The sequence below is a fragment of the Apium graveolens genome, chromosome 9 (genome assembly GCF_009905375.1).
Source record: "Apium graveolens cultivar Ventura chromosome 9, ASM990537v1, whole genome shotgun sequence".
NCBI lineage: Eukaryota > Viridiplantae > Streptophyta > Magnoliopsida > Apiales > Apiaceae > Apium > Apium graveolens.
Window position 1 is genome coordinate 7,023,215 of NC_133655.1, and position 72,089 is coordinate 7,095,303.

At 36.4% G+C, this 72,089-nt stretch overlaps 4 protein-coding genes and 1 non-coding gene across 7 annotated transcripts; 2 read left to right on the forward strand and 3 right to left on the reverse strand.

Annotated features, from left to right (window-relative positions):
- Nucleotides 1–11,812: 11,812 nt before the first annotated feature.
- On the reverse strand, nt 11,813–16,691 carry LOC141684504 (DNA-directed RNA polymerases II, IV and V subunit 3-like). The gene is made up of 3 exons (XM_074489519.1): nt 16,144–16,691; nt 13,984–14,221; nt 11,813–12,338 (listed from the first exon to the last, which is right to left on the reverse strand). The coding sequence occupies exons 1-3, from the start codon at nt 16,590–16,592 to the stop codon at nt 12,066–12,068; spliced, it is 960 nt and encodes a 319-aa protein (XP_074345620.1). The 5' UTR covers nt 16,593–16,691; the 3' UTR covers nt 11,813–12,065.
- Nucleotides 16,692–17,662: 971 nt separating this feature from the next.
- LOC141684196 (cyclase-like protein 2) lies at nt 17,663–23,783 on the reverse strand. 2 transcript variants are annotated; one of them, XM_074489041.1, is made up of 7 exons: nt 23,314–23,783; nt 21,765–21,809; nt 20,585–20,657; nt 19,989–20,086; nt 19,590–19,660; nt 18,034–18,176; nt 17,663–17,944 (listed from the first exon to the last, which is right to left on the reverse strand). In XM_074489041.1, exons 1-6 carry the CDS (start codon nt 23,723–23,725, stop codon nt 18,051–18,053), a joined length of 825 nt encoding a protein of 274 aa, XP_074345142.1. In that variant the 5' UTR covers nt 23,726–23,783; the 3' UTR covers nt 17,663–17,944; nt 18,034–18,050. The 2 variants fall into 2 exon arrangements, with proteins under 2 accessions (XP_074345142.1, XP_074345141.1); XM_074489040.1 differs by having other exon boundaries at nt 17,663–18,176.
- A 527-nt stretch (nt 23,784–24,310) lies between these two features.
- On the reverse strand, nt 24,311–29,682 carry LOC141684764 (cyclase-like protein 2). Of its 2 annotated transcripts, none has more exons than XM_074489881.1 (6): nt 29,148–29,672; nt 28,276–28,320; nt 27,184–27,256; nt 26,687–26,784; nt 26,299–26,369; nt 24,311–24,799 (listed from the first exon to the last, which is right to left on the reverse strand). In XM_074489881.1, exons 1-6 carry the CDS (start codon nt 29,557–29,559, stop codon nt 24,674–24,676), a joined length of 825 nt encoding a protein of 274 aa, XP_074345982.1. In that variant the 5' UTR covers nt 29,560–29,672; the 3' UTR covers nt 24,311–24,673. The 2 variants fall into 2 exon arrangements, with proteins under 2 accessions (XP_074345982.1, XP_074345983.1); XM_074489882.1 differs by lacking the exon at nt 24,311–24,799 and adding an exon at nt 24,806–25,934 and having other exon boundaries at nt 29,148–29,682.
- Nucleotides 29,683–36,049: 6,367 nt separating this feature from the next.
- LOC141686297 (uncharacterized) lies at nt 36,050–37,498 on the forward strand. The gene has a single exon (XM_074491339.1). The coding sequence runs from the start codon at nt 36,231–36,233 to the stop codon at nt 37,371–37,373; it is 1,143 nt and encodes a 380-aa protein (XP_074347440.1). The 5' UTR covers nt 36,050–36,230; the 3' UTR covers nt 37,374–37,498.
- Nucleotides 37,499–55,459: 17,961 nt separating this feature from the next.
- Nucleotides 55,460–55,564, forward strand: LOC141687550 (small nucleolar RNA R71). The gene has a single exon (XR_012561046.1). It is a non-coding gene; the product is annotated as a small nucleolar RNA R71 (small nucleolar RNA).
- Nucleotides 55,565–72,089: the final 16,525 nt, after the last annotated feature.

The following is a 72,089-nucleotide window of genomic DNA, read 5'->3' on the forward strand; positions in this document are numbered from 1 at the left end:
CGTCTCATGGTCTGCGTGTAAATGCCAAGAAACACACAACCAACAGGTGAATGCCTAGAAACCCACATCTAGACGATCAATGATAAGAAATTCACAGCCAACCATTGAATGCAAAGTATGAGAATTTGTTCAGCGGAGGAGGATAATGTTGATGCCTCTTGTCTGTAACTCCAATATTATAGGCATATGCTCTATAGATTTCCCAAGAGTAATTAGTCGGGCTATCCCAAAAGAGGGGTTTACAGATAATAGCTAAACCCTCATTTGGATCCTGTCGTTCATCAAGGTAGCTGAAGCCCAATTCCCAAAGTTCTGGATGTCTCTTCCTCCAGGATGTAGCTGAAAGGGTCAAATAGTTAAAGGCTGATATGAAATATAAAAGTGATAGGGTTACCTCTATACTCGTTGACTATCTTCTTGATCCCGTATTCAATTCCAATTCCAAGGTTCACATTGGAACCTAAACTTACATAATCCTTGTAAGTTCTTATTCTCTGTGCAAGGTCCTTGCACTCCAATTCCAACCATATTTATGCAAGACTTCATAGGATCTACACTAGCTCAGTTTCTCTGAGATTGACATGCACCTGTGGAAAGGAATTCGACCCTATCCAGAGATTCATATTTCTATATGAATCTATCCAATGAGGTTCATATACCTACATGAACCTAAACCAGGAGTTATGTATCCATACAAACTCATCCATTAAATATATATTCTCTTGCATAAGTTAAACCTTACCACCCAAAGGGAATCAAGTAGGTTAAATAATTGGGATCCATCCCAAATTTATGTATAATCCATACATTTCCGATATCCTTTTTAAGTGTAATCCACACCTGTTCGGGTTGTTCCCAATCTAGGTTATCCATATTCCTAGATTCCCCAGGGTCTTGAAATAAGCATATACATCTTTTGGGCCCTTCTGGTTCGAAGGATTGAAGTAAATCAACTTCATCCCGGGTTTTATACATTTTCGGCTTTCCTAAGCCTTATGTAAACCCTAGCCAAGTTAAAATTCCATATAGCCCCAGAATCCCTAGGGATTTCCAAATATATTCCACTATAATCCATATATTATCCATTCTAATTCATATATAAATCATATATGTTCTGATCCATGGTGTAAAAGCCAATCCATGAATGCCAAATCTAATCTGTGGCGTGTAAGTCAATTCCATGAAATCTATATAAGCCAATTTCATCCACAAAAGCATATCAAGAGAAATCCATGAAAGCTAAATCTAATCTGTACATAATTCCTGTACAAGATTCCTTGAATTCTTCAAAAATCAATTTCCATTGGGGGTTCTCACCCCATGCGATCAGTTCTCATTAGGGCTTTTATGAAAATTCCATTACCCCGATCCATTAACTGTTTGAAAATTCCAATTTGCTTAAAAATCAATCACTTTCAAGACACCATCCGGGGTAGCATACAACATATTATCCACTACCCCCCGGTTCCTTATAGCTATTTAAATGCAAGAGGAACCTTATATATTCCATAAACGGGTTCGACTAGCTTTCGCTTCGAACCCCTAAACTTACGTGAGCATGCTCATTGTAAGAAACAAGAGGTATCGTAGGAGAAGCGTCTACTATCTATACACCTTCCCATAAAAACAAGACAAGATTTCCTTGATGATTCCATAAATATTATTGTATCTCTTCTGGGGGGGTCAAATGTTCGAACCTAGGAGGCCTATTACTGAGGGGAAAACTAGATATGTTGAACTCCTTGTCCTCATGTATGCAGGCCTCCATGATTTTACCAATAAAATATACCTTCATTAAAATTTTCCAATAGAAGATTTTGGGCCTCCACCGGGGTTTCAAAAAATTGGATTACCCCCAAGTAGCGAGGATAGACACTACCCCCCGATTCTTCAAGATAGTTTCTCTGTGGTCGAAAGTTAAACCTTGTAAGGCTTCTCATTCTTGTAGAGGAGAAGCATATATAGGTATCCATGAGGCTGGCCATCACAGGATTCGGGTTAGCCTCAACTAGCTCAAAGAACAGGCTAAATAGCTTTTACCAATACCCTGAAATAGACCTTCTACCGGGGTATCTTATATTTCTTCCATCCTCTACCGGGATATTTCAGATTTCTTCCATCCCCTACGGGGGTATTTCAGATTTTTTTCATCCCCTACGGGGGTATTTCAGATTTTTTCCATCCCCTACGGGGGTATTTCACATTTTTTCCATCCCCTACAGGGGTATTTCAGATTTACTTCTATCCCCCACCGGGGTATTTCAAATTTCTTCTATCCCCTACGAGAGTATTCCATTGTTCAGCTCATATTTATGGGCTCTTACAACTCTAGATTATGACCTATGATGTTGAAGTGCAATGTAGCAGAAGAACCCCCCGTGTTAGAGACCTGGCATTTGGACAACAACATCATTTTCATGGCCATAATAATGATCAACATTGTTCCTGATAGAAGCTATAATGAATTGAGCTAGTTTTCTTCCATGGGCTTCTGCTATAAGCCAACCTTAGAGGCTATCATGCACTTTCGGGCCAGGTGGAGATGTTCATATACCCTTTATACGAACCGATTCCTGGGGTTTCTCATGCCTTCAGCCCCTTTTGACATGGGCAACCTCCACAACCATCTCATAAATCCTAGGATGACATTTTTATTATCTTCAGTACATGGGCTCTCATGGTTGTTGGGCTTTACCAGTAAATATAATAGCCTCGATATAGGCCTTATATGCCTTCATTTCCATATCAATCCAGCTTCAGTACTCCCTTGGGTCGGGGGTTTTGATTATATTTAAAACCATAGTTCATCCCCTTAAGGGAAAGTGATTTAGGAGTGTAGGACCCTTATTTCATCTCCCATAATAGGGTCTCTCATATTTAGTTGGAGCATCTCCCTAGAATTCTTTGGAGCCTCTACCCGGGGGTTTTCCTAGTTACACCCCTCCACCACGGAAAACTTCTAGATTCTGAAACTTATCCTCCAGGAGCATGCCATAATGGAACCTCTATTTGGGTTCCTCAAATGGGTAAACCACTTTTCCATAGAAGCCTAGTTTTCGGGCTTATTAATATTAGAGAATTGGCCACCAATCCGGGAGTTCACAGCCTCTTTTGCATTGGATTTTTTTTGCTTGTCATAAATAATATGTTTGCATCTCTTTTGTTGTTCACGCTCACCTAATTACTCCGCTTATAGGCTGAAGTACGGGGTAAATTTGGGGTTTTCCAGTTTTTACCATACCCTTGGCTTGTTGAACCCCTGGTATAGTTGAATGCCAAGTCTAGTTGAACGCCTAGCCCAGGTAAACACATACTCCAATAGAAATCCCGGGCATGTTTAAGAGGACTTTTGTAGGCCTTAACCTCTGCGTTGTTAAACCCTTATTAGGTTGAACCCCTTATTCGGGTGAAGATGGAATTTGATGGGCCTTAAACCCTAAGAGATAGAACCTCAAAATTGAGATTTTCCATTTTTTACTATAAGAGCCTCTTCACTAAATGCACAAATGTAATATTTGGGGGCATGTCAGATTTGGGACTTCCCTTGAATTTTCCCATGCCTTGCTAAACCAAGAAATGTGTTTCCTCAATATCTCATGACTGCCCTTTTATTTAGATGTCTACATTGAATTCAGTAGTGATTGGAGCGTTGTAAGAACTTGAAACTACTTCAAAAATATCCTTTCCATCTGCTCCCATGGGGATATAGATTCTAGGGGAAACTTTTCAATCCATTGATAGGCATTCTCATCGAGGACCCAACAGCTTACGCCTCGCATTGCCTTCCACCAGATGCACCCCCATCAACATGCTAAAGTGATTAAAATATTCTCCTTGATTAGAAACACCATAATATTTTGGGTAACGCTTATTTTGTAGAAGTTGGGCAATGTAGATTCATTTAAACCCTGGAAAAGGGGAATATGGGATTCCTCTATAACCCTGAAAATGGGGAATATGGGATTCCTCTATAACCCTGGAAAATGGGGATACGATAGTCCTTTCTAGCCGTAACATCACCCCTGATTCTATTATATTCCAAGTTTTCTCTAATTTTTTGATTATAAGGTGGTCCGACTTCTATGAAAAAGGCACATACCCCTCGTCGACATTTACCGAAGTCATTTTCCAGCCAATATTCATTTTGGAGTTTCACTGCATCTGTGAGAACCTGTATCGAGGTTTGCCATGTCCATGACATACATATATTCCCCATTGTGATCCATCATGACGATTCCATGGCCTTCTACTTGGACAAAATATCCTAGCCTATTCCCGTCTTCTGAGATAGGGTTCTTATCTTTGTCAATTCCGGGGTTGTAAACATCAATTATGGGGTAAACTAGATCACAATCTTCCCTGATATTTCATTTACCAACATTTAGCTCGGGAACTGCCCTAGACCAGGGCTTTTCATATAGAGGGGAAACCCCTAATCGGCCTTTCACCATTTATCTCATAGGCCTATTTGATTGTAGCCTCTCCATATGGCCTTTACATCTTTTCATTCTAGCCAAATTTCTTCCTCAAGCAGTAGAAACCATCCATATTTTGAAGTTTTTTCTCTCATTCTTCATTTCTCGGGTCAATCATCAGAAAGCACATTTCCTGGAGGACTCTCTCCAGCCCTTCCTTCCTCATGTCTAGGGTTATGAGCAATTTCCGAGTTTCCCCGCCAGCCACCGGTTGAGCCTTATTTCCAATCCTCTTCGAATGGAATCAACACCTGAAGACCATATTTAGGCCATAATATCTAGGACCTTTTTCATCAAAGCTAAAACACTTGTATACCGGAGCCATAAAATATGCGGTTGAGGCTATTTGACATTCACCTATTCCTCGTTAAACCATGCTTTTAACCACCATTTTTTCATATATTTTTTTCGTATTTATTTTACTGGGAGTCGACTCTCCTGCAAATCCACGTGATATCATCCATATTATCTCCATTAATGGCCTCCTTGGACTCGATTTCAAGGCCGCCTTTGTTGCTCTCTGGTGTACGTTCATCGCCAGAGCTTTTCCGCATCTTTCCCCTCAAAAGATCACCAATCCCCTCCTTCTAGCGCCAAAAGTGTTGTGAGAGGAATTTGGTACAACATTCGGGGTGGTTGTTGCTGGAATAACGGAAGAATCACATAGATTTGGGCCGAAAATCGGGCGTATGTTGAAAAGCAAAATACGCCTAATCTGCCGGAAGCGGGAGGCGTTTGTGGCTGCGGTTGGACTGAATTTGCAAGGATTCCGAGCGTGGTGGCGGAGTAATTCCTACTCAGTCGTGGGGGGTGCCCGGAATTGGTTTCGCGAGAGCTCCACCGTGTGTTTCTGTAGAGAAAACGAGTGTCCAACCTTTGCAAATGGCCTACATATCCTATATTTATAGGAATCAAGTCCATATGTAGTTCTATAGCCTCAGGACTCCTCCATGATGGGCTATCCACGTTTTTACTAAGCCCATAATAGCTTCCAAGCCTTATCCAACTAGGTTTAGGCTTAATCCAAATAGTCCTACTTCTAATATACCACCAATCCTTATTTATCTTTGATATTATTGTAATTATCCATGAGATATATGTATATTCCATGCGTATATCATGTATATCCATATTTTCCAAGTTGTAGTAACATGTTAGGAGTCCAACTATCTATTCCTTGCTGGCCAGGAGTTGTGTCCTAGTAGAACACTGCCTCTGCAGGCTTCTCTCCATAATCAGGATAAGCCCGTGTAGGCCTCTCGCCATATTGAAAACAACCCGACCTATTATAATTCTTGACTACCCCTGGGTCTTGGAATATTCTAAAAAGCCTAGGGTATTGGCTAATCTGTACGAGACCGCTCTTATTACCCTATTATGATAACCCTCATAACAGACCCTAACCATTGTCTCAATACCCCTATCATACCAGCCCACTTAGGCCCATAATCCTTACATTGTCATCTAGAAAGCCTAATTCATTATGTCAATCCATCTAATTCTCTATGGGCTATAAATCCGGCTCAACACTGATTTTAGGCACAACACCTATAATCGATTGATGTGGATCAGAAACCATAAAATAGTGAGACGCCATGCAATATTTGGATGATATTGATAGCTTAAACCATAATATAGTTAGACGCTCACAGAATAACAACCCCAGATTGCAGCAGTGTCATCTTGTTTTCATTTCACAACCCTTGGCGAGGCGTGGCCTAAATTATTGTATTCTGTCTACCTCTATTACTCTATATCCCCCTTTACACACTACTCCATTTTTGCACTTGATTACATAATTACTCCCTCCGTATCAAAAAGATTGAACACGGAGATTAAGAAATATGTATAAAATAATGAAAAAAAGAAAGAATAGTGGGTGAATTGATGGAACCTATTGATTTTTAATTTATAAAAAAAGAGATAGTGGGGTAAAAGTAGTGTGAAAAGAAAGAAAAAGTGGGGAAATAAAGGAATTATTGACTATTTTTGGTAAATTTTGAAATATAAAGAAATGAATGGGATATCCAAAAAAGAAACTATAAAGAAATGAAAAAGAGAGAGTACATTATATTTAACCAGTGTTTTTATGTGTGCTTATAGCCAGGAACTAAACATAGTGACTAGTATCGTACTTGCACCGGCCTGGTTAATGGGAATCGTAATTTTTTTGTATGTTAGTTTTTAACGATTACCCCAACTTCTCTATATTAAAATTTTGATTTTTGTAATTTATAGTGTCGCGGCAAAAAATCAACTTAATATTTACTGGAGTATGATATACAGTAACATCTGTTTGCCGTAGACAATATCAATAAGGTAAGTAAAGTATAAAATCTTATACTAATAAAAGCAAAAGAGAATTTTTACCCAAAGAATAAAAAAGTACTGTCCAGTTGGAAACTGAGCAGTACAAGTGAATATATTGTTTTAATCATGACAGCAAAAAGGTAAAAATAAAATAAATTAAATCTTTGTTAGGTTCGCAGTAATAATGCCATTGTACTGGGACTGACATTAGTATGTACCAAATGCGTTTGTAGTTTGTACTAAGACTGACATTACGATTTACGATTCCGTTTGAATATTTTTAAAATTAAATTAATTTATGTAAAAAGAACCGTGCCTTCGTAATACAGTACTTTGCAATCAACAGAAAACGACTCCCTCCGTCCCTAAAAACGTTTCTTTTTTATTTTGAACACGTTTGTCAATGCACACTTTTGATCGTTAATATCTTTAAATTCGTATTAGTATTAAATATAAAAATTTCACTGTATTAAAGTACTGATAAATACGAATCCAACGAAATCACTCATGACTATGTTTCATATTATAGATTAGATGTAAATTAGTACTCAATCGCTTACCGTGAACAGTACCGAAAGTCAATATAGGAACATCATTTTGGGACGGAGGGAATAAATTATTTAACTTTTTTTACCAAGTCAATGATAATCTCCGGAAGAGAAGAAATTTTTGAAACAATAATAACAGACAGTTCCGAGTGCGATTGTTGTAAATATTTGTCAACTATAATTTTCCGTGAATAAATCAAATATTGAAATTTTTGTAGATGCACGAGACAATGTCATCCATCCACGTTTAATTCCAGCGTTTTAAATTTTTTACTTATGCGTGAAAAATTATACTCCTTATATCCCATTAAATTTTTTACACATTTTTTTTATGTTTAACACACATTTTAATACTATTATAAAATACAGTTCTGTAAATTATTTGTAGAATTTTCTTTATCTATATAAAAATTAAAATTATTTAGAAAATCATGGTTTACGAGAGTTTTAATATGCGTGACAATCCCCCGTCCGAATCCAGTGGAACAGAGGGAGTAATAGACAAATAATCAACAACAACAATTGTTTGACATAGACCGGATTTGGATAATTACATGAAGATGGAGTCTAGAGAAGTGCTGGTTAGGGGAGAGCACGGTTCCAATTATAATTTAGTGTTACACAAAATTCCAATTATGTATGACAATACTAGTGATATATCCATAGTGGTTAATCCAGTTAATCATTTTAAAACAAAACACATTGATGTAAGATACCATTTTATTAGAGAATATGCTACAAATGGTACTATTGAGCTCATTTTTGTACCAATAGAAAAACAATTAGCTGATATTTTTACTAAACCTTTGGATGAAGCAACTTTCACTAGACTTGTAGGTGAAATTGGTATGCTTAATTTTCCATCATAAAGCAAAAACTCAGTTAATATTTTGCAGCAGATGAATTTCTGGTAAATCAAAATTTATTTGATTAAATTGGAAATTAACTAAAATATGAATTATAAATATTTCAGAAATTTCCGTATATTTATTTTTCAAAAATTCAAAATTTAGCTTGGAATTTTTTAAATTCTAAACAAACTGCGTAATTATTAATTTACATCTTCAATATGTAAAATTAACTTAAAGCAGAATCAAAGCAGAATCAAAGTGATCAAAAGTATATGGAGAACTGAGTTCTCGATAAGTCTAATTGACTTATCGACAAGTCATTTTAAGACTTCTCATGTAAGTTCTCGATAAGTCAATTTACTGATTTTTCGAATGAGTTAATTGGAATTTTAATCATGATAAAACCGGAACCGCAACCGAAGATTCTGGGTTTTGAAAATCGCAACCGCAACCGCAACCGAGTCATTGGTTTTAATTTCGGTTTCAAAAATCCTGGTTCGGTTGTAATTTTTCGATTTCGGTTTTAAAACCGGCAAAAATAATTGCATTTGACATATTTTGTCATTAATCAGTTTTTAGCATAAATATAGATAAACTGCCTTGCTGAGACAAAATATGTCATGTTGCATTTGACAAAATCTTATTATTCATTTTCCACACAAGAAAGTAGAAAACTGTAACCGCAACGACTCAAGTTTGTGAACATAGTTTAGGTAAAACATAGTAATTCAAAATATCTTTCCTAGTGATTTTAGCTATAAATCGCTGATGTCTAATATCTTCTAACAAAAAAGGTTAACACAGTCAATCGGTAAACAACAACTTAATAACATAGCTTAGGCAAACTGTAATATGTATTAATATTTATTAATATATTATAATAGTCGGTTCGGTTTCGGTTTTTCGGTTCAGTTTAACTCTATAACCGGAACCGGATTATTTGTAACGGTTCGGTTTTTCGGTTTCTCGATTTTAATTCGGCTCGGTTTTAATCGATTCGATTTTAGTCTGTTTTTACCAGTTTTGGTTTGATTTCGGTTTTTATGCTCAGTCCTAGAGCTGGTCATGAGACATATAATCACTCTTCTGGGAGTAGCAGTAAAAAGTAAAATCTAAAGACTAATTTTAGAGCAAAGTTGTAAAATCAAGGTAAACACAAATATATTAGTGTCGTGTTATTGTCACCAAATTAGTACACGAATCTAAATTTGGATCGGGTTCGGATTTAAAGTTTGTTACACGAAAACACGAAAATACAAGAAACGTTTGTACACGACACGGAACATTGACGGGTTTAACGAGTATAAGAAAGAGGAGGGGGTGTAATGTATGATGTTTGAAGAGTGGGGGGTCTGTCCTAAATGTACTAAATCTATGAAACTAGACTGCCACATGGGAAGCATGTCTGCTACTGAAGAAAGATTTGGGATCTTTTGGCAGCCTACACTGTTTGTCCTAATTGTTACTGTATCATTTCTTTCTTATCTCACAAACCTAACCATGTCCTGCAACAAGGACCCTTTTTTCAAATGTATTTTGACAATTTATCCCTAACCTCGTAAATGAAGACCCGATAACACATACATAAATAACCTCAATAAACTTGTACTTCCTAAACCATTTTTACCGTTTTTTTATTGGGATGTTTTATTCAATTTTTGGATATTCTATTCAGATCTTTACATTTCAAAATTTATCAAAACCTGCCACTTTTTCATTTTCCCCCTCTTTTCACACTATTTTTAATCCACTATCTCGCTTTTATATATTAAAAATCAATGAGTACCACAACTTCACCCACTTTTCTTTCTCTTTTTCATTATATTTACTTTAAACATATTTCTTAACCTCCGTGTTCAAACCAAATCCAAAGAATTTACTTTAAACATATTTCTTAACCTCCGTGTTCAAACCAAATCCAAAGAATTAGCTAGGATCGAGGAAGTAATATATTCTTTTGTGAATAAAAAAAACCTAGTATATATTATCCAACGTCAAGGATATCAATTTATAAAGATTTAACTGCACTATAATTTTCTACAAATAAATGTACCAAGGGTCCAAGGCCGCAGTAAGAAATTAGGTCCATAAGATCAGAGTATCTTCGATGGATCACATTATTTTGGTGTGAAATCCATACCCAAATAGTGTCAAAATTACAATATTTTCATATTTATCTTCAATCCACATACACTAAATTTTACGACATTTTTATAGTATATAGGTTATTTTATTACTAGAGTAGAAAAAAAAGTATAAAGTAATAAAGTTAGTATGATATAAAAAAATAATTTAGTTTTAGGTAAGCATTAACAAAAATTATAAAAATTTGTATGACACCAAACTTGGTGTAATTTCTAATACAACATCGAAATGGGGTAAGATTTAGAGTTGAGTTAGAGAAGACACTAAAATGGTGTTAAAGTACAAATTTAAACTTGGGTTGAAGATGGTCTCTAATATTGTCAAAAATAACAATAAAACTATGGGTTAAATATTAAAGTAGTTACTCAACTGAATGTCATATATCAATTTAATTATCAAACTTAACGGAGTATCATTTGGATCAATAAAATCATAATAAATATCAAACAGATACCTCAAAATATGTGTTTTAGAATTAAAAATTATTTTATGAAGTTCTAAACATTTTTTTTAAATGCCATTACAATAAATGAAAAGTTATGAATTTATAGTATTTTAGATGATATAGTGAGATTTTTAAAAATTTATTTACTAATTATTTTTATTTTAATAAATAAAATGATTATAAAATTATAAATAAATAGTAGATAAATTTTTAAAAATCTTACTATATTATATAAAATACTAGAATTCATACATTTGCATTTGGTTGTAACAGAATTTAAGAAAAATATATAGAACTTCATAAAATAATTTTTAAATCTTGAACACATATTTTAAGGTATTTGTTTGATATTTATTATGAATTTAGTGATTAAAATGATATTCCATTAAGTTTGATAATTAAACTGATATATCACATTCAATTGAGTAACTCCTTTAATATTTAACCCATAAAACCTATTTTGTTACCTGTCTCCATTTAATATTTCGACAATATTTTTTTTTGAAAATTATTGCTATTTATGTAAGAGTCAATTTAAAATTTAGTAACTAAATTAAAAACCTGTTTATATTTACTAGCTGCAAGGCGAGTTCTAGCAACTCAGGAGTAACTTGAGTCGTTTCCACTGCTTTGCCTATATATGTTCTTAGGACTTCGATCTGTGTTACAAAGCCACATGAGCCAGGGTAGATTCTGTGCACCAATTTTACTAAAACCTGGACTTCAACTACGTGGTATTCTAACAGCTACTACTATACATGCTAATCATGTAAGTAAACATTTGGACTTGTTCTTGAAAAGACTAGGAAAAAGGAGTTGCAGTATATAGCCAAACACGCAACTCAGCAATAGAGCTAGAAGTCTAAAGCTAGATTGTCGCAAAGTGTAGCCTTTCGACTCATAGGCAATAAAATTGTAAGATCCAAAACTAACCAAAATACTGGCTTGTATATCAAAATCAGATTACCACCACTGATGTACTGATCTTGCTAGACACAGTTAGGGATATGATTTACTCTAAAAAATATCACAAGATAATTTCAACAAAGATGCAAGAGTTTTGAACTTATCCAAATTAACAGGCTAGCTAAGTTGGATGCATTTGCCCCCTGCAAATAAGTTAAACAATACGATAGACCATAGCATCACATACTTGCAGTAGTAGTTCATTGGCATCCAGAATCTACAAAGCTAAAAACTGAATCATAGATTAGAATCCAGAAACCCCTGGAACTTCATTAGTTTCAGAATTGCCTAGACATTTATGTAGATATTCCACAACCACGAACGATCATCCCCCACGCATATGTGCACCTAATTCCCCAAATTGGTCATCAGCTTCTACAGTGTCCTCTGACAGGCGAACTGCATCAAGCTTTTGTTTTAGGATTTCAATGGCATTAAGCACCAACTGAGAAGCTTTGATTGCACCAGTGGATTCAACAGTGAAGATGAAGCTGTCTTCTTTTGCATAGATTTCAATTAGTCCTGGCTTTCCCATAGCTTCTGCTTTCTTGAGCACCTCATCATCATAAGCGTACGCCTCCGAATCAACAATCTTAACCTGAGATCAGAAAAGCAAATGGGTTTTCACATATAGTAATATCATGCAGTAAATTTTCTGTGATATTTTTTTCGGACTGAGTTTTATGTTCCAAGTAAACGAATTAAAGTTTAGATGACCGCCAGAGATAACACGATAAAAAATAAAGTTTTGATGACCACACGAGATAACAAGAATTAAAAAAAAACAAGTATTATTCACACATAAACTTGACTGAAAATTCTTCATTACAAGTTTCAATTTCAATGCTATAACTTGTTAAAATTATGTGTCTTCAAGCATCGATTTCTAAAGCATCAGCTGGACCTTGAGGCTTATCGTCTTGGATTTGTAACTACCGAAGGACAAAGTACCCAGTTGTAGCAATGTTTTACTTTTTCTCAACAGCATCACCAAATTGGATGAGTTATAGGCATACGAGTTTTTAGCAATCATACTCAGTTCATGTCATAATTATACAACCTCGTATAACAAGGTTAAACTGACTTAGTTTTAGATGTTAGTCTTACTTCGCGGACCATCTGCATATTCTGCAGTTGTAAAACTAATTAATTTCACATTATTACATATTACACCCTCCTTATTCGCACAAAAGAAAACTTATTTGTTCATTGTCCTATAAAGAAATAAAGAAAGAGAACATCTAAAAGCCAAACAAATTCGTGTTGAACAGTATAAGGAAAGGACTGGTTAATTTTGGAATACAACTATATGTACCAACAGAACATAGCACCTGAGGAAACAGGATGAGCATGAACAGAAGCATATATAGGAAAGAAAAAATTGCTGTGCTGATGTCATTAATGGGGATTACACAAAAGATAACACAAATTAAAAACCAAGTATTCTTCACACATAAACTTGACTGAACATTCTTCATTACAAGTTTATATAGAATTGTTTCAATACTAGAATAGAACTGGCAGCTTTACGTGTCTTAAAGCATTTGTTTCTAACGCATCAGTTGAAGCAACCAGTTGTGGCAATGTTCAACTTTTCTCAATTGCAACACCAAATTGGACGAGTTAATGGCATACGAGTTTTCAAGTGAATGCTCCTCCATGTCATAATTAGTAACTTATGATGATAAGGTCATACCGACTTAATTTAGAAGTCTTACTTCACGGACCATTTGCATATTCTGCAGTTATAAGACTAATTAATTCACATTGTTATATCCTACACCCTCCCTCCCTATTTGCACAAAAGAAAACTTATTTTTACTTCGTCCTATATAGAAATAAATATATAGAACATCTAAAAGCCAAAAAGATTCGAGTGAACAGTAAAAAACTGGTCGATTTTGGAATACAAATATATGTACCAACAGATAATGGCACCTAAACAGGATGACCATGAAGTGAAGCGCGTATAGGAAAGAAAAAATTGCTGTGCTGATATCATTAACGGGGATGCACACTAAATGCTATCAATGGGCCTTTTTGATCCGAAATTAATTGTGTTACTGTGATTATCATTATGACAATATATTCTTCAAAGTTATACCCCAGGGATGGTCACTTACTGCATGTATGAACAAACTCAGCACCCATATAACTACAGACATGACTGCGAATTATCTAACAATTTATCATAACACAAAACCACTGCAGAAAGACAATAATAATCTTGGAATGATTCAAACCTGTTGAGTTTCATCATCAATTTCAAAGACTTTGGTTGGACTGCTATCGACAAAACTTTGTTTATCTTCCAGTGATAAGCTCTCCATCATCTCTTGATTGATATGAATGGCAGGTTCATACATAAAAGTGACTGTCGCAGCAGGGGACCACTTCGCGTGATCTTTCCCAATTCCTTTGCGGGCAATTGCCCTCAACTTCAGTTCCTGTCCGCGGCGTAGCTTCACAAGTATTATTCCCCTAAATGATAGAAATAATTGCACATTAAGATAAGCACTCTGGTCAAATTTATTATCATCTAGCATGCACATTCTTTCTGAATGGTAATAAAACTCAGACTATGAGTCAATTACTACAAAAGCAAATTTAATTTTTAACTAAGATACAGTACTCTGCAATCTGCATGCAGGAAAATTACACAGGTACAAAGTAAATCAGATTTTCTCAAACAAACCCCTTCTCGAGATACAACACTTACTAAATTAATACTTTAAAAAGCAAAGCAAAATATATATACACAACAAACTGAACAAAAAAAAAATCAAATTTTCATAAACCATGGAAAACAAAGCGGACTACCACCAAATCAACCTAAACATAACCGATGTAAACAATGTTTACATGCAACAGATACTAATTTGCTATGCTTTTTTCCCATTTTGGCTTTTCGAATAGAAGAGTAGACACATTTTAAAATATATTCGACTATTTAGTAAAGAAGGGAAGGTGAGTTTCAAACTGTTGACCTTGTCAAGGACTAGAGGCGCAACCACCAGCCTTGGGTTTTTTCAACTCTACATTCTCACATTAAAGTGTATAACAATTTAACACCCAAGGTAGAGTGTATACCTCCCAAAAAATTAAAGACAAAACTAAAACATTCATATACCACTAAAAACAACAATTCTACAAGTTTTAGTATTCATACCCCCTTCATATTCTCTCCACATCTCTTGGAAACCAAGTAAAATATACTGTCTAAATAAACCTCAAATATCATCGACATGCTAGAAGCATATATCGCTTGTATTCATAACTTTTCCTTCTTTTCTCCACATTCCTCAAATTATTTGACCTGCAACAGAACCTTAAGCTAATCTATCAACCAGCCAACATTCTTCAACGTTGAAATGAAACCTAAAAGGCCCAGTCACCTACTCTTTCAAAATCCAACAATTTGAAATACTACTCCCCTGGCCAAAAAAAACGAAACTAGGCAAGAATAGAATATAATTTTTACTATGTTCCGAGTATATAAGTTTAATTTTTGTCCCTTCCCTTCCTCCAAACCTACACTAAATGTTCAAGTCTGCATATTTGGGGATAACCTTCATTCCTACTTCTAATCAAACCATGTGAATATATGTAATAACAAATCAACACAAGCATAACCAACACATCCGCTAAATTACACCAATTCTACACAAACCAAACCACAAATTCATCTTGAACAAACCTAACCCCCAATAATAGCCACATAGCCACATGCATTTCTTCGACACTCACAGGTAAATAATAACACATTTTTGGGTTTATACCTTTAATTTTCAATTCGACACGAACAAAACCCTAACCCCCAAAATTAGTTACATGCATCTCTTCAACATTCATGTATAAACAAAAAAAAATCACATTTTTCAGTTTTTTAATTTTTAATTCATCTCGAAACAAAACCCTAACCCTCAAAATTAGCTACATGCATTTCATTTCCATCCAACACATTCACACACATTTCTTAGTTTTTACTCTGTTCTAAAAATCACCGATTTTACCGATTAATCACCTGATTAATCATTTCAATATGCTCTGCTGATTCGATTTTATAATCCGATTAATCCCTGCACTTTTTTCTTAAATTTATATATTTAGTTTAATAAATTAATTATTTTAATACTTCATTAAATATATCTGATTAATGCTCCGATTAATCAATCGGATTAATCACTGATTATCCGATTAATCACTAAAATGTTACTCTACCGAATAATGCCGATTTCCGCTTTTTAGAACAATGGTTTTTACGTTTAATTCCTAATTCATCTCGAAAAAACCCTAACCCCCAAAATTAGCCACATGCATTTCATTTCCATCCAATACGTTCATCTAAACACATTATAAATAGAACTATATAATAAACATGAAAAACACGAAACGAAAACGACCTCTGCTCGGAATTCTCATAACCAGAAGCATCCGAGAAATCGACCGGGACAACCGTATGATCCGAACTATACAAATCCTTACTAGTCACATCCAAAGTCTGATCACCAATACACTTAGCTCTCAAATGAAACTCCACAGAGCAAAACTCACACTGTCCATCGCCATCACACGCGTCGCAGTCACGCGAGAACCGCATACTCATAGCGCGTTCACTCGTGAGCGGGACCAGACCGAGTCGATGCGCAATGAACTCGTCGTTGAGAACAGTGGAGTTGATTTCGATCTCGACGAGATCGATTGCGACGGTGGGGACCTCGGAGATCATCACGCGCCGGAGCGCGTTGGCGATGCTGGCGTCAGTGTTGCGTAGCTCGAATTTGGCGTAGTCGTCTTTGAGTTCGCGGATTTTGACGGTGGGGAAGCGCTGGTAGGATTGAATTCCGTCCATTTTGGGGAGATTTGTGTGTGTGAAAGTGTGTGTGTTTTTTAGGGTTTATAAATTGGGGGTTTTGAGTTAAGAGTACAGTGGGTCAGGCTACAAGGGATTGGGGCGACATTTGTTTAGTGGGATTATCGGCATCGAATTATTAGATTTAGTGTTATAAAAATTCCCGATTTTTAAAAAAAAAATTTTGATTAATCCCCGATTAATGTTTAAAAAATATTTGACCGATTTATTTTTAAAAATCTGATTAATATTTATAAAATATTTTTAAATTATATATTTCATAATAAATAAGATAAATATATTAAATATTATTAAATATTTAAATATATCTGATTTTTGTTCCGATTAATCCCCGATTTGCCGATTAATCCCTAATCGATACCTAAACCGATTAGTACCGATTACCGATTTTTAAAATCATGGATGCATTCAATTTGAATTAAAAAAATCATTTTAAAGTATAAATTTATTTTGTAAAGTATTTTAAAATTTTGGGATGTTCAATGAGAAATTTAACAAAATACTTTAAAATGTAATAATGTTTGATTAGGATTTAAAAAAACTTTAAAATTTCCTGGTATTCTAAAAATTAAGAATACTTTTTTGGTAATTATAATGTGACAAGTTTTGATAAATTTGTTAATATATTTTTATGTATTTTGAAATAAAACCAAATTGCGAGATTTTGTAGAATTTTCATATCAACTCTCCAATTAAAATTAACAAAATCTTTCAAAATCTGAACTGAATGTAATTTGTGTGAGCTTCGTCCTCCACTTCTAAAGGTGGATCATTTTTTTTCGTCCTCCTGTAATGAGAGACTCTCTCCTGGATTGTTCTTGAAGAAAAAACCTCAAATGATTTCAAAGACCATTGTTTCTTCGACACAGTTCTTTTTTGATAAATAAATATGATTTATAACCTTATCAATGAGTATCATAAATTCATACATTTTCGAGGTGACTCAGGATCGAATCCAGGACCCTAGAAAGACAGATGATAAATTTTTAATCACTTCATCTATCCAACCGTGGAACACCTAATCTTTAACATAAAAATGGGAAAAAAAGTGTTGCCAGGGAAATAGTATCTTTTTCAAGACAAATAACAAACTCACTGATAACCAGTCCTGTAAGTTATAATACAATAATACTTAACAAAAGAAACACTCAGTTTTTTCCTGAGTAACTTTACTTCAGGCTGTAAGTTACTGCTAAAATAAAACAGACATACTGAATTTACAAACAGTGCCGCCCAGCCCATCACCGTAAAGCACAATTTATTTGAACCTAATCTTAATGATGATTAACACTACATTTTACAAGTAGTGTTACCGCGTTGGCTATCAAGACCTGTTGTAACATGGAGCACTCGATTTAGTTAGAGCAGCTAAAAAGGATAAGATCCCTTTGCACCAACCAAATTTTACATACGCACTTACAAGTTACAAGGGTTGCATTATTTCATAAGAATGCATCTTATAGGTGATCCCTCGGCGCCCACCAACCTTAGGGGTAAGCAATGGACATTATATAATCCGGCTTTCACATCGTCTAGTTTAAGGCCTTCAACTAGAATGATTTCCTGCCACAATATTGACAAATAGTGTTTGATATGACAAATTGTATCTCACAAATTCTTTTCTAATTTCAGGATATGAAAGATGACATCTAGCATATTTTGACGTACGCTTGAACACATATATAGGGTAGAAGACCATATGCACAGGTTATAGAAGAAGATAGTAACGATCATATCATTAAATCAATAAATATGAGTCTGTCACATGCTTAATAGCCACACTGCCGGCCAGCTGAAGAATTTAAGAAGACCACAACTTGATAATATAAGGGAAAGAAATATATATGTAATATGAAGCTTACCAATATTCCTCCCTAAAAAAATGAAAGTTAAAAATAAACTCAAATGATCAGCAAAGCAAAATACCAGAAAGCATAACCATTACTTATTCTTTCCATTATCTGTAGGGCTTTGGAGTACAATTAGACATATACTGAAGGAGAAAACCATTCCCCTTGTTTATAGGAAATAAAGAAAAATTAAGTTGTGAATGCATTTAGCTACACTAATTTGTTTGGCCACAGAAACTGATAACATAGTTTTGAAGTTTTTTAGACATGTCACTGAGCCATTGTCAAAGTACGATATGTCACCAAACATGACAGATGAGCTTAAGCCGCAAATTCTAAGGAAAAGGTCAAGTAATGCCCTTGATGGGCTGAACCATGGAGAGGTTATTAACCCTTTCATCTTTGTTCAGTATTTGGAAGTTAATGCAGTTGAGGTTAATCCAAGCTTAATGTGACACGTGATAGAACCTCAGGTGTAACTTCAAATTAGGAAGGCATGGCGGCTGGCATCTCTTAAATGGATTGAGTGGTTCCAGACGTTGGGAGTGGGTTTTCTTAAGCATGAACAATATTGCATCTATTACAGTATTATACCCTAAGGCGGTGTCGCCCCTGTGGTTGAAAGAGGCTTTTTATTGTCTAAGCCAAGATTCAGGCTTGTCCTTTCACCTTATATCTCAGGTAACATATCTGTTCCTTGAAACAAAAAAACTTTGGGAAAAAGAAAAGATGTTCTCAATCCCTAACATGTGAAATAAGAGCACTAAGATCGGGCGTGAAGATCCTGTAGCAGAGACAAATATGACATTTATTTTTTGGGCTATGTCACAAATCTTTGGATGAATTATCATATATAAGTCCAACTGTCCAAGGGAGGAGGATTGGAACCCAGGACCCGTGGCCATGTGGAAGGAGAAGGAACTCTGCCACTAAGTGCATCAAATTTTTTTTTGTTGCTAAATTAGGAGCATCAATTTTACACAAGCTTCAAATTAAATTTCTAGTCTCAGATAAGTAATGATTTCCAAACATTTAGATCTCTAAATTAGCTCCGCCATAGAAATTATTGATGTAATTACTGCATGCACAAATTAAAAGATTTGCTAATAGCAAGAACATTTCTTACTCTTCCTTCAAAGAAAACAAGGTGAGCAGGAACCAAATCATCATCGGCAGCAACAGATAAATAATCAATCCCTGAATTTAAGAACATAAGAATTGTGTTAGTATATCACTCTTCTTGCAACTGACACACTGCAGTTTGTTGTTCCCAGGATGATATATTGACTTTTAAGTTTATCCTAAAAGTTTCACTATCCGCTCCTAGTAAGATATTAAGTACATAATAGAACTGAAAAAGAAGGTATTTACCACAAAATAGCTTTTTTCATATACGAACTAATGTGTGACTTTACATATGTAAATAAGCAAGGTTCAGATGCTTTTAAACAAGGTTCAGATGCTTTTACTTCCACTATGAACATATATCAAACTGAAAAAATAATTTAGTGACTTTTCTAGTTACCAACTAGTTTGATGTCGGTGTTATCCACCAGCCACTGTGCCCCATCTTTCATAAAACCCACATAGCTTGAGTCAAACTCCTCCTTCCACATCAGCCCCCTGAAAGAAGGAAGAAAATATAGAAGACTATGCCTGAAGTCTAAACTTTTCATTTTTCACTTTGCGTACAACTTCTGAAACATACTAAATCAAAAGGTTGGTTCACTTTAAGGGATGTAAATATAAGGAACCTTGGAACGCTTAGAACTACATGTCCTCTTTTAATTATATACCCTACCTGGCATATGATCGGGTGCGTTCATTTTGCAGCATAAGATCATTAAAAAAATTGCAAGCCATATTAGTATAGACATCTAAAAAAGAACTTGAAGTGAATAATAGAACAGGACACCCAACTATTAAATTTCTAATATATCTTCAAGATATATAGCAAAAGGAAGAAACTGTGTCACTGTTGATTGCAAATTCAAATGTCTCAAATATCAAAAACGCATACAAATGGCAACAATTTAAAATAACCATGTAAGATGCAACATATATACAGCATTATCTTCTAATATCATTTTTCTATACATTAAAGATTGGGAAAGCACATACCTATCTGTGTTTAATGTTCTAAAAAGTACACGCCTTACTCCTTTGGGAATGTTCAGGGACTTCATAACTTCAGCTAACACATCACATAAATTTGTGTCAATCAGAAAATTATTTATCAGTAGAAGCTCATAGATACAGTAGGTATAAATCATTAACAGCCAGTTCATATATATACTCTCTATCAAAAGTTAAAGCTACATCCATCAAATTGAAATTTATGAGGTACCTCCTCCGACCTCCTTCCAAATTAACAAAAATACTCGATTAAGCGGTTTTAACATCATTAAAGTTATATCACTGCACAGACTACAGACACTTTCATGTGTTGCTACAAACTAAAAATTATAACCGGTTTCTAGCACTGTGCTACCAGGTTGTAGATACCCCATATACAAGGAAATGGAAGTCATCAAAATCCTCTAAAGAACAAGATTGAGACTTTCCATGAGGACCTTAAATATTGTTGGATGTTCGGAAAGGTATGACTGACAATAAAATATAAGTTCAACTTATATTTTATTGTCAGTCATATCTTTACGACATCCAACAATATTTAAGGTCCTCATGGAAAGTCTCAATCTTGCTTTTTAGCTTATTCTTTTGAGGGGAGAAAATGCTATATTCAAGCATTTTAAAATACAAAAGGAAACTGAAAAACTACAAGAAATAGCCTTCCAATAATTCAAAAAAAAAATTCTGAACATTTTGTCATGATCCATAAATTTAAGTTGTAAAATGGAATCAGATGCAGAAAACATGACCAGAATGCCTATCTAGGAGATGTTCCATTGGCTTTCATATGTATCTTGATTTCTCGCACACATCCATGAGACCATGACCCTAGCTGCTAATTTTACTTTTCCAAATGTACAGACTAGATGATGTTGTAGCCATATATAAGGTGTATAAGATAGTTATGAGCCTAAGTTATATGTAGTATTTATAATTTCTTACCGTATTTATATCCCGATATTGACTTGTATCTGGACTCAAGTTAAAATGTAGATATAATACATATGAATTTGAAAAAGGCTCAATTTTGCATACAAAAGCTGGTAGTCAGATACAACCAAGATATAGTGATGCTCATAACGACAAAGAATATTTCCTTTCAAATAATCATTTGTGATTTGTGGTGCTTCAGATAAAATAGAAGTTAACATGTGCGTAAATGTTGTACCAGTTATATTGGAATGCCTTGGAACATCAACTAACAAAGCAGGACCTGTAAATATAAAGAATTAAGATCATCAAAATTAGTAAACTATAATAAATGCAAGTTATCCAAACTTCTTTGCACGTGTAAAAGGTAGCATTAACACTCATGAAAAAGGTTAAAACTTAAACCCACGAAATTCAAGCGTTTTAAGACTCCAAATCCACCACCAACCCCCAAGATAATACAACTGAGGGCCAATAATATGTAACCATGTCCAACATTCAGGAATACTACTAGGAACCAGGCATGAAGATGCAAAAATTAATCATATCTAGAGCTATGTCTGTTCAATTGGGTTAAAAATATTTGGGCTATAGGCCAATTTGCTTAATATTACACAACATTCAGTGTTCAAGTCATCCCATGGACTAAACTTGAGTCACTTTTTAGGCATTTTCATATGACTAATAGTCTAATAGTAAGTAGGGGAGGGTGATTTATACAGTGCACCGAAACAAACTAGAATGTGTTCATAACTAATATATAAGATTATTCAAAAAGTTCAAGTATAAAGCACTGATTATAACCCATGCAAATTCTATATAACAGGGAATCTTAGTCTAGGTGCAATCATTTAGCTATCTCCTTATATTTTGATTAAACCAATTCAATGTATTGTGGAGTTCTAATTGTTAGAATAAATTTCTTTGTCAATACCAGGAAGAAATCAACTTTCTCATAGAATAACCTATGTTATACAGGACAAGAACTTTAAAAAACAATTCCAAGACATAAGCATAGAGAATATAGATTGATCAATTAAAACCTAACAGCGCCTACTAAAAGATTAAAAATCATATAAAATGAAGTACTTCGAAATCCTAAACATCAAACTTCTCATTAAATTAACCCCTATGCTATGCAGGACAAAAACTTTGAAATAAAACAACACTGTAAACTCTTCCAATATGCTTAATCCTCAGCTATTATCTAATTACTGCTACATGATCACTCAATCAGTCAATCTATAATGTCAAAATTGCCATTCATAAAAATTACTAATTCTTTCCTCTGTGAGTTTTAATTTCTGGGAGGGCAATGATTATAGGAGCCTGGAATAAATTTTACTTCACCTAAATATAAAAGAAAGTCATCATCTTTAATTCTTTATCATAGATTAGCACATGTACAACAAATTCCTAACCATAATAACCAAACTATTTGATGATAATAAGCTAGGACAGACCATTAAATCACACAGAAAATTTCAAGTGACACACACCCTCGGAGAGAGAGAGGGGGGAAGGGGGAGAGAGAGGGAGAGGGAGAGGGGGGAGAGGGAGAGAGAGGGAGAGAGAGGGAGAGAGAGAGAAAGAGAAAGAGAGAGGGAGAGAGAGGGAGAGGGAGAGGGAGAGAGGAGAGAGAGAGAGAGAGAGAGAGAGAGAGAGAGAGAGAGAGAGAGAGAGAGAGAGAGAGAGAGAGAGAGAGAGAGAGAGAGAGAGAGAGAGAGAGAGAGAGAGAGAGAGAGAGAGAGCGGGAGAGAGAGAGACCAGCAAAACAGTAAAAGTACCATTAAGAACATCCAAGTCAAGAGTATCAACATCAAAGCCAGCATCAAAATAATCGGCAACCATATGACCTGGTGCATCAACATGAGTACCAGAATGAAGAGGCAACTTCATAACTGAAAAATTATAAAGTGATCCATTCCTCATATTTGAAGAAAGTGTAAGAAAATCAACAAGCCCATCTGGATGCCCACTAAGTGTCTTTGGAGTGAACTTGTGTGTAATATCAATAATTCTACCATTCCCATAAATTTCTCTTCTAATAGGCTTCAAAGTTTGAGTCTTTTCAATACAAGAAGCTTCATCATCATTATACAGAGATGGGTATGCTTGATTTGGTGATGAAATAGATACAGAAAATAAAATAGTTGCAAGAACTTGTGTGTACACCAAGAAAATCAGTACAGTCTTCATGTTTTTTGATCAGAAAAAGCACAGTTTTTTGGGCTGCAGCTTATAAACCAAAAGGGAATTTCTTTTAAAATGATTTATTTAATAAATGTTTTTTTTCCATTCAATGTCACTTTCTTATCTTCTTGGACACATGGTAGTCGGGGATATTTATTTATGCAAGGGCCGTGACTAAAAATAATTGATTAATTACCCCATTAATCGTTCTAACATGTACTGACAATTCAATTTTATAATTCGATTAATTACTGTATTTTTATATTAAATTAATATATTTAGTTTAATAAATTAGTTATTTTTTATTTTATTAAATACATCTGATAATATTTCAATTAATCAATCTGATTATCCGATTAATCACCGCAAGGTTGTTCTACCGAATAATGTCGATTTCTGTATTTTGAAATAGTGATTAGTAAATTTTATCTATTTGTATACAAAAGCAATTCTCGCATTTTTATTCAATTTAAAAATTAAATAATTTTCGTTTTATTTTATTAAAAGTAATAATTTTAAAAAGAATATAATCTGCACATCAATGCAATAACAATAACTGCAACTAAAAAATGGTAATGTGTAATCAGGAAATCACAAAAGTAATTTTATGTTATGTTTAATAATTAGGCTTGCATCACAAATGATACAAGTGAGTATTTCTTCTGACCAAAGGTATGAGGAGAATTGAACCATTAATAATTGAGTATAGTTCATTTTAAACTATTTCTGAGGATGAAATATAGGCTTTGAAGGAACTGCTGAAGCTGAATATGTGAGCACTCACTAGAGCTACAACCAATCTTGAAAAAAAATGAAATGATCCCTTGCCAGTTGCCAATTTGCCATCAACCAATCTTTGCCAGAGTTACATTAGTTAAGAAGGAATATATCCCTTGTCATTAACCAATCTTCACAGAAGCAACATTCTCCATTGAAGAACTCAGAAGGGTTGCATCATTTTATGAGAATGCATCTTATAGGAGATCCCTCAGCACCCTCTAATCTTAGTGGCAAGCAACGCAGATTATATATTCCGGCTTTCACATCATCCAGTTTTAAGCCTTCAACTAGAATGATTTCCTGAATCACACTTTCAGCAGAGTTAGTGTTTGATGCAGTTGGCTATCTAGCAAAGTTTTGGTAATTCCATATTATGACAGATAACACATAGTGAATGCATGGTCTGACAGAAGCCTGGGTGCATAAAAGATAATTATGATTATAACATCAAATTTTCAAATATGTCTATCAGGTACTTATTAGCCACCACCTAGACCAACTTAAGAATGTAAATAAGATCACAACTTAGTAATGTAAGAGAGGAAAGAAATATGTGTCAGGAAGCTTACCAAAAGGCCTCATTAGAAAATATACAGGGAAAATAATCGCGCAATTTTCAATAGCAAATTGCTGAGAAATATGGCGCCTTTACTGTTATTCTTTCTTTAAATTGTGAGGCTATAGAGTACAATTAGTCATACATTAAACCCAAAGATCATCATTGCCCTTGTTAGTTGCGAACGATCAAGTTGCACAATTTCAATAGGCCACACAATTACGCAAACTGCCAGTATGGTTACAAAGTTTGTAGGATAAAATGTCACTGGGTCATTGCAAAAGAACAATCCATAAGCTACACGAGTGCACATGACAGGAGATTGAGCAGCGGATTTCCATGGAGAGGTCAATAAGGCCCTTGATGAACTGAATCATGGAGAGGCTACTAAGCCTTCTATATTTGCTCAGCATTTGAAAGTTAATGCAGATGTAGTTGTCGAGGTGAGACATTCTGTTGAGTAACCAGCTCATCTAAAACCTTAAGGTATTTAACACTCCCCCTCACTCGAAAGGCCCCAATAGGATCATATATTTAACACTCCCCCTCACTCGAAAGCCCATTTATGGGTCGAAGAGTGGAACACCGGCGCCCATTTTTGGGGCATTAATTGCCTTTAGTGTCCACATTAAATTGTGAGAATATTGGGGGTGGCTGGGAATCGAACCCTAGTTCTCCCGCCAGCCTAAGCTCTGATACCGTGTTGAGTAACCAGCTCATCTAAAACCTTAAGGTATTAGAGGAAGGCCCCAATAGGATCATATATTTAACACATTCATAACCATAAAGGCTTGGAGACCGCCATCTCTCAGAGAGATTGGTGGATGCAGATGTTCAAAATGGGTTTGTTCAGCAGGCGTGAACTGTATCATATTACTCCTGGGAAAATTAAAATCATTTTACTTTTACACAATATGTCATGTAGAAGCACTGAGATTAGGAGTGAAGATCCTGTGGCTGAGAAGTATACATATTTTTCAATTCAATGTAGTATATAGGGGGAAGTGAATATTTGAAACCATGGCTTTTGGCCATGCGGATTGGGGAGAAGGAGCCGTGCCAATAGTGTATAAAGTTTCAAACAATGTTATGCAGGAATTACTTGTGAAAAGTAAAAATTTCTAGCATGTAGACGTTTAAATTATAGAGATCTAAGCTCTGCCAATGAAAGTATCTGAAGAGAAGGATTTTTCATAAGCTTGAATTCATAGATTTCATAAAAGAAAGGAAGAAAATGTCTTACTCTTCCTTCAAGGAAAACAAGGTGAGCAGGGATATTATCATCAAAAGCAGCAACAGATAAATAATCAATCCCTGAGTTGCAGAACAGAAGAATTGTGTTAGTACACAAGTAACACCACTTTTTTTGCAACTGTCTCGCCACAGTGTCTTGAGTATATACGTTGTTAGCAGAAGACGTATATTTAGTACTGTGCACTATACGAGACAAGAGCGTAAGCCACATAATTGTTTAGCTCAGATAAGAACTTTATGCGAAAAAAGAGAAAAACCTCAGATACGAACTAAGTATATGCACTGAAATATCTTCAAATAAGCAAGGACTGGATGATTTTATTAAACCGCAGACATTTGCCAAAGTGATGAAATGATTTGATGGCATCTCTACTTACCAACAAGTTTTATGTCAGTGTTATCCACCAGCCACTGTGCTCCATCCTTCATGAAACCCACAAAGCTTAAGTCCAACTCCTCCTTCCACATTAGGCCCCTAAACTAACGCAGAAATCATAAATAAAATTGCACCTGATACTAATGATAAAATAAACCATATCTAATGGCCAGTCCAATCTGAAGGGATGTAAATGTAAGGAACCTGGGAAAGTTCATAAGTACATGCCACTGGTGTATACATCTAAACAAGAAACTGAAGGGAGTACTAAAATGTACAACCAAAAGATTCTAAATTTACAATATTTTCTTATGAAAATGGCATGATAGAGAAACTATTTCAATGTTCATTGAAGATTTGCATGTTTTACTAATCATAAATTAATGCAAACGACACTTTCATGATTAAACTATAACATCTCAGATACAGCAACAACACAGCAATACCTACTTATATAGTAACTATTTACATCAACAAAAATTAAAGCAAATTACATACCTGTCGGTGTTTAAGGTTCTAAAAAGTACACGCCTTACTTCTTTGGGGATGTTTAAGGACTTCATAACTTCAGCTAAGAAATGTCACACAAAGTTATGTTAATTTGAAAACCAAAAACACAGCAGATAGAGTAGATATAAAACAATAATGGCCAATTCACATATACAATACTATTAAAATTTACACTACATCAGTCAAACTGAACTCTGCAAATTGTATGGTACTTCCCGACATTAGTTTTAAATTTTTAGATCATGCAGTCAGGGGTTGTAAGATAATCAAAGATTTCTTACTGGCACAGAATACAGACACTTAAACATGTTTCCGCAAGCTTAAAATTATAGCAGGTTTGACCTCAGTGCTACAAAATTGTAGATACCCTGAATAGAAGGTAAAGGAGTTCAGAGTACTCCTCTCAGCAACATGAATTAGGCTTTCAAGACAGGACCTCAAATTTTGTTGTATATTCTTGAAAAACTGACGGACCATAAGATATAAAGATATCTTACAAATCTTGATTTAGCGGAAACAAAACATCAAATATGTACAGCACAATCAACAAAACAAAGATACATGTTCTTCATCTAAAGCTTAATCCATTCACTCAAACAACTACTATATCTTCTGCTAAAGATAAGAGGGTGGCAATAAGAATCATATATATAGTTGTTAATGAAGTTTATTCTTTTAAAGGAGAGGAACTACTGTATTCAAGCATTCCAAAATACAAAAGGGAACTGCAAAACTATAAACAAGAACCAATCAACATTAAAAATTTGGTAAATTGTTGAACATATAATCATACTCCATAATGCTAAGTAGTCAAATAAATTTAGGGGCTGGCTTTCTGAGCATCATACACACTTCTATGATTTTAACTGCTAGCCGGTAGTTTCTATTTGCAAAGGCGTTTGAAATGGTTAGTACCCACGTTATACTGTTTTTATGGTTTTCGACTTTCATATCCCAACATCAGTTCTATCCGGATTTAAGTGCAAAAAATGTATATCAATTGGAAAAAGTTCTTATTCAATTGTGGATTGTGGGTGCTTCTAATCAAATAGTGGCAGAAATGTACTTAAAAGGGGGTACCTGTAATATTTGAATCTCTTGGAACATCAACTAACAATGCAGGACCTGTGTATAAACAGAAACAAGATCATCAAAAAAAAATTAAGGGTGAACTTCTTTATAACTAAATGTACATCAATGCTCTGTATATTATGGGAAGTATATACTGTTAGCAATTTCTTTATTAGTACTACGAAATCATCAGACTTCTCGGACAATAACTTACGTTGTACAGGACAAAAACTTCGCCCAACATTTCAAATAGAGAAGCTTGGAGGTGTATCAAACTGAAGTACTCTGAAATCTCCCTAACATAAAAACTAGTGAGACTCCTGAAAATTAAAGCATCTGAGAACTCTAAATTCCCCTTATATATTCAAAGATACTGCAAGAAAGAAGACAGGGTAATGAAAAATTAATACTCTAGCTACTCATTTAAAGAGACTAATGCTCAGATAAATGATCCCATCCAGTAGATCAACCCCCCTATAATTTTCAATTTTTAATACTCTAGCTACTCATTTAAAGAGACTAATGCTCATATAACGTAGTTAAACTAATTTTTGAAATTTAGTTTTTGAAATCATGTGGAGGAAACTAGGATTAATATTTCCCCTACATTACAAAAAGTCATCAACTTTATCATAGAATTAACAAAGATTTTAACTATTACCATATAAATTTAAGGAAATGAGCTTAAACACAGACACTCACAGATAGAGAAAGAGAGAGGAGGGGGGAGAGGGAAGTGAGAGGGAAGGGAGAGACACTGGGAGAGAGGGAGGGGGGGAGGGATAGAGAGAGAGAGAGAGAGAGAGAGAGAGAGAGAGAGCGAGCGAGGGAGGGAGGGAGGGAGGGAGAGAGAGAGGGGGCGGGGGAGAGAGAGAGAGTACCATTGAGAACATCCAAGTCAAGAGAATCAACATCAAAGCCAGCATCAAAATAATCAGCAAACACATGTCCTGGTGCATCAACATGAGTACCAGCATGAAGAGGTAACTTCAAAACTGAAAAATTATAAAGTGATCCATTCCTCATACTTGAAGAAAGTGTAAGTAAGTCTACAAGCTTAACTGGATGCCCACACAGCGTCTTTACTGTAAATTTATGAGTAATATCAATAATTCTACCATTCCCATAAATTTCTCTTCTAATAGGCTTTAAAGTTTGGGTCTTTTCAATACAAGAAGCTTCATCATCATTACAGAGAGATGGGTATGCTTCATTTGGTGATGAAATAGACACATAAAATAATACAGTTGCAAGAACTTGAATGTACACTAACAAAATCAAAACAGCCCTCATGTTTGTATGGCACAAATTCTCAGAAATACAGAGTTTGTTTGTGGTTTTTAACTTCCTTATCAGCCCTCGTGAGCTGATTGAGTTTTATTCTTTTTCCAGTCACTCTCACAGTGACATTCACATATTTACCAAGTTAAAATTCCTTAAAATTTTAGATACACTTATTTTACACTGTAATATAAAAAGGCCCTCCCAACAAAATTTCATTTTGATAACTTAGAGCATCCCCGATGGGAGGCCCAAGTCCACTTACACATTAGACCTTTTTAATGCCACATAAGCATCAAGTGGGCTTTTGAAAAATGTGTGCATTTCTCTCCAATACAATGCAGGAGCCTACTTCCACTTACACAAATGGGTCCTACTATATCTTTTCTTTCTTTTTTAATACTCACAAATGGGTCCTATTTTATTTAATTCATAATTAAAATACATTACATAATTAGAAAAAAAGTATTACAAGAAAAACATAATAAAACATTACAAGAACAACATAATAAAATAATGCAAGAAAAACACACTTAAACATGTTACATTTCAAATAAATTAACGACTAATGTGGAACTGCGAGATATGCTCAACCAGATCTGCTTGTAGTTGACTATGATTTGGTCTATCACGAATTTGAATGTTTCTTTGAACTTAGTTTTCATATGGAGTAAAAGGTTCCTCGCCTAAATTTGGTTGTGATAAACCATTTGTTATGTCATCGTAAGATTGAAGCGGTCCAAATGTAGTGACATATGTGTCTCTCTCATCCTCGACAATCATATTGTGTAATATGATACATGCTCTCATTATTCGAGCGAGATCTCCTTTGTCCCAGAATCGGGCCGGACCACGTATGATTGCGAAGCGAGACTGCAACACACCAAATGCTCGTTCACATCTTTTCTTTGCCCTTCTTGATATTTAGAGAATAATTTTCTTTCCTCTCCTTGTGGACGTGGGATTGTCTTCACGAATGTTGCCCATTCTGGATATATTCCATCTGCCAAATAATACCTCATATTATAATTATGGCCATTGATACTATAATTTACCTCCGTGGCACGACCCGTAGAATATCATCAAATATTGGTGACCGGTCTAACACATTGATATCGTTGTTGGAACCAGCAACTCCAAAAAATGCATGCCATATCCATAGGTCAGACGAGGTCACCGTTTCAAGTAAAAGTGTTGGTTAATTTAGTTCTCTTCATGCCTTCGCTATTTGTTGAAGGAGTTCTCCACTTGGGTTGCCTACGAAACTCGCTCCAATGTTTGCCGAAATTGCATTTCTTTTGGTATTTGGCTACATGGAGCTCATGTGCTAACTGAGTTATGTTATCCATATTGGAACCACTACCTATTCTTCGCTCGGCTTGTTCATAACATGATCCAAATCGTTGAGCCTCTTCGTTTATTCGTTACCACCTTTTTTCATAGCAATGGCTCCTCGCTTGATGAGACCGGGAATACTTTCTTCGCAATATTCACGAATACGCTCCCAAAATGTTTCGCATTTTTGATCGGTATCGATCATTGGATCAATTGACACATTCAACCATACACTTATTAGGAGTTTATCTTCATTCCATTTCCATTGACCAATAACTTCTCGTATATCTTCGACTTCTTCACAATCATCGTTGAGATCAATTGTATTAGCATCACCAAAAGCAGAAACTTGTGAAATTGGAGAATTAAATTTTTTGGTGGGTATTTGTTGACTTTCAAATTGTGAAGGTAATGAGTGAAAATTTGGAATAAATTGAGGTTGATATTGCGAATTTTGAGCATATGGAAAAAAAGGATTTGGAAATGGAAATTGAGAATTTGGAGCTTCAAAATTAATATTTGAATTTTGCTGGCTAGAATTTGGAGGATTTGAATTTGGGTGTGAAGTGTTTTGGCTATATGAAAAATAAGAATTCGAGAATGGAAATGGAAATGGAAATTGAGAATTTGGGACTTGAGAATTTTTGTTTGAAGGTGGAGAATTACTTGGATTCATTTTTGTTACTTTTAAAAAAAATAAATTCAAAATATTTTTTTTAGGATGATAGAAGTGTGAAAAATGAGTAAGAAGGGTGGGTATTTATAAGAATAATTTTTATTACCGTTAACTTCAACGGCTATTTTTAAAAACAAAATAATGTAGAAACATAGCAACCGATAGAAATATAAATGGAAGCATAGCAACGGATAGAAAATTAATGTAGAAACTGAAAAAGCAAAAGGCAGGTGACAGTTTTGGCAGCTTTACAGCAACTGGGCTTGGCCACCACGGTGGGCTTGGCCACCACGGTGGGCTTGACCAGTTTTTCTAAACTTCTCCAACGCATGGATCTTCTCTCATGGCCAGATTGAGTGTCCCAAGGCAGCAAACATGCTCGAGCTGCGGGTGCTCTTAGGCCCGTTTGGGATGCCTGCACAGAACTCCACGCCCATAAGGGGCATCGTTGATCACAACGGGTCGAACACTCCACCTTCACAAAAGAGAAGAGAGGCGAGTACCAACCATTGTGTCAAAGGTCGCGGTTGTGATTCTTAACTCATTTTTGTATAAATAGTATAAATATTAGTTTCTAATGACTCGTCGTGTAGAGTGCAGTTATCTCTGGTAATGATATTTAAATTCACTCATTAATTATTATTCTATAATCCAAAATATATAAAATTTGAAAATGTACAAAAGACTTATCTTAGCATTCTGCTTGTATCTCAGTCATTGATTTTTTACTACTCTCAGATGACAATATTAACGACCTGATGAGGCCTGCAGATTGCGCAGAATGGGTATTATTTTAGGTACTACAAAAGGATGGTATGCTATAATTTCTTATTTGTCAGTTTTCACATTATTTACTTGTTTGTTTGCTTGTAGGTAATAAACCATGGAGTTCCAGATGAGGTGCTACAGAACTCCTTGTAGTAAGAATTAGTATGCACAATCTCGTATATCTGCATTATTAGTATCAAATGGAGTGTAGTAAACTGTGGAATTATTCAAGAAAACCTTAACAAATCATAGATAATACAATGCGGTTAGTAATCAGCAAGCAGTTCAGCATGTCGCTTTACAGTAGAAACAAAAACATCAATTACACAGAGCACGTAGGCACAAAAGAATGATTATCGGTATGTAGACAAGAACAAGCACAGTGGAAGCAGCCTCTAATATAGGCACATAATGGCAGAATTGCAAAACATTGTTTTGAAATAATTTGACTGTGGCAATTAGAAACTGCAACTAAGAATGTGTTGACAGCAACAGTAGCTTTTGCTGAAAAGCAGTTAAAAAACTGTTTGGTAAAATTCAAAATCTGTTTTTCGGAAAAGTTATTTTGGCCTAAAAGCTATTGTTAAAGAAAGTAAGTACCTCATTCTTTTGGAAATCTTACCAAAAATATTATTATTTTTAATTTTTTGCATCAAAACATATACATATCAAAAAAAATTATCAAACAGTCATCTGATTTTTACAACGGCACTTTTTTGAACCGTAATTTTTAACAGTAATTCCAAATAGAGTCAAGTTCCGAAAAGCTGTGAAGGAGCTAATTAGCATTGTCAATTCCTTCTGCATATTCACGAATGATCTGCCTTTCCACAAAACACCGAGCTGTTACATTACATTACTAATGGAATGCATGAATCTATCATAGTACATTACAAAAACGGAAAAGAAATAGAACATATGATCTATTGTACACTTTGATTAATTTTTTCGCATTGAATTAGAGTCTCATCAACCAATTTTAGTAACGCTATAGCACCTCATGAGCTTAATTAAAATGTTAGAATCTCATATGACACTTCTTCAGCTTGATCCAAAATGTTATAACCACAAGGGACACTTCATTATCCTCCAAACTTCTTCATTAATAATAATTCATAATTTTCGAACATCATTATTAAGTAAATCATCTTCTTTATTAATTAACATATGAACTCTCAATTACCAAATCGTCTACTTTATTTATTAAATTAAATATACTTATTATACATTCATTTCGTTTATTTAAAAAAAACGTTTGAACCCTCGACGTCCCGTCGGAACAAAATAGATGTTCTCGGGGCAAATACAACATCAACTGACTTTTCAACAAAGCACTATATTACATGGTTTGTAGACTTGCAGTAGGATTAATAATGTGATAATTGTTTTAATAAAGTAGCAAAGTGGACTTTTAACAAAATTTAGGATGCAAAGGGTCCTCACTAGAAGCACACTATTTCAACCCCATGCGACTTGCGAGAGCCACGGAAATGAAAAATAATTTGGGCTTTAAATGCCCAGCAGAGTTTTTGTGGACACTATCAAAAGCAGACCAGCTGGGCTCTTGGACCTGTCTCTGGATAATTACCCTACCACCTGGGCCCCAAGTACGGTCCAATAAAGACGATCTTGTACGCTTGCCTGTCCCCCGGTTTTTGTGTTTTCTTCGGTCTCCACAGTGTATGAAAGCCCCGTAAATTATTATTTTTTTTTACTAATTGATTACACACATTTTTTTACGGTTTTTTGATAATTACATATTAATATTATGCATAAGCTTCCATGAATTTGGCTTGTTTTTCATTGAAAAACAAATTTTGGTTAAGATATGTATTTGTTCACTTGACAAGTGAAGAATATCTGAGATCTCGAGTATTATTCATATGTGACTTGACTAGAATTGACTATACTTTAAACTTAATATTATGTAACGGTTTTGAGTCGAGCGATTAAAAATTAAGATTTCAACTTTATTATGCATACCAATATTATATGTTTAGTACCAATATGAATATGATTTTTCTATAACAAACTCGAACAGTCTTTTAACGATCGAGTTCGAATTTATTTACGAAAATTCAGTTATACATCACATCTCGAAACATTTATGAAAAATTTTGATACAAAATTTTAAATTAATGATTAAATTGATTTAAAACAAAAAAATAATGATCTATATGATATGTTTGGATAAAACGAATGATTAACGTGATATTTTTCCGACGAAAAACGAAAGTGAGTGTGGTGACTTCTATAGTGGAACAAAAAGAAGGAAAACATCAACTTCATGACAGCTTGTGCTTTCCTGGGGATTGAATGGATTACAGCATATAACAGTGTATATGAATGCAAATATGAAATTTGTAGTAGTAGTATATGGGGGTGGGGGGAATGCAAATGGATCACAGCCTTTTTATTCATAACAATATCATTATCTGGATATGTTAATTGGTTTTGGTAGTATATGATTCCTTCTAATCCTACCAACTCATATGTTTTATCTTGTTCTTTATCCCAACGCCGTTTTGCAAAGTTTGCCAGTTGTGAATTTTATTGTTGTATTATCAATTTTTTATGGTGAATCATTTATGGGTATGCTGTTTGATTTAATTTTTCGAATATATGTAAGACTGGGATTCTTTAGAAGCCTAACCACATTTTATATCTAAACAAGCTGAATTCGAATTGAATTCGGGCACTGATGACATCAGAATTATAGCTTTTCTACGGTCATGATCGATGATACCTCAATAACTATATAATTCTCCAACCATCTCCCTCCCCATGATTCCACAAAACACATCGCATGATGAATAGCCTACGTCTACACAAGGCATGATGTGCACTCCGAGTCCGTAACCCCCCAACATCTACAAATTACGAACGCCAAGAAGTTATAATCGAAAACTTTATTTTTGTAAGCATTTGGTCCCATATCACAATCTTATCCTCTAAACATTATACGTGTCATTCATTGGAATACCATATCACCCCCTTCATTTCTACCTGCCTTCCGCGTGTCAAATAATTTATAATAGTCACCCTCTACTAACCCAAAGGACAGTTGGCTAATAATAGAAATATAAAAAAAATCAAAGAAAGAGAGAGATATATAACAAGACAACTAAGAGACATTCTCAACGGACAATACCCAAAAAGCATAAACAAACCATCATACACGAATTCACGAATTCATTTACATATCAATCATGTTTTTATGTTCAATCTCATGTTTGATTAATAAATGAGTCAAGTTGAGCCGAGTTAATCTGAAATGAATTGAATTTGACTAATAAACACTTATGTTAAAATAATTTGAATTACAATCACTTTTATTAGTGTTCTAAAAAATCACTTAATTCGTCGGACAAAAAAAAATCACTTAATTCGTATTAGTAGTCGGAAAGCAGAGATAAACCTATGAATCGAAGCAAGTATTTGTTTGAGTACGACTGAATACTCGAATTTCGAAAACTTAACCGGAAATATCCGATTTCCGAATTTTATAATCTTGCTTTTATACAAAATTTGATCTTTACATTTTTTGAAGTCGGCTAAAAAGGAGTATGTCTGTTACAGGAATCTGCAGCGTTTTATACTCTGTACCTGAAGGTTGTTGAACATCTGTATACAATACACTGTATACGAGCTTAAACAAACACATTTTACCGTTTAAACATTATATTACTCCTCCATATTACTCCTCCACCAACTTATACAAATAATTGTTTGCAGCAGCATGCCTATAATAGTAGTATATGTTTTCTGCTACCTATCTTAGCCTTAGGTCATCAAAATCTATTTAACCCTCAAAAGTACTTCTAACATCTCTCTCCTCTATCTCGCTAAATCTCTCTCTCTCTCTCTCTCTCTGTAAGAAAGCCTGCCTCTCTCTCTCCCCCCAATGTCAATCCTCTTTATCTTCCTACTATCTCTCTCCGCAGTCATTTTAACCACCGCCGGTGACTCTCTCTCCGACGAGATTTCAGCTCTGCAAGCATTTAAAGCCTCTATTAAACCCTCAACTATCCCATCTTACTCATGCTTAGCATCCTGGAACTTCACTACTCATCCTTGCTCATTTCCCCACACTACTCACTTCATTTGTGGCCTTACTTGTTATAACAACCGAGTTACTCAACTCACTCTTGACCCGGCTGGTTACTCAGGCACTCTCTCTCCACTCATTTCTAAACTCACTCAACTCACTCACCTCGACCTCTCAGAAAACACCTTTTTTGGCTCAATCCCTCCATCTCTCTCCTCACTTGTAAATCTCCAAATAATCTCTCTCCGGTTCAACTCGTTCTCTGGCTGGGTCCCACCATCAATTTTCACACTCAAAAAGCTAGAATCTCTTGACTTGTCACATAATTCTCTGTCAGGCTCATTACCAAACACTTTAAACTCGGCCACTAGTCTGAGTCGACTCGACCTGAGTTACAACAAACTCACCGGGTCAATTCCAAAATTACCCCCAAACCTCTACCAACTAGCTATCAAAGCCAATGCCTTATCCGGGTTTCTATTCCAAAACTCGTTCACTGAGTCAACTCGGTTAGACACAATCGAACTCAGTGAAAACTCATTAGTAGGTGTTTTACAACCCTGGTTCTTCAACTTACCTTCAATACAACAAGTGAACCTGTCCAAAAATAAATTCACACGTGTCATAATCTCGAAACCTCAAAACCTAGAAAGCAACCTAGTAGCCGTTGATCTAGGATTTAATAAAATACAAGGTAATTTACCAATAAATTTCATTTTTTATCCCATGCTTTCGTCACTTACATTAAGTTACAATCGGCTACGTGGACCAATCCCATTGGAGTACAGTAAAACTAAAACACTAAGAAGATTGTTTCTGGATGGAAATTACTTAAATGGGTCGCCGCCGGTGGACTTGATTTCCGGCAAGACGGAGGTTTCGGCCGGAAATTTAGGAGACAATTGTTTGAGGTATTGTCCTGCTAGTTCTTCACTTTGTGCAAAGTCACAGAAAGCTACTTGGATTTGCCGACAGGTTTATGGGAAGCCTAAATTATAGTGTTTTTTATTACAGTGTTTTTTATTAACATAATAGATTATCCAGCTGTATCATGTATTTATTTTTTAATGTCGTTGTATATTGAATTTGTTACTATAATTTTATTACAGAACTATTTGTTGACTCATTTTGTTGTCAAATCTACGTTAAAAAATAAAAAGTATAAAAATTATACTATTTTCATATTAAATTTCAATCGTATATATACTAAATTTTGCACTAGTTTTGTATCATATAATATTATTTTATTATTGAAGTACAAAATAAAGAACAAAAATAATAAGGTTAATATGATATAAATGAAATGACTTTGTTTTATGTAAACTGTACAAGAATAATGTTAAAGTTATAAAAATACCAAAAAATCGGCGTGACACCAAATTCGATATAATTTTTGGTACAATACTACAATGATGCAAGATTTAGAGTTAAATTGTAAAGAAGTTTTATACAATAGCCTAAATGTGGGTTATGTTCTATGGAATTCCCTATTTCATTGGAGTACTTGGAGTCCATATATGTCCTTCAAGGTAAATATAGCTTAAATTGTTGCAAAACGTATTATTTTTTGAATGATATTCTACAAATATCACAATTTTATTGAAAATCTTGCAGATTGCATAAATTTTACAAGTAAAACGTTGCAAAATATATTATTCTACAAAACATGTTTAGTTTGCATAACATAAATGTTCATGTTGCTGGACTAGGGTGTTGTGGGACCTGGAGTATTGCTGGACCGGGGTGTTGCGGGACCTAGATGTTGTTGTTGGACCCGGGTGTTGCAGGACCTAGGTGTTGTTCTTGGACCTAGGTGTTGTTGCTGGACACGGGCGTTCCTCGACCTCGGTGTCCTTGGACTTGGGTGTTGCTGGACCCGGGTGTTGCTGGACTAGGGTGTTGCGAGACCCGGGGTATTGCTGGACCGGTGTGTTGCTGGTCCCGGGTATTGCGGGACCCGGGGTGTTGCGGGACCTAGATGTTATTGTTGGACCCGAGTGTTGCTGGACTCGGGCGTTCCTTGATATCGGTGTCCTTAGACCTAGTTGTTGCTGGACCCGGGTGTTGGATTAAGGTGTTGCGGGACCCGGGATATTGCTGGACCCGGGTGTTGCTGGACTAGGGTGTTGCGGGACCCGGGGTATTGCTGGACCGGGGTGTTGCTGGACCCGGGTGTTGTTGGACCCGGGGTATTGCGGGACCTAGGTGTTGCGGGACCTAGGTGTTACGGGATCTAGATGTTGTTGCTGGACCCGGGCATTCCTCGACATCGGTGTCCTTGGACCTGGTTGTTGCTGGACCCGGGCATTCCTCGACATCGGTGTCCTTGGACCTGGTTGTTGCTTGACCCGGGTATTGCTGGATTAGGGTGTTGCGGGACCCGAGATATTGCTGGATCCGGTGTTACTGGACCCGGGGTGTTGCAGGACCTAGGTGATGCGGGACCTAGATGTTGTTGCTGGACCCGGGTGTTGCTGGACCCGGGCGTTCCTCGACTTCGGTGTCCATGGACCTGGTTGTTGCTCGACCTGGGTGTTGCTGAATTAGGGTGTTGCGGGACCCGGGATATTGCTGGACCCGGGTGTTGCGGGACCCGAGTGTTGCTGGACTAGGGTGTTGCGGGACCCGGATGTTGTTGCTGGACCCAGGTGTTGCTGGACCTAGGTGTTGTTCTTAAACTTAGGTGTTGTTGCTGGACCCGGGCTTTCCTCGACCTCGGTGTCCTTGGACCCAGATGTTGCTGGACTAGGTTGTTGCGGGACCCGGGGTATTGCTGGACCGGGGTGTTGCTGGACCCGGTGTGTTGCAGGACTTAGGTGTTATTTCTGGACCCGAGTGGCCTTGGGCTGGATCCGGTTTCATCTTTGGTCTAGGCTGTTTGTAACCCATCATTTTGTTACTTTTTTGCCCCCAATCTGGGTTGGGTATGTAAGGCCAATCTTGATTCAAAGATAGAGAGTTGTGCTGGCTTGAGAGGAAAACTTGTTATTTTATTGCCCCCAATCCGGGTTGGGTCTGTAAAGACCAACCCAAGTCTAAGTAGAGAAAATTTGGCTGCTTTGAGAAAAATGTGCTTGTTTATTGCCCCGAATCCGGGTTGAGGGAGAGAAATGTTTTACTTTTTGCCTTGGATTTTTTTTCTAAGTATAAGATCATTGTGGTAGTTCTTGTTGAAACATGGCCCTAGACTAGGATTGTTTTTTGCCTTAGAAAAAATATTTCCAAGTATAAGATCATTGTGCTAGTCCGGGTTCAAGCATGGCCCCGGACTAGGGACTAGCACAATGATCCTATACTTGGAAATATTTTTTCTAAGTATAAAATCATTGTGCTAGTCCGGACTCAAGCATGGCCCCGGACTAGGATTGTTTTTTGCCTTAGAGAAAATATTTCTAAATAAATATGTTTGCTCTAATACAAGTTCAACATTGGTCCAGACTAGTGGATGCTTTTCCCCTAAAAAAATAATTCTGGGTAAATATGTCTGCTTTAGTCCAGGTTCAACATTGGTCCGGACTAGTGGTTGCTTTTTCCTTAGAAAAATAATTTTAAGTAAATATGTTTGCTCTAGTCCTGACTACTATTGTGTTCGAACTAGTGGTGGCTTCTTTACTTAGGAGATTAATTCTAAGTAAATATTATTGCTTTAGTCCTGACTAATATCTTGTCCGGACTAGTGGTGGCTTCTTTACTTAGAAAATTAATTTTAAGTAAATATGGTTGCTCTAGTCCTGACTAATATCTTGTCCGGACTAGTGGTGGCTTCTTTACTTAGAAAATTAATCCTAAGTAAATATGGTTGATCTAGTCCTGACTAATATCTTGTCCGGACTAGTGGTGACTTTTTTACTTAGAAAATTAATTTTAAGTAAATATGATTACTCTAGCCCTGACTAATATCTTGTCTGGACTAGTAGTGGCTTCTTTACTTAGAAAATTAATTTTAAGTAAATATGGTTGCTCTACTCCTGACTACTATTGTGTCCGGACTAGTGGTGACTTCTTTTCTTTAGCTCGAGCTTTGTTTCTTCCTCTTTTTTGATTTCCTCCCGCATCTCTTCCAATCTTCTCTACATAGCAGCTTTTGGCTGAAGTGGATGCTTTACACGTGGCGGCGCGGGACTGGCCGAAGAATGTTCCAAAGATGCTCTGATACGTGCCCTAATTATTGCCATGATCGATGGGTGACAGTTGTCCCTATCATGTGTTGAGGCAAGTGCCTTACGTGCTGGGATTTCCCAAAATTGGGTTTGCGGGATTAAGCCAGTTAAGACTAGTAGTGTGCGAAACTGGATTGAGTTAGGAGTCCGGGTCTAGTTCTTACAGAAGTTACATGTACTATCACCAACAAGATACTCAAAAAATTTAAGATATACGAGAGAAATATCCCAAATACGATCGCAATATATCCAACATCCGCAACAAAAACATATGATATTAGGTGAAGTTTTAGAATTTATTTTCTGAAATTTGATATAAAGGAAACGAAAAATTGAGTCCCGCCTAATTAATAAATATTTTTTTATCGGTTAGAATTTGAGGTTGACAGTCGTCAGACCATCATGTGAATATGCTTTGAATGATGTCACAGTTAGAATAATGCGGAAAAGTGTTCGCGGAGGACAATAATTACTTTGACAAATCTAACCATTTCAGTTTGTGCTTCTTTTTCAAGCAATGTGATAAAAGGTAAAAATAATAATAAATCGAAATAAAATGCGTGCACCTCTGGCCCACCACCACCGAGTGATTCTCCGATTTATTAATTCGACTGGAGCCTACGTGACACAAAAATGTATGTTGCTTTTCTTCTGTGTACACATTTTTACAGTGTATTGTCAGTAATTTACTAGTCCATTTCTGACTCCGGCCTCTCCCGCAAAAAGTACACGAGCTTAATTAGCGCGTAAACACTTTATTGATACCGCAGAGTTAAAATTATTATCAATTCTAACTTAAAACTATGTGATTTGGTAATTATTAAAATAATAGTTTGATATTTAATAAATAGTTTTAAAATCACAAATTGGTAGAAGGTATATTTTTTGATTATTTATTCTATTTTCAAATTCATTTAATAATAATTAATATTATTATTTACATATTCAATTTAAAGTTTATATGTTCTCTTCTATATTTGTGTAACTTATAAGTAACACAAAACATTGAATTCTGCAAACAAATAATAATTCCTTTTATTTTTTAATTAAAATAAATTTTATGATATAAATTATTTAACAGACTCCTAGTCCACTTAGAATATCTCTGTTAAACAGTGTAGAGTCTTTAGCTAAAATATAGTGATAATAGATAACATATAAAATAATTACCATTCCAATGCATCATTACCCTTTGTAAAAAAATTAAATAATTATATATTATTGACTATATTTTCTGACCAAATTTCAGTTTTACCTAATTATTATACATAACACCGTTGAAGCATGTGATGTTTCTTTTAATTAAAATTATTATTGCCAATCAATTTAGCCAACTAATAATTAACGCCATTGTACATGATCCTAGTGCCTTAAATTTCAAGCTAACATATAATATTTATAAAAAATTTAATTTTCATTTCAAGACAAAAGTTATTTTATTTTAATTACAACACTTCAGCAGTCCTTATTTGCACACGAATAATTATGGTTGTAAATTAATAGAACCGTCTGTCAACCAAATTTGGAATCAGCTTGTTTAACTTAGTTTATTTTCTTAAATGAGCTAATCTTAAACATGAATTCATTCAATGAGTTAACAAACTCAAACAAGCGTTTTATCTGCTCGAATCGGACTCGGCTCGTTTAGCTCGGAACCAGTTCGAGATTGGCTCAAAGTCTGTTCAGATAAGGTTTATATATATTACAAATTATAAATTACCAGTAATCACTTAAGTATTATTTTTAGTTAGTACATTTTTCTTGTTATTTTTTAATACATTCATTATTTTATAAAATTTATTTATTTATTTAAATTAAAAAAATCATAGAGATCCGATATATTTTTCCAAAAAAAATTCCTAGATGCTGAAGTGTCAAGTTTATAACTTGTAAGTTTTCCAAAAACAATATATATCATGCGTGCATATATATTCGTCCCCAAATCAGAACATGGCACGTGTATGACACATAATTTGGTAAAAATTTACGGAAAAAATTTGGATTACCTAGCTGTAGCACCGCTCTAAAATTAAACATTAAGTTTTATTTGAAAAATTATCAAACATTATTATCATGATACATTCGTCTCTAATTCCCCACATTTGCGTAAAGTTAATAAATAAAACTTGTAATTTACCAAACTAAAATTAAATAAGAAATCAAAATTTTAAAAAAAATCCGATATCGACAATTTAAAAAATAATGCACAATTTTTAAATTTATAAATATCTCAATAATTTTTAAAAAAATTGGACATGTTCTTAAAACTCTCTTGAAAAATAAAATGATCGAGATTAAGGAGTAAGTGTATAATGAGGTGTGTATATTATTATTATATAAAAAAAGCCTAGTACTTTTTCATTTGATCTCGATATAACTTGTAAATTTATAAAACATATTTTAAGATTGGTCGAGTAAAAAAAATATTCAAATTATTAAAGGACCATTGGACCAATTCACTTTGTTCGAATTCGGCTCGATGGTCATAAGAAAACTCGTACTTGGCTTATTTATTAATGAGTCAATTTTGAACATCTCTTGTCATTCGATTATTAAATTGGGTTCAGCTTATTAATAAAGATTTAAATTTGGTTTGGTTCGGACAAAACTTAGGTTCAACATATTCATTTACAGTTTTTTTTTATAATTGGTATATAATTTCTTCGTGCTTTAGTTGGATTATAAATTTATATTATAGTATTATTTACAAGAACGACACGTCCTAGGTAACCCGCAACCGCTACCCTTCGGGTGCGCACTGGGTAAATAAAAAAAAAAAAAAAAAGAACGACACGTCCTCGTGAAACTACTTAGCAGAGAAGCAATTGTAATATTTGTCTTGTGTACATTAGAAAACTTGGAAGTACCAGACAACCATTAAAATAACATAGTGTAATATTTTAAGTCGACAGTGGAGCAAGAATATCGAACAGAGTATAAGTCTATGGATGAAGAGTATCATTTTCATCCGTGTTGTGAACAAATATTGTGAGAACAGAGATAGGCCAGTTGGAAAGATGCCTCTCGGCCAAACATTCCTCGATAATATGAAGTAAATTACTTGCAGGACCAACCTCCGATTTTCTCTATAGAAGGTGTTTTTTCCTATAAAAATGACATTTCCAAAACTTTTTTTCAGGGGCGTGCATGTGCGGTTTGGTGCGGTTTTTAACATTAACAGTAGTCAAACCAATAGATGCGGTTCGGTTCAGTTAATTGTTATTAACTGCCATCCAACCGCTTAAAACGGTTTTTCGATTTTGGTTAACCATTCATTTGTTTCGATTTTTATTCGGTTTTTTTATACATTTTTTATTTGTACATTTTTTTATTGGTAATGTGTTGGATAAAAAAATAACATCAAGTTAAATGATAATATTACATTAATCACCAAAGATTTGTCACTTTAGAATTCGTTAAATAAAATTGATATATTTCATAAAGTTATTTTTTGAATGTATAATTCATATTATCTTAAATAATAGATACGAAATATGATAAAAATATATGTTCACAACAATGAAAAAAGAGTATATATCAGAACATATGATAAAATTGATTATATACTTATTAAAAAAATTGTGATTTAAGAGTATTTATAATCTTAATTAATTTATGGTATTATATAATACAATTTATCATACTAATGTTAAGTAAATATTTAATTAAAAAAATATTAGAACATGGTTATGATAATATATACATGTATATATACATAATATTATATATATATATAATATATAGCGGTGCAGTTAATTTCGGTTCGGTTTTGATTGAAAACCGGAACCGAAACCACACCGCTAATTCAGTTTTTGTTGGTTCGGTTTTCTTCGGGTTTTTTAGCGGTTTGGTTTTTTTCGATTTGGTTTATCAGTTTTTTCGGTTATTTTTTCGATTTCGGTTTTTTCTGCTCACCCCTACTTTTTTTATATTAAGCGCTACATGTTCAGCATATTTATCTGTATATACGGTGTGCAGCATATTCTAATATACAGTATGCTATCAATACCATACTCCGAAAATAAGAAATAAGTTGGGGAACGGGCGGTAAAAACGCAAGACTTGCGTCGAGTGTCCCGTTACAGTTTGTAGCATATTACCGAGTGCGTTCCCGATAAATAGCGGCTGCAGGGTTCTATATGATAAAAAAACAATACGGTCAAGCAAGGGAAAAATGATAAAAATAATCATTTTTTTAAAAAAATTATTGTAATGCCTAAAAATTGGTATAAATATTATTTGAGTCAAAATCAGGTAGAATAGTCAAAGTTGAGGTATGTACGCCTAAAATTAAGGAGAATACAAGGCAAGTTTCCTTTCTGCCAAAGGAACAGGCACGCCCATTGAATAAGGGAAGGCGCGCCCTGTTTATTGGTTGGTTGAAGGATTGTTGGTTGAATGCACTTTGTGAATATTGACGGCGCGCCCTTATGAGAAGAGGGAGGCGCGCCCTGTTGTTGAGAAGAAAGCTTTTAGTGGTTCTTTGAGAGAGTTCTTCAAATGTGGAAGATATTAGGGCGCGCCCTAAGGAGAAGATATAGCTTGCATAAGGATTTCAGCATGGTTACTTCGACGGATTCTTTGGATGATTCGAGAAATATGGAGATTATTATTACTAACCTATTTGATGCAGGTACTCTATTGAAGAACTCATTCCTGTAATGCAACCACAAGAAGGCGGTGTCCGTGGTCAGAGACCTCCGGGGGTATGCCTGGACGGAAGGCCTCCTCTTGTAGTAAATGAGTGTCCTCATTGGGGATGTGGGGTAAATTTTGGTGTGTGTTTTGGGAGCTATGTCTCTGTAGTCAACGGGTGTCCTCGTTGAGAGACTTCGGAGTATCCTGCACTTTTCACCTAAAAGCTTGAGATCACTTGTCCTGCAATTTGGTAGGGGCTCCTTATCCGGGGGACATTCCTAAAGTTAGTAGAAGACGGTTTCCAGTAGGTATCCTACTGGGCCTCGGGCTAAGTGATCTAAGCCCATTAGGTTTCTTATTCCCCAAGTACTACGTTGGCTTGATTCCCTATAAATAGGGATACGTAGGCAAATTGCAAAGGGTGAGAAGCGAGAGCGCAAATGAGCCACCACTAACCCTAAGCAATCTCAGCCATCAATATTTAAAAAATACCAAACACTGTTCATTAAATCCGACAGTTACTGTTCACGTTTTCCGACGAAGAACCACCATCACAGATCTTGTTTCCGGCTACGAACCTTAAACTTTGTTGCTACCAAATTCCTCTGTCAACAAATTAGCGCTAGAAGGAGGGGCTAATCAAGATCTGCATCTAGGAGGAAATATGTCTCAATATCGTGATGGAAGTTTTTATGATGGAGAAAGCTCTGAAAAAGGCTCTGAGCAGGGCTATGATGAACCTTACACTCCTACTCCGGTGAATCATCCCACCTCGAATGTCGGCGGTCAACTATAAGTCCTGATTAATAATACAGATTTGTTGGAGCAACTCTATCGCATGGGTGATGCCTTAAATGGCTTCGACTCGAGGTTGAGTACGGTGGAGCGGCGTAAGACAAGGAGAGGCCTTCGCCATAACCGCCCTGCTCATGCATCTGGGAAAGACCCTGTGACTGATTCTCTGGTTGGTCGTGGCCTATCCAGAGGCGAGCGTGTGGCAATAACGCCGCGACGTCTGAATTACTCCAACGTTGCAACCCCGATCATTAAACTTGTTGATGAAGATACTAATGAGCAAGAGGTGCCGCAGGCAGATAACCGAATAATCACTCACCTGCACTGATACGGGCGAACTCTGGAGGAACTCCGGCAAGCGAAATCTATGCCATCGAATGAACAATGAGGTTTTGCCGCTCTGAAGGATCGCTTGGGGATCCGTTTGGGAGATGATGATATGAGGATGTTACTTTTGGAATGGCAGAAAGAAGCCGATCTCGGAGATGTGATGCCTCGTGGTTCAATGCGTGTGCCCCTGAATCGCACTGATAATCATGAGCGGCACCGCGACCATGAGAGAGCTCCTCCTCATGGATTGATGGATCGGTATGGCCAAGGATATGGAAGTGACCGTTGGAGAAGACCCCAATGGAGGGGGAGAGGTGGAGGCCGAGGTAGATACTTGGACGGATATCGCCGCGACAACTATCGTGGCTATAGGAATACTCCCACGTATGACTGAGCTGAAAGAGATAATTATGTGGGGGATGACGGTCGTTGGGATATCCAGAATTAAGATCGCGATACGCCTAAAGACCGCGACCGAGGTCAAGGAGAAAATCCAGAAGGAGATCAAGGGCGAAATCAAGAGATAGTTGTGATACTCGGAGGAGAACAAACTGATGCCCAAAATACTAATCAACAACAGGCTCCTCCGGATGGAAATCTGGTGGTGCCACCTTAACTTCAACCTCAATATCCACAAACCAATATGCAAACTATCCCCGACGTGGGAACCTTTAATGTGGATGATCTGAAGAAGCTGCTCAATCACTTGGAAAGAAGGGTAACGGTAACGGCTGAAATTCTTTCGCCATTCTCTACGGCTGTAATAGAAGCTCAGTTACCGGCCGGATATAGCAACACAACTAGCGATCTCCAGTTCCATGGAAGTTCAGATCCTGTGGAATTATTGGGTCAATTCAATATAGAGATGGACGTGTATCAAGTTCCAGACTTGGACCGATGCCGACTCTTGGCGGTAACTTTTAGGGAAAGCGCTCAACAATGGTTTCAAAAGTTTGAACCAGGAGTAATCACTTCCTTGGACCAAATAAAAACTTTGTTCTTGACCAAGTTCCATGCAGCTGTGAGATATGCTTCGTTTGTCACTACTATGGCTGATGTCAAATAAAGGGAGAACGAAAGCTTGACATCTTACTTTAAAATGTTCAACTCTGAGTATACCAGTGTAAGAGGTGCTTTGGATGAAGCTTTGAAAAGTTTTTTGATAGAAGGGCTAAGGGTTGGCTCAGATTTCTGGAAACATTTACAGGGAAAAGATCGGGCTACTCTTACAGATGTCTTTACTTTGGCAGAATCATTCAAGGCCATAGAACAATCTTTGGCAGAGGTTCAACCAGCTTTGCAAACAAGCCAGAGAGGAAGAACAAGAAAGAGGGATAGATCTCTGAGCCCAAGATATCGAAGAAGTAGTCGAAGCCCGAATCGGGTAAATGCTGTAACTGTAAGGAGAGAATGGAGCCCTCCCACAAGCTATGATAACAGAACTAGCGGGTACACCCCTTTGGCTGCATCGATTGAGCATATCTTTGAGGTAAACAAGAACAAAGGACTTTTTAGAAACAAGAGGCTCTGTCGTCTTGGAAAAGTAAAGATAAGAAGAAGTACTATGAATTTCATGAATCATCCAGACACAACACACATGAGTGTCGGCAGCTAAAAGATGAAATCGAGACTCTAATAAAGGAAGGATATCTTGGTAAATGTGGATGGTGAAGGAAGTAAGGAGGCATAAAAATGGTGCCGACAAAGCAAAAGAGGAAGGAGGCCGTACCCCTTGGGGATCTAACAACAAAACTCTTGAAGAAAACAAGTTTGTCAGGGATGGCAGCATCTGAGCAATATACGGAGGAGATTCTGGGATGGAATACAGTAATAGAACATTGGCAAGATATGCAAGGGAATCCTAGTTTAGACCACTGACTGACATCCACAGGGTGGAGACTCGGCCACCTAAAGTATTTAAGGGAGAATCCATGGATATCACCTTCAGGGAAGCGGATTCCAGGTGGGTACATCACCCCCATTATGACGCCCTAGCCATTTCTCTCCAAATCGGAACTAAAAATGTCTACAAAGTCTTCGTAGATAATGGAAGCTCGGCCAACATCCTTTAACACAACACTTTTAAGAAGATGGGTTTGCCTGATCGAGATATGTCAGGAGAGGATTCTTGGGTCTATGGTTTTTCTGGTGAAAGAGTTAGAGTCATGGGATCAATTCGACTGCCATGCACCCTGAGAGAAAGTTTGATGTCTGTAACAAAGATGCTCGATTTTAAGGTCCTGAATCAAGAGTCGTCCCATAATGTGTTGCTGGGATGACCTATTCTCAGGGAGATGAGGGTCATCAATTCAATCCACCATCTTACCATCAAATTTCCAGCCCCAAATGGGGTGGGTAGCATAAAAGGCTCTTAATATGACTCCCGAGAATGTTACCGACATGCAATAAGGGGTTTTAGGAGAAGGGATGTCCAAGTCGGAGATGTCTCAGATGATGAGTTGGAAGGAAGCATCGAGCAGCCAATCGAAGAGATCCGTGTCCATTACTATATTGAACATGAAGATGAATACTCTGCCAAGTTGCCTTCTGTAATATTGTTCTTAGAAGACACTGTCAGGGTCCAAATGTTGGAAGAAGAAGAAGAATCCCCAAGTGGTATAGTCCGAGGAAACTTCAATGGGGAATGGCTTGAGGGAAGAAGTGATGTTTTGCAAATCCTCGGACAAACTGTATGTAAGGTAGATGCCCCTCTTCCTAAGGGCGCGCCCTTACCACCAAAAATCTCAAAAGAAGTTGATGCCCCTGTGTATCAGGGCGCGCCTTCTCATAGTCAGAATTCAGAAGAAGTTGATGCCCCTGTTACTCAAGGCGTGCCTTCATTCAGAAAGAAAGCTGATGCTTCTCCTCTAGATGATGTGCCTTCTAAACAAATTAATGAAGATCATAATTAGATCGACTTGGATCCATGGATACCAATGCTAACAGATAAAATAGGGCCAGCTGAGGATACGATTGAAATTCGAATCGACAAGGAAGGTCCAAGAAAAGTTTTGAGAATTGGATCTCAGCTAAGTTTGAGGCTGAAGGAAGGGCTTTCAAATTTCTCTTGGTGAATCTTGATGTGTTTGCTTGGAGCCACTTAGATATGGTTGGAATTGATCCGAAAGTCATCTGCCATCGATTGAATATCGATCCCAAAGACATTGGGATTCAACAAAAGCGTGGGGCTATAAGTAGAGAAAGTACTGTAGCGTGGGCCGGGGAAGTGGATATACTCTTGGATGTCGGATTAATCACAGAATCTTTCTACCCGGAATGGTTGGCAAATGCGGTGTTAGTGAAAAAACCTAATGAAAAGTGGAGGACTTGTGTGGACTTCATAGATCTAAACAAGGCTTGTACAAAAGGATAACTTCCCTTTGCCAAGAATTGATCAATTGGTTGATGCTACGACAGGGCATGCTTTGTTAAGTTTCATGGATGCATACTCTGGCTATAATCAAATTCCCATGTATGAACCTGACCAAGAGCACACTTCTTTCATAACTGACAGAGGTCTCTATTGCTACATCGAAATCCTATTTGGCTTAATCAATGCTGGGGCAACTTATCAAAGGCTAGTAAACAAGATGTTCAAAGAAGCAGATCGGGAAGACAATGGAAGTGTATGTGGACGATATGCTTGTGAAGTCTAAGAGAGCGGAGGATCATATAGAGGATTTGGCTGAAATGTTCCACATTCTGAGAAGGTATCGAATGAAGTCAAATCCTCGAAAATGCGTATATGGGGCGGAGTCGGGGAAATTCCTCGGGTACATGGTAAATCACCAAGAAATCGAGGCGAATCCTACGAAAATCAAGGCCCTGCTGGACATGAAATCTCCCACCAGCATTAAGCAAGTACAAAGCTTAACGGGAAGAATTGCAGCATTGAATCGATTTGTGTCCAAATCTTCAGATAGGTGCAAAGAATTCTTTAAAGCAATTAAAGTCATGGGAAAGGATTTTGTGTAGACCTCAGATTGTGAGGAGGCTTTTCAGAAAATCAAAGAACAGTTGGGGAATCCTCTTATGTTGGCAAACCCAGAAGAGGGGGAAACATTGATTCTTTACTTGGCAGTCTCGGAATACTCCATCAGCGCGGCGTTGGTAAGAGAGGAAGACGGGCCGCCAGTCACCAGTGTACTATGTGAGTAAGAGAATATTGGATGCAGAAACTAGATACACCGGCATTTAAAAGTTAGTATATGTTAGTCGCTAAACACGCGCTAAAATTCACGCAAGTATACGCGTTCACAAGTAGTATAAGATATAAATCAGATTCGTTCCCACAGAAACTGGTTTAAGTTAAGTTCAATTTATGCACCTATGCAACAATGTATGGTTATCGCTCAATGCTAAGACAAATAACAAATTGGGTTTTGATTAAACTATGAGATTATACTAAATAGCATTAACTAAGAGAATTAAGGTTGAATTACTTATATGAGACAGACATGGGATCCTAACTTCATTAAATACTTTATTCAATAGCCTTTTTGTTCTTAATCTTAGCATGTAATGGTGATTACACTAATCAGATAATACAAAACTATTAAACGCCAACTTTTTTTGTACGAATACCCTACTACCAAGCATCTACAAAAGAGATAGAAGTTGAGTAGACACCAATTATACTTAGTCCTTATATGTCTATAAGAATTGAAAACATAACGGTTTAATGCGCAAGTTATCTATAGTGATTATATAGGGCAAGTAACATGGTTAAAATTACCTACGAATCATGCATAACAATAACACATGAACCTATGCTAGCATGGCAAGTTCTAAACCTCTAAATTCAGTGTCGCTTCAATAGAGATTAACACGCTATCTTATATGTTAGCTATGCACATAAGACGAATGAGCACAACCAATACTAGGATATCAATCAATCATCACACACTAAGGTATCGAAACAATTTAACTAAAGAAATCCATAAATAAATCCGTTAGAACCCCACGATCGTTAGAACCCCACGATAACGATTAGTTCATAATCGAACTCATCATCACCATGGGTTCCAATGAAAGCATGATAATAAACAATATAAGAGTACTAGGGTTCAAAGATAAATCGAAAACGAGCATCCAAGTATCAACTATATTAAAGAAAATAAATGTCTTCTTCTCCGTAGCCTTCTCGTGCTCTCTAGGTCTTCTTATTGCTCTATCAGGTCTCCTTGTTGTTAAAACGTCTTTTATTGTTATATATAGGCTCCAGGATGACCAGAACTCTCAAAATCTTCAATTTCGACTAAAATCAGGATTCTGGGGCAGAAACCGGGCGCAGGCGCGCTGTTTTTGGGCACGGACACGCTGGAATAGTGTTTTCAGCAGCGCGGGCGCGTTGGTTCTGGAGCGGGCGCGCTGGTTCTGGCGCGGCCGCGCTGACATTCTGGAAAATTTCTAACAATTCTTCTTTCGGCCGTATCTTGAGTTCCGCTTTTCAGAATTAGGCGATTCACTGCCCACGCAAAGCTAACGAGATTCTCTACAACTTTAGAATGGCCTAGGCTTCCAATTCTGATCGTTTTTCAGCATAATTCTTTGAAAAGTTTCTTTCTTCCTTTAACTGATGCCTGAAATGCAATAACACAAAAACACATCAAAAATACCAATAACTTGAGTTCAAAACACCAACTTAAGCTTGTAATGAAGCATTCCAAGTAGATATAAAATCTACTTATCACACCCCCAAACTTGAATTGATGCTTGTCCTCAAGCATAAACAGACTCAAAACTATAAAATAAACCTAATGCATGAATGCAACTATGTGAATGTAACTAAATGATAATGCAATCGATTCCCTCAGAATAACCATAACCAAATGAATAATCCAACACCTATAAAAATGCAATGACTTTTAATAGAGTTCGAATAAATCCCACAAACCAACTCAAAAACCAGATACGTGCGTGTGTGGATGCTTACCAGAAATACTCCTGATACTAGATCAATAATCATAACTTATCTATCATCAAAACAATCACCATTTTATAACTAGAATAGACGTTAAACGTATAATGACTTACAACACCTCCTTCCTACTAGAGTTATACAAGGATTCACGCTATTATTGAACACATAACAAAGATGCTTATTCGACCATGCAATGAATGAGGTCCCAAAAGACTTATACAATAATACCCATGTAGCGAGCGTTAGGTTAGCGGATCCCAGACTATAAAAGTCTTAGGTCACTAGGCACAAAGTCCCCTAGAACTTAATAATTCGAGCATTAAAGAGCTCACTCTTGATCAATTATGCATAAACACGTATTTTTTTTCTTTTTTTCATTTCTTTTCAACAATTTCTGAATGAGTGCGTTTCACTCCATCTCATTCAACCCTAGACTACTCATAAAACTATGAGCCGGCTACTAGCCATTTGACGCCTAGCCTTATTCACAACTAGAAATGAAATCCAAATTTTTCTCCAGATAAAAAAATCAGTATTTTTACGTCATTACGAGAATATCACAAATTCTAAATATAACCAAGTGATTAAATCTCAACAACAAACAAGTATGATCATGATCTAGATCAAAAGCAACCCTATAATACTTTGTGAAAATATTTGTTTCTGGCATGCAAATCAATTTATTAGGACTTAAACATCCTTCTATTCGTCATCATCACACTCAAATCAACATCAACTTATCAAATAACATAGTTCATCTTAAGGGATCATGCTAAATATGCATGCAAATGGAACTATATGAAATCATATAAAAAACAAACAAATATGTCCTATATGAACAATCCTGCAACACTACGAATAAAATACAACTATATGCAATCATGAATCTATATGAACTATATGGACACACACAAACTAATCCTTACATTATCACCCCCAAACTTAAAAATTTCAATGTCCTCATTGAAGGTAATAATAAGGATTTCAGACATACCTAGTCATCGGAAAGATCACCCTCCTCGGGTGGAGGATCAGGTGGCCAATCAACCTCGACACCAGTGGCTCGGAAAATAGTACTTAAAGCCTGTGTCAAATCTGCAGCAAAATGATGGTGAATGTCGTGCATGGCCTCCATACGCCTAGTCACTCGCCTGTACAGCTGTACTGCTCATCACCAACACCAGTCCTATCAACTAACCGTGGCACATGAGAAGAACCCTTTGTAGGCACGGGAAGATCCGTCCAACCACTCTCTACATCATCAAAAATATATCCCAACCCCTTATCATGGGGTGCACTTAAGAATGAATAACTCAAATGATCTGGCAGTTGGTTGAGATCAAGTGTGGGAGATTCTTCAATAGATGGTTCAAAACGCTCCTGAGAAATGTTTACTCTGCTAACCCAAGAGAATCAAATGGCATATCCAACTTCCTCTTCCACGGAGGTGCATTCAAAACCTGTATTTGCTCTGCTCCTTCTTCATCTTCAATAACTGATTCCTCTATTAAAGATCTCTCTAAGATATCTGACTTTGGCAATTGCTCAGGCTCTGAATTCATGACAGAGTCGACCCACTCTACTTTAAAGCACTCATCTTTAGCTGTGGGTAACTTTATTGCCTTGAACAAATTAAAAGTGACCCTCTGATCATGAACCTTCATTGTAAGCTCTCCTTTTCGCACATCGATCATAGTTCGACCTGTAGCCAAGAATGGTCTTCCCAAAATGATGGGAATCTTCTTATCTTCCTCGAAATCAAGAATTACAAAGTCATTAGAGAAGATGAGTTTATCCACCTTGACCAAGACATCCTCCACTATACCTCGTGGATAAGCGATGGAACGATCAGCTAGTTGCAGTGACATGTATGTAGGCTTTAGATCAGGTAATCCCAACTTCTTAAAGATAGACAAATGCATCAGATTGATGCTAGCTCCCAAATCATACAAACACTTGTCGAACGATAAGTTTACGATGATGCAAGGAATAGTGAAGCTTCCAGGATCTTTAAGCTTCGGAGGCAACTTCTGTTACAGCACAGCATTGCATTCCTCCGTAAGAGCAACGGTCTCTAAATCATCGAGCTTCACTTTTCGAGAGAGAATACCTTTCATAAACCTCGCATAGCTAGGCATCTGTTCAAGAGCTTCAGATAAAGGTATGTTGATATGAAGTTTCTTGAACACCTCCAGAAACTTAGCAAATTGCTTATCCAACTTCTGCTTCTGCAGCCTCTTAGGAAATGGTGATGGAGGATAGACTTATTTTTCCCCTGTATTACCCTCAGGAGGAGTGTGTTCCACAGTTTTCTTCCTTGATTCCACCTCGACATCCTTCTGCACCACTTTTTCAGCCACATCTGCATTTTCTGAAACTTGAGATTTTTCAGGCTCTTCGTCTTGCTGAATTTGGGGGCTTGCGACAGTTCCAGACCTCAAGGTGATGGCGTTAACCTGTTCTTCAACTTCCCTCTTTCCTGGATTGGATTCTGTATCACTAGGAAGCGTTCCTGGTGGTCGATTCAATAAGGCATTAGCAATTTTCCCTATTTGGTTCTCCAGAGTCTTGATAGAAATAACCTGGATTTATCATATAAGAGCCTAGTTTTTGCACATAAGCCGCAACTCCTCCAATTCGGATTTTTCATTCGAAGATAGACCTGCACCTCCATAAGTTTGATGTTGAAGTTGGAGTTGTTGACTTGGTGCATATTGCGGTTGTTGAAAACCAGGAGGGTTGAATTGCTTTGCTGCATACTGCTGATAGGTTGTTGTATCGCACTCTGATTTTGGCTCCAGCTGAAGTTAGGATGATTCCAGTTGTCAAGATGATAAGTTTTTGGAACTGGTTGCTTTGATTTCTGAAAATTGCTCATAAACTGAGCTGATTCACTAGATATAGCGCATTGCTTTATCACATGCGAACCTGCACACAGCTCATAAACTCTGGTTATCTGATTAACACTATAGTTAGCCAGAGAATCGATCTTCATAGACAACGCCTTTAGTCGAGCAGTGATAGCCGTAGCTGTATCCACTTTAAGAACTCCTGCTACCTTGCCCTGTGGCAATCTCTAGGTTGGATACTGATATTCATTAGCAATCATTAGTTCAATTAGATCATAAGCTTCTTCATAGCTCTTTGCCCATAATGCTCCACCTGATGCTGCGTTGAGCATGGGTCTTGACTGTGCTCCCAACCCGTTATAGAAGCAACTGATGATTATCCAATCAGGCATTCTATGATGAGGATACCTCCTAAGCATCTCCTTGTAGCGCTCCCAAGCTTCATATAAAGATTCTCCTGATTGCTGCATAAATTGAGTAAGAGTATTCTTGATTGCAGTTGTCTTCGCCATGGGGAAGAATTTAGTGAGAAACTTTTAAGCAAGATCTTCCCAAGTAGTAATCGAACAAGCTGGTAGAAAGTGTAACCATCTCTTAGCCTTGTCCCTCAGAGAGAATGGGAATAGTCTCAGTTTCACCGCATCCTTAGACACACCATTGAACTTGAAGGTGTCGCAGATCTCAATGAAATCCCTAATAAGCATATTGGGATCTTCCGTTTGAGAACCCCAAACTGGATTGAATTCTGCACCCATTGAATTATGCCAGGCTTGATCTCAAAGGTATTAGATGTGATAGATGGCCTGACAATTCTAGATTGAATGTCATTGATCTTGGGTTGAGAAAGATCCATCAAGGCTTTCGTTCGTGTTGCTGGAGCTCCCATTGTAATGAGTACCTGAAACACAAACAAATAAACTGTGAAAGTAAAAGAATCTGAGTCAGTGAACTTTAACGACCACTGATGACAAACACAAACTAAAAATTAACAACACCGAATCCCCGGCAGCGGCGCCAAAAACTTGTTAGTCGCTAAACACACGCTAAAATTCACGCAAGTATACGCGTTCACAAGTAGTATAAGATATAAATCAGATTCGTTCCCACAGAGACTGGTTTATGTTAAGTTCAATTTATGCACCTATACAACAATGTATGGTTATTGCTCAATGCTAAGGTAAATAACAAATTAGGTTTTGATTAAACTAAGAGATTATACTAAATAACATTAACTAAGAGAATTCAGGTTGAATTACTTATATGAGACAAACATGGGATCCTAACTTCATTAAATACTTCATTCAATAGCCTTTTTATTCTTAACCTTAGCATGTAATGGTGATTACACTAATCAGATAACACAAAACTAGTAAATGCCAACTTTCGTTGTACGAATACGCTACTACCAAGCATCCACAAAAGAGATAGAAGTTGAGTAGACACCAATTATGCTTAGTCCTTATATGTCTATAAGAATTAAAAATATAACAGTTTAATGCACAAGTTATCTATCGAGATTACATAGGGCAAGTAAGATGGTTAAAATTACCTACGAATTATGCAAAACAATAACACATAAACTGAAAGGCATATGTCATAGCCAATTTGTTTATTCGAGGATTTAACTCAACTCAAATAAGGATGTAACAAGTAAATAGTGGCTCTTTCGTCAGAGAGATCTCTCAAAGTAACATATGTCAAAGTGTTAGGAATATATGTGCATTAGTTTGATGATATGTTTAACAAAACACTTAAGTAGAAATTTAGTGTCTGTAGCCTCAACGGATAAGACCACTTTGGCTATCCGTTGATGGTGTAGCTTTACTTAGAAATAAGTCTAGTATTGTAGCATATTTCAGTCTCTGTATTTAAAATTGTAATTCTTAGAAGTTGAGAGAAACTATGAGTCATGTTGACTACTAGATGATATGCAGATAGGAAGGCCAATTGTAAATATTTCATGCCTTGTAATTTTGTATAAATGAAGTGGTATCAACGGATGACTTAAAAGACCTTCAACGGATGAGAAGCTAAGCTTCAACGGATGTCTCTAAAGCTTCAACGGATAACATCCTTCAACGGATGAGAGCATCAACGGATGAAAGCTTCAACGGATAACATCCTTCAACGGATGAGAGCATCAACGGATGAAAGCTTCAACGGATAACATCCTTCAACGGATGAAGTCATCAACGGATGAAAGCTTCAACGGATGTTCTGCTAATCAGCCGTTGATAAGTGGTAGTTGTACCTACAAGCAGAGGCACGTGGGTTGACAGAGAAAACTGAGATGTGGTAGCCGAATTTCAGGATCAACAGAAAAAGCAGCCGTTCTTCTTTTGTACAAAGTTGCAATAGTCAACAAAGTACTTGAGTGAACAGGAAAAGAAGCAAGTGAAGAACTTATTTTACTATTGTAATTTTATATTGTTTTTCACTTGTACACTTGGTAATATATATGAACCAAGAAGAAGCTAGTAATAAGAGAGATTTTTCCAGAGCTGTTAAGAAATATCTTGAGAGAAAATTCATCTAGTTTGTACTAGGATGCAGCTGTGATCAACATTGTTGAACACAGATTTTCTAATATACCATCTCTGGTGGAACAACAAATCCACCAGAAAAGTTTTTAAGGTCTGTTGTGTTCTTTACATTTGTGCTTGAATATATATCTGTCTGTATTAGCTTAAAGCAATTCACACACTTGTTCTTCTTGAACACACAACTTTATAAACTGCTCAAAACTTGAAAAAGTTTTGAGATTTACATTCAACCCCCCTTCTGTAAATCTCATTGTTAGTCTTCTAGGAATAACAATTGGTATCAGAGCAGGCTCTTGACACACAAAGAGTTTAAAGATCTTGGAATCTAACAAAGATGAGTAAGAAGGATATTGGAGTAAAGATCCCAGTTCTTGACAAAGACAGTTATCACCACTGGAAGGTGAAAATGCACCTTCATCTACTCTCCCAAGATGAAGGTTATGTAAACTGCATTGAGAATGGTCCTCACATTCCCCACAAAGTAGCCACAGTTGCTACGGCCACAATTGCTGTTGGTCAATCCATTCCAAAACCCAGAGCAGAATGGACAATGGAAGACACAGAAGAAGTCCACAAGGATAAGAAGGCTATGAACATTTTGTTTAATGGTCTTGACAAGGATATGTTTGATAATGTGATAAATTGTTCAACTGCCAAAGAGGTTTGGGACACAGTTCAGCTGCTGTGTGAAGGTACAGAACAAGTAAGAGAGAACAAAATGCAGCTTCTCATTCAACAGTATGAGCACTTTCATTTTGAAGAAAATGAATCTTTAAATGACACATTCAATAGATTCCAAAAACTGTTGAATGGACTGAAGCTGTATGGTAGAGTGTACCAGGTGAAGGATTCAAATCTTAAATTTTTGAGATCCTTACCAAAGGAATGGAAACCCATGACTGTTTCCTTAAGAAACTCTCAAGATTATAAGGACTTTACTCTTGAAAGATTATATGGAATCTTGAAGACTTATGAACTAGAGTTGGAACAGGATGAGGTATTGGAGAGGGGGAGAAAGAAAGGAGGTTCAGTTGCATTGGTAGCTGAAAAAGAGAAAGAATGCAGAAAAGAAACTGTGAGATCTACATCAAGCTCCAAAGATGGTGTAAGAAATCCAGAATCAGACAAGGGTAAAGGGCAAGTTGCTGAAAATGAAGACAACTCCAGTCAAGATGACTCTGATGGTATTGATGAGCATCTTGCATTTCTGTCCAGGAGATTTGCAAAGATGAAGTTCAGGAAAAACACTAGAGCCACTAAACCCCATAAGAACATGGTGGACAAATCCAAGTTCAAGTGTTTTAATTGTGGTATGAGTGGACACTTTGCAAGTGAGTGCAGAAAGCCAACCTCTGAAAAGAAGAAATTTGAACAAGTAGATTACAAAAAGAAATATTTTGATCTGCTCAAACAGAAGGAAAGGGCTTTCATTACTCAAGAAAGAGACTGGGCAGCTGATGGAGAAGAAGAGGATGAAGACATGGAATATGTTAACTTGGCTCTCATGGCTGATTCTGAGGAGAATGAAGTTAGTTCATCAAGCAACCAGGTAATTACTACTGATATAACACAGCTTACTAAAGAAGAGTGCAATGATGCTTTTAATGACATGTCTACTGAACTGTATCATTTGCGTGTATCTCTTAAATCTCTTGCTAAAGAAAATAGTAGGATTAAAGAGAACAATCTGTTTTTAAGTAATAGAAATGCTGTGTTAGAAGATAAGTTAATTGACCTAGAAAAGACTAAGCTGCATTGTGTATCTGTTGAAAATGAACTAGCTGAATCTATTAAGAAAGTAGAAATACTTTCCAATCAATTAGAGAAAGAGCAAGAGGTGATTAAAGCCTGGAAAACATCTAGGGATGTAAGTGCTCAAATTGCCAAAGTCCAAGGAATTGAATCATTCTGTGAAACTGCCTGGGATAAAAATAAAAAGAAACTGGAATTAATTGATGGACTGTCAACGGATGTGGAATCAACGGATGATGAAAGTTATCCGTTGAAGGAAGAAAAGGAACATCCGTTGAAGGTTCCTCAATTAAAACAGGCAGATGTTTCTAAAAGAGAAAATCTAAAGAAACTCAACAAAAAGTTTGGTTCAACTTCAAAGAACTTTGTCAAAGAAGGAGCAAGCACATCCAAAGATGTCAGAAAGGTGAATGTAGGGCACATGACCTTAGAACAGTTAAACAATAGGCTCAAGATGGTTGAGGATAAAAAGGAATCCAAAAGGAAATCCAACAGAAATGGGAAGGTAGGAGTTAACAAACATAACAATTACACACCTGACAAGTATGCTCCTAGAAAAAGCTGTGTGCATTGTAGTAGTGTTAATCATCTATCTGCTAACTGTAAATCTATTAAGAAATCTCCCATAACTGTACCCTCTTCCATGCCTAACATGTCTGTATCACCTCTACATGCTCTGCCTGTTATGTCTCAACAAAATCCTTATGCACATTTTGCAAACATGCCATATTTTAACAATTCTTATCTTGCTGCATTCAGTATGCCTCAATTGCCATACAATATGCCAATGTGGAATAACATGTATGCACAATCCATGCCTAATAATACTATAAATGTGCTGGATAATGTTGTGACTAACCCTACACCTCAACCAACCACATCTAAGACCAAGGTTGACTCAAACTCACCTAAGTCTAAAGATGCAGGAGGAATGAAGTCTAGGAGAAAGGCTAACAAGAATGGACCCAAGGAAACTTGGGTACCAAAATCAAATTGATTGATTTTGTGGTGTGCAGGAAAATAGAAGAAATCTATGGTACTTGGACAGTGGCTGTTCAAGACACATGACTGGAGATTTCTCCCTGCTCACAGAGTTTAAAGAGAGAGCTGGCCCCAGCATAACCTTTGGAGATGACAGCAAAGGGTTTACTATGGGATATGGCTTGATTTCAACAAGGAATGTCATCATTGAAGAAGTTGCATTAGTTGATGGTCTCAAGCACAACTTACTGAGTATCAGTCAACTATGTGATAGAGGGAATACAGTTTCCTTCAATTCTGAAGCCTGTGTTGTCACTAGTAAGAAAGACAACAAAGTGGTTCTAACTGGAGTTAGAAAAGGAAATGTGTACTTAGCTGACTTCAACTCTACAGATGCAGAATCTATTACTTGTCTTTTCAGCAAAGCAAGTTCAGTTGAGAGTTGGCTATGGCACAAGAAGCTATCCCATTTGAATTTCAAGACAATGAATGATCTAGTCAAAAAGGACTTAGTAAGAGGAATTCCTCTTGTTGAATTCTCAAGGGATGGTCTGTGTGATGCTTGTCAGAAAGGCAAACAAAGGAAAGCATCATTTCAGAAGAAGCTTGAAACAACAATTGATGAACCATTACAGCTGTTACATATGGATTTGTTTGGACCAGTCAATGTATTGTCAATAGCAAGAAAAAGATATTGTTTAGTGATTGTAGATGATTTCTCAAAGTTCACATGGGTCTGTTTTCTTGGATCAAAGGATGAAGCAAGTGAAATCATTATCAATCACATCAGGCAAGTCAATAATCATCCTGACTTAAAAGTAAGAAACATCAGGAGTGACAATGGAACTGAATTCAAGAATTTGATATTAAGGCTGTTCTGTGAAGAAAATGGAATCATGCATGAGTTCTCAGCTCCAAGAACACCTCAGCAAAATGGGGTAGTTGAAAGAAAGAACAGATCTTTAATTGAGGCTGCCAGAACAATGCTTGAAGAATCAAAGTTACCAACATATTTTTGGGCTGAAGCTGTTAATTGTGCCTGTTTCACTCAAAATATTTCTCTGATCAATCAAGCTAAAGGCATGACTCCTTATCAGTTGTTCAAGAAAAGAAAACCAACTCTAAACTTTCTTCATGTCTTTGGATGTAAATGTTTTATACTAAGGAATCAATCTGACCATAAAGGGAAGTTTGATGCAAAGGCTGATGAAGGAATATTTGTTGGTTATTCAGCTGGAAAATCTTATAGGGTCTACAATCTAAGAACCAACATTGTTATGGAATCTGTGCATGTTGTGTTTGATGATAAAAAGATTGATGGACTAACAGATGAGGAACATTATGAGAGACTCAAATTTGACAATATTGAAATATATTGTGATGATAGTGAAGAAGAGATTGATGGAGACGACACTTCAAAAGGAATACAAAATTTGCTCCTGGATAATGCACAAAATTCAGCATCCGTTGAAAGACATTGTGCATCATCCGTTGAAGTACTTAATGAAACATCCGTTGATCATAGCTCATCAACTGATAATCAATTTACATCATTAATTGATGGAACTCCAAGTTCCCTGCAAAGGACCAACAACTCAGGGGGAGTTTCAACTAATCAAAACTCCATCTCACATCATGACAATACTGAGATCACCTCATCTAGAGCTCATCTTCCACCTCAAAGGAAATGGACCAAGAATCATCCCTTTGAACTGATCATTGGTGATGCATCATCTAAAGTGCAAACAAGAAGAGCTACTCAAGATGAATGTCTGTATAGTAGTTTTCTATCTCAGGAGGAACCTAAGAAAGTGGAAGAAGCCTTATTGGATCCAGATTGGATATTAGCTATGCAGGAAGAGCTAAACCAATTTGAGAGAAACCAAGTTTGGAAGCTGGTACCCAAACCAAAGAACAAGAGTCCTATTGATACAAAATGGGTATTCAGAAATAAGATGGATGAAAATGGCATTATCATAAGGAATAAAGCCAGATTGGTTGCTAAAGGCTATTCTCAGCAAGAGGGAATAGATTTTGATGAGACATATGCTCCTGTTGCAAGACTTGAAGCTATCAGAATCTTTCTAGCCTATGCAGCCCATGCCAATTTCAAAGTCTATCAAATGGATGTCAAGAGTGCATTTCTAAATGGGAAATTAGAGGAAGAAGTCTATGTAAGTCAACCTCCAGGATTTGAAGATCCAAATTTTCCAGACTATGTGTATTATCTGTTGAAAGCACTCTATGGACTGAAGCAAGCACCTAGAGCCTGGTATGAAACATTATCAAAATTTCTTTTGGAGAATCACTTCACTAGAGGTACTGTTGATAAAACTCTCTTCTTTAGAAATGTTAATGGCTCTAGTATACTTGTTCAAATTTATGTAGATGACATAATATTTGGTTCTAAAGATAATAATCTTTGTAAGAAGTTTGCTAAGCTAATGCAAAGTAATTATGAAATGAGCCTAATGGGAGAACTAACCTATTTTCTTGGTTTACAAATTAAACAAGTTAGTAATGGAATTTTCATTAGTCAAACTAAATATATTCATGATCTTTTAAAGAAGTTTGACTTAATGGAATGTTCATCTGCAAAAACTCCCATGGCCACTGCCACCAAACTTGAATTAAATAAGACTGAAAGGTCTGTGGACATTACAAGTTATAGAGGCATGGTTGGTTCACTTTTATATTTAACTGCTAGCAGACCAGATATAATGTTTGCTACATGTCTGTGTGCGAGATTTCAAGCTGATCCTAGGGAGTCTCACTTAATTGCTATCAAGAGAATTTTCAGATATCTCAAGGGTACACCAAATTTAGGAATTTGGTATCCTAGAGAATCTGGCTTTGATCTAATTGGTTATTCAGATGCAGACTATGCAGGTTGCAAAATAGACAGGAAAAGTACAACAGGCTCCTGTCAATTCCTGGGAAACAAGCTTGTATCATGGTTTAGCAAAAAGCAAAATTCAGTCTCTACTTCTACAGCTGAGGCTGAATACATTGCTGCTGGAAGTTGCTGTTCTCAAATGTTATGGATGAGGAATCAACTCCTTGATTATGGACTTCATGTTGATAGAATACCTATCTTTTGTGACAACACAAGTGCCATAGCCATAACAGAGAATCCTGTGCAGCACTCAAGGACCAAGCACATTGATATTAAGTACCACTTCATCAGGGAGCATGTCATGAATGGTACAGTAGAACTACATTTTGTTCCAAGTGAACAACAAATTGCTGACATATTTACCAAGCCACTTGATGAATCAACATTCACAAGATTGGTAAGTGAGCTAGGTATGCTTAATTACTCTTAAAATTCATGTCTTCTTTGCAATTTGATGTGGAGCCTGAAATATATTAGTTGCTAGAACAAATTTGACTTTTAACAAAGTTTATTCCATCAACGGATGTTCCCTATCCGTTGAAAGTCAAAATTGCTCTATCAACGGATATTCATTATCCGTTGAAAGACAAGTATATCTCTGGAACTTTTATCCGTCAACGGATAAAGCTGAAGTACCTTTCAACGGATGACAATTTACATTATCCGTTGAAATGTCACATCAGACGTTTGAGGTGTTTCACAGCCGTTGATTCTATTTTCTTAACCGTTGATACCATACATACATCTGTATGTATTGGTTTTAAAGGTAGTTATTAGAATACTTACAGTTTATTCTTAAACGGCTGAAATTCACCAACACCTATTTATTGATTAATCCTTTATTTATTTTTTTTTAAAAAGCATATAAGCCCTTCTGATTGTTCATTATTACTTTATGCTTTCTTAGAATTTCAAGCATTTACCATTTTCTCTCTGCAAAACCCTCAAGTTATTCTCTGCAATTTCTACTCACAACAATGGCACCAGTCGTGAAGATTATGTCTCAATCTGGGTTCATCTACGAGAAGAATAATTTCATAGCTCTGGTAGAGAAGAATGAAGCCCACTCAGATTATCACAAAATGATGGACTTCATCAAAAACTGTAAACTTAGCTATGCAATGCTGGAAGCCCCAACGATTTTCTGTGAAGTAGTTGAGGAGATTTGGACAACTGCTGAGTTCAACTCCATGGATATGACTATCTCCTTCACTCTCAAAGGTAAAAATCACTGTATAAACTGTGATGACTTACAAGCATGTTTTAAATTACCTGAGAACAATGCCATGACACCACACACTGATAGTGATGTATCCAGCATGTTAGATTCCATAGGTTACTCTCTTAACTCTGCTAATTTAGGGGGTATTAGACGAAAAGGCCTTAGGAAAGAATGGAGTTTTCTTGGGGATGCCTTCATAAAGGTTTTCTCTGGGAAAATTAGTAATTTTGATGCCATAACTTCATCTCTTGTTAACATGTTCTATATGCTTGTTTCTGATAGGTACTTTAACTTTAGCAACTATGTGATGCTAGAATTAGGTACTAGATTAGGTAACAAAGCTAATAGACCTAATAACATCTATTATGCTAGATTCTTTATGTTATTGGCTAACCATGTTGCTGAAGGTTTAGTCATAATCAATGAGAATAATAAACTCAAGTGCTGGGCACAAGAGAAAAGAGTTCTTGCAGACTTGAAGAGAATGGATCTTAACAGCAGTGTGCAATTGGTATATTTACCAATCATGAATGCACCCCAGGTAGGTGAGGTAATTGCTTCTACAACTCCTACTTCTTCCAACCCCTCTATTTCTTTATCTTCTAGTGTGGCCATGAAATCTGTGTCAATGCCCCAACAGATTTCTACCAAGGTCACCAAATCCAAACTTTCAAAATCCAAGACAAAGAAAACCACCTCTGTTGTTTCTCAAAAGACAACAGTTGTAACAACAACCATTAACCCTGAGGGAAGTGATCAGGGTGTGAGTGGTGAGGGGAGGGGTGAACATCAAAGAAACCCCCAGGATAAGGAAGGAGAGTTGAGTGCTTCCCAAGCTAGCCAAGCCCCAGTTTCTCAAAAAGCTGTGGTGGTTGAAAAGGTCTCTAGCACATCCCTAGTAGCATCCTCCCAAAAGGATGTTACTATTGAAAAGAGTTCCCATCCAGGAACACAGAACAAAAGAGGGAGGGACACTAAAGCCAAACACTCACCTACAAAAGCCTTTATTAGAAGAAAGAAGGCTAGAACCCAATCTTCTACACAGGGTGCACACACTGCACAGAAACATCCATCTGTCTCTGTGCCTTCTCAAACTCAGTTTGATGTGACTCCAATAAATGTGGAGTCACAGCCCCATTCTCTCACAATAACTACACATCAATCACCAAATACTTCTTCACCATCTCTGGATGTGGATATGCTATTCCCATCAATTCCTGATTCTCCCTCTTTACAACTCAGGGAGAAGCCCCACTCAAATACAGGTGATCATCATCTTTTAGATGATTTGTTGGATCACCCGCAAATTCTTTCAGATATAATTGAAGGATCTGTATCAACACATATCAAATCAATCTATACAGATTCAACAGTTATATCACTTTCAATTTCATCTTCTTTTCCTTCTTCAATGGATATCACTCATCCGTTGACAAGTGGTTGCTCTTCAACGGATAAGCTTAACAGCAGTTATCCGTTGATAACAACAGTTTCAACTTCAACGGATATTCCACATCCGTTGATAGTCTCTACACAAATAACTGAAATGATTCCAAGTGTAGAAGACATGAATACTGTGCAATCACTTTTAGGATTGAGGGCAGGGAGTGAAAATTTGAGTGAGAGGCTGGGTTGCTCCCAGGCAAAAGGAGAGATTGAGAGCACAAAAATGCATGCTATTTCTTCCAGCATGGCAAAAGTCAGTGAGTGGAGTACCACCTTAGAAGGTGAAGGTGAGGGAGTGAGATGTGTGAGCCAGGGGGAGCCCCTGATGCAAGAACATAGAGAAAAAGAGAGAAAAGCAGGTACAGTTGATACAAGGGTGGAACCAGCCATTGCTCATGAGTCAATGATTGTGGATGATGCTGAAAAGGAAAGACAATTTCAGCAACATTACAAAGCTGTAATTGATAACATTTCCTTGGATGCTGACACTTTTACTCATCCTGTGACAGCCTATCAACTGTTGGCTGCTCAGGGCAATGAGGAGGCAGAGAGGACACTACATCTAGTGCACTCAACAGAATCTCTTCAAAGGGATAAAGCTGCTATTAACAGGATGCCTTCTACAGCTGGTGAGCCATCTGAGGAATTTGGAGTAAATTCTGATGATGATGACTCTATTTCTTCTGATGGAAGCATGAACATAGGGGGAGATGAAGACCCTAGTTCCATTCCTAATCTACCTGAATGGGCCCTGACTAAGGAGCATAGAACAGGTGAATTCAATGTCCACCTGGTCAAACAAATCATCACTATTCAACAGGCCATTCAGAACACTTCAAATGCAAATATCAAGGCTATCCTCCAAGCTCACCTGGACTCACTGCATCTCATGAAGTTGCAGAAAGTAAAGCAAGATATGAGTCTAAATGATCTCAGGAAAGATATTGCTGACTTGAAATCCTTCACTTCAGAAAAATTGGATTCAGTCATGCCCTATGGTACTTTGCAGGACTTGGTTTCGAGATTGAAAAAGGAATCAGTTACTGAACAAAGGCTGGCCAAGTTGGAAGACAGAGTTCAAGGAATTGAAGATTCTGTGGCCACCCTTCTTCTCAACCAACAATCTCAAACCAATCTCCTAATGCAGCTGGCAAAAGCACAAGGCTTGACCCCTCTCCTTGATGATAACAAAAAGGGGGAGAATAAAAGGGAAGGGGAAGGAGAGCCCTCTACAAAGATTCAGATATCTAAAGTGCTAGTTCCTGCCATCACTACCTCTCCAATCATTCAAATCAAGGGAAAATCTGATGGAATTGATTTGATTCAGCTAGCAGCAGCTGAAATACAAATGAAAGAACAATGGAGGAGAATTGATGAAAGGTTGCAATTGGTGTTTGGTTCTACACAAAATAAATCAACATCTGTGAAATTTAGCACAAAGATTGAACCAATCAACATGGAGCTCATGCCAGTAGGGAGTCTTAAGGATGGAGAAGCTTCTTCCAAAGAGCTACAAGCTATAATCCTCAAGCCCAATGAAAGATCCAATAAGGACTCAACAAAGAATCCTTTAAAAGAAGTGGACTTTCCTCCTTCAAAAGATGATGAGAACAAGATCTTAGGCAGGAGTATTGCCTATCTCAAAAAGTCCATGGATGAGGCTGTAAGGAGAAATAGAGCTATTATCATTAGAGAGGGAAAGAGCATATGTGTGATGCAAGGACATCCCAAATTCTCAATAGCTAAGAAAGAAGAAGCCAAGCAATTAAAGGCTGACAAAAGAGCACAAGCAAAGCTTGAAAAACAGCTAAAGTCAAGCCAAGTTGAAGAAATGAAAGGAATTGAAGTCAGGGGTGAAGAAAAGATTGCTAACTTAGATGAGGTTCTTGGGAGCATATTTGGTGAAAATATGGAGGAAAGAGAGGAATGGCAGAAGGGAAACAGAAGAAAGTCCAAGGCACACAGAAGGAGTGAAGATAACCCTGAAGATACCAAATCTACATCTAAACCACTACCTTCCATACCTGAACCTTTTGTTACTGATCCCTCTATAAATATCCATGGTGAACCAATCATTCCAAAAGAGGAACCTATTGATTGGGACAACATCACATTGCCTACCTTTCTAACCACTCTTCCACCACCAAAGAAACAGAAAAGAAAACCAAAATCTACACCTCCCACAACCTCTAAGAAATTCACTCAAAAACAAAAACCTAAACCTAAGTCACCCATTTCTAAAGATGATTATGTTCACATCTGTGACATAAAAGAAATTTCAGACATTGAACTCTATCTGGATGAGCTGGAGGATGTAAGGGGAATAGCTGCCTACAGACAGTTACCAGAAAGATTAGTGTTCAGATATAAAGGAGCTGGGGAAAGAACATGGCCTCTCCACAGGATTCTAAATGAAGGCTACTCTACCTTGATCAGAGTCTTTTCAGCCATCAAAAAGGATTCTGGCTTTACCAGAACAGCCAAGACTGAAATTCTCAACAAGATTGCCAACATAAGGAAGACTTGGAGGGAACCAAATGCTTTGCCCAGAACCTTACTCATACAAGAAAGGGGAACTAAAATTCACAAATCACCTCATTGGTTGATGGAATTTAGAGATGACAAAGGAGTCAGAAGATTTTTCAGACTTGAAGACCAACTCAAGATTGCCAGCAATGAAACTCTCAAGGAAATGCAATCTAAGTTGGATATCAGTGATGAAGATGAAGCTGAATTCTTCAGAAAACTCCAACTCCAAATTGAGGGAAATGACAAAGGGCTAGGAAAGAAAACCAGGGAACAAAGAAGAAAATGATGTTTTGCTCAGGCTAGAGGAGCACCCTTGGAAATACTGTAAATCTTCAATTACCTCCTAGTACATACACTTTTGCAGCACTTTTTATATTTCTACTTAGTTTCAATTCAAATATTTGTTAAGTGTTTTGTTATCATCAAGTTAACCCTGAATTTATGCCTACAGTTCTTATAGACATAAATAGGGGGAGATTGTTAGGAATATATGTGCATTAGTTTGATGATATGTTTAACAAAACACTTAAGTAGAAATTTAGTGTCTGTAGCCTCAACGGATAAGACCACTTTGGCTATCCGTTGATGGTGTAGCTTTACTTAGAAATAAGTCTAGTATTGTAGCATATTTCAGTCTCTGTATTTAAAATTGTAATTCTTAGAAGTTGAGAGAAACTATGAGTCATGTTGACTACTAGATGATATGCAGATAGGAAGGCCAATTGTAAATATTTCATGCCTTGTAATTTTGTATAAATGAAGTGGTATCAACGGATGACTTAAAAGACCTTCAACGGATGAGAAGCTAAGCTTCAACGGATGTCTCTAAAGCTTCAACGGATAACATCCTTCAACGGATGAGAGCATCAACGGATGAAAGCTTCAACGGATAACATCCTTCAACGGATGAGAGCATCAACGGATGAAAGCTTCAACGGATAACATCCTTCAACGGATGAAGTCATCAACGGATGAAAGCTTCAACGGATGTTCTGCTAATCAGCCGTTGATAAGTGGTAGTTGTACCTACAAGCAGAGGCACGTGGGTTGACAGAGAAAACTGAGATGTGGTAGCCGAATTTCAGGATCAACAGAAAAAGCAGCCGTTCTTCTTTTGTACAAAGTTGCAATAGTCAACAAAGTACTTGAGTGAACAGGAAAAGAAGCAAGTGAAGAACTTATTTTACTATTGTAATTTTATATTGTTTTTCACTTGTACACTTGGTAATATATATGAACCAAGAAGAAGCTAGTAATTAGAGAGATTTTTCCAGAGCTGTTAAGAAATATCTTGAGAGAAAATTCATCTAGTTTGTACTAGGATGCAGCTGTGATCAACATTGTTGAACACAGATTTTCTAATATACCATCTCTGGTGGAACAACAAATCCACCAGAAAAGTTTTTAAGGTCTGTTGTGTTCTTTACATTTGTGCTTGAATATATATCTATCTGTATTAGCTTAAAGCAATTCACACACTTGTTCTTCTTGAACACACAACTTTATAAACTGCTCAAAACTTGAAAAAGTTTTGAGATTTACATTCAACCCCCCTTCTGTAAATCTCATTGTTAGTCTTCTAGGAATAACACAAAGGATTAAGTAACATTGTTCATCTACAGACTTGAGGACTTAATTCACTAGAAGAAGCTCAAGAAATTGATCAAGCCTCAGTGATATAAATCAAGATTGTGGTTTTAATCAAGTGACAGAGATCTGGTCAGGGTATCACTTAATTACAGGGATTTAATCTGAAGAAAATCAAGACATGAAGAAACATCACAGATGTTAGTCATTCATGAACTAGACAGTACATCGAGTGTCAACATTGAAGTGGTGAAATGGATTCATAAGTTTCAGTGATTTTCAGAAGATTGTCAGAAGAGTGGTTGCTGTTCTAGATTAGTATTAATTCTCTATTAATTAATTAAGTCATATAATTTAATTAAAAAAATAAATTATATCTGCAAAGATTAATTTATTGATTAATTGGTTAATTAATTCTGAATTAATATTATGCATTTTTCAGAAATGATTTTGAATTAATATTCAAAATTAAATCAGCAAGACAAATATTTGAACTGGTATGACAATTGGATTGTCATACCGAAAGTCTTTCCAAGCCTTTTTAGATAGTCCTACTGAAAGTTCTACCAGTTCAATCGATTGTCCTACCGAAAGTTCTATCAGTTCAATCAATTGTCCTACCAAAAGTTCTACCAGTTCAATCGATTGTCCTACCGAAAGTTCTACCAATTAAAATGATTGTCTTGCTGAGCTAACAGGATTGTCTTGCCAATTAAAATCATAGGTTGATTGAATATAAAAGAGCAACAGCTGATTTTCAACAGACAGAGCATTGAATATCACAACAAACACTGAAGAACACAGAACAAAGAAAAACAGAGAACTAATTGCAATTTTCCAGGACATTAATTTCTAGTATTTATTGTTAAATCTAAACCACTTGAAATCCTTCTCTTGTTCTTGTGTAACTATATAGTGGATCAAAATCCCTAGAACTTAATCTCAAATTGCATTTAGCATTTGATCCTTTTTATTTCAAAAATAGAAAAAGTTCATGTCGAATTTATTCTAGATTTGGAATAATTTATTTGAGATTAATCCCTTGTAAACGATACCGTTGTTGTAACACCTTTCAAGTTTAATAATAGTTTTATTTAACTTGAATTTTGTTTCACTTTTTTATTCCGCATTTTATTCGATTAAACGGTATAGTTTGTATTCATCCCCCCTTCTACAAACATATTGGGACCTAACAATTGGTATCAGAGCCTTCTGATTAACGAACAAATCAAGATCCTAGACTTTTGTGATTCTTCCACTCCTTGAATTTTTATTTACTCAAAAAATTCATTATGACTACACAAAAAGTTGGAACCGTTAAAATTCCACTGTTCGATAAAGAAAATTATATTATGTGGAAGAAGAAGATGCTCTTATTTTTACAAGTTGCAAATCCCAAATATCTGGACGTGTTAAAGAAGGGTCCAAAAATTCCGATGGTTATTGAACCAGAGGTTATAGAAGATGATGTTGTAATTACCAAAGCTAGAACCTATGTAAAGGATCCTGAGGATTTTTCTCCTGCTGAAAAAGAAGAAGCCTCCTTGGATGCTAGCCTTCAATTAATTTTAGTTGATTCCCTTGACCCCTTGATGAACAGACATGTGATGAACTGTAAAAATTCCAAACACATCTGGGAAACTATTGAGGTGATTAATGAAGGCACAGAGGAAGTTTGGGAGAACAAGTTAGAGATCCTAACCTCGGAGTATGAACATTTTAAATCCAATCCAGGAGAAGGAATTACTGAAGTGTTTGAGAGGTACAATGCATTGATCAACAACCTGAACATAAATGGAAAATATTATTCAATCAGGGAGGTCAATAAAAAGTTCCTTTTAACACTGCCAACTCATCTTGAACATAGAATCACTGCCATAAGAGAAGCGAGAGATCTGAATGAGATTTCTTTGGAAAGGCTCTATGGTGTGCTAAAAACCTATGAGTTGGAGCAGATTCAGCAGAAGGAAGTCTACGGGAAAGGAAGAGTGGTCAACACGTCTACTGCTCTAGTAGCTGAAGAACAACAACAACCACAACAACAACAACAATCTCAACAGTCAG

Coding starts and splice junctions, on each gene's coding strand:
- LOC141684504 (XM_074489519.1), bottom strand. CDS start 16,592: ATGGACGGAATTCAATCCTACCAGCGCTTCCCCACCGTCAAAATCCGC. Junction 14,222..16,143: donor TATGAGAATTCCGAGCAGAG/GTCGTTTTCGTT, acceptor TCTATCATTTAG/GGGAATAATACTTGTGAAGC. Junction 12,339..13,983: donor TTGATGATGAAACTCAACAG/GTTTGAATCATT, acceptor TTCTGATCTCAG/GTTAAGATTGTTGATTCGGA.
- LOC141684196 (XM_074489041.1), bottom strand. CDS start 23,725: ATGAAGACTGTACTGATTTTCTTGGTGTACACACAAGTTCTTGCAACT. Junction 21,810..23,313: donor TGACTTGGATGTTCTTAATG/GTACTTTTACTG, acceptor TTATATTTACAG/GTCCTGCTTTGTTAGTTGAT. Junction 18,177..19,589: donor TTGTTTTCTTTGAAGGAAGA/GTAAGAAATGTT, acceptor ATATTGTGGCAG/GAAATCATTCTAGTTGAAGG.
- LOC141684764 (XM_074489881.1), bottom strand. CDS start 29,559: ATGAGGGCTGTTTTGATTTTGTTAGTGTACATTCAAGTTCTTGCAACT. Junction 27,257..28,275: donor AAGAGATTCAAATATTACAG/GTACCCCCTTTT, acceptor GACATTTCTTAG/CTGAAGTTATGAAGTCCTTA. Junction 26,370..26,686: donor CACTGACATAAAACTTGTTG/GTAAGTAGAGAT, acceptor TCTGCAACTCAG/GGATTGATTATTTATCTGTT.
- LOC141686297 (XM_074491339.1), top strand. CDS start 36,231: ATGTCAATCCTCTTTATCTTCCTACTATCTCTCTCCGCAGTCATTTTA.